At 43.0% G+C, this 71,538-nt stretch overlaps 3 protein-coding genes across 6 annotated transcripts; all 3 read right to left on the reverse strand.

The window, feature by feature from the left end:
- Positions 1 to 3,374: 3,374 nt before the first annotated feature.
- LOC104376545 (SERTA domain-containing protein 2-like) lies at positions 3,375 to 18,223 on the reverse strand. 3 transcript variants are annotated; one of them, XM_086613358.1, is made up of 3 exons: positions 18,142 to 18,223; positions 15,004 to 15,132; positions 3,375 to 7,021 (listed from the first exon to the last, which is right to left on the reverse strand). In XM_086613358.1, the coding sequence occupies exons 2-3, from the start codon at positions 15,060 to 15,062 to the stop codon at positions 6,166 to 6,168; spliced, it is 915 nt and encodes a 304-aa protein (XP_086469484.1). In that variant the 5' UTR covers positions 15,063 to 15,132; positions 18,142 to 18,223; the 3' UTR covers positions 3,375 to 6,165. The 3 variants fall into 3 exon arrangements, with proteins under 3 accessions (XP_086469484.1, XP_009981440.2, XP_086469485.1); XM_009983138.2 differs by lacking the exon at positions 18,142 to 18,223 and having other exon boundaries at positions 15,014 to 15,051; XM_086613359.1 differs by lacking the exons at positions 15,004 to 15,132; positions 18,142 to 18,223 and adding an exon at positions 7,751 to 7,788.
- A 7,882-nt stretch (positions 18,224 to 26,105) lies between these two features.
- On the reverse strand, positions 26,106 to 34,361 carry CDCA4 (cell division cycle associated 4). 2 transcript variants are annotated; one of them, XM_086613339.1, is made up of 3 exons: positions 34,290 to 34,361; positions 30,337 to 30,417; positions 26,106 to 28,075 (listed from the first exon to the last, which is right to left on the reverse strand). In XM_086613339.1, the coding sequence occupies exons 2-3, from the start codon at positions 30,373 to 30,375 to the stop codon at positions 27,320 to 27,322; spliced, it is 795 nt and encodes a 264-aa protein (XP_086469465.1). In that variant the 5' UTR covers positions 30,376 to 30,417; positions 34,290 to 34,361; the 3' UTR covers positions 26,106 to 27,319. The 2 variants fall into 2 exon arrangements, with proteins under 2 accessions (XP_086469465.1, XP_086469466.1); XM_086613340.1 differs by lacking the exon at positions 34,290 to 34,361 and adding an exon at positions 28,226 to 28,503 and having other exon boundaries at positions 30,337 to 30,364.
- Positions 34,362 to 48,984: 14,623 nt separating this feature from the next.
- Positions 48,985 to 65,320, reverse strand: GPR132 (G protein-coupled receptor 132). The gene is made up of 2 exons (XM_009978968.2): positions 65,289 to 65,320; positions 48,985 to 50,587 (listed from the first exon to the last, which is right to left on the reverse strand). Exon 2 carries the CDS (start codon positions 50,561 to 50,563, stop codon positions 49,457 to 49,459), a length of 1,107 nt encoding a protein of 368 aa, XP_009977270.1. The 5' UTR covers positions 50,564 to 50,587; positions 65,289 to 65,320; the 3' UTR covers positions 48,985 to 49,456.
- Positions 65,321 to 71,538: the final 6,218 nt, after the last annotated feature.

Below are 71,538 nucleotides of genomic sequence, written 5' to 3' on the forward strand. Positions count from 1 at the left end.
TTTAAAGAGTTGCTAAGCACTGCAACTGACATTTTATGTGTTAAAAGCAGGGAACAGACTTGGATACTCCAAAAGTAAATCAGTTAATTATTTAATGATGTGCCTATCCTGTTCTTAGAATTAAGAATACTATAAAGCACTGGCAGACTCCAACCCTTAATCTAGTAAACTGCTCAACAGTGAAATTACAATTGCTGTAATAACTTGTAACTTTAGTAATGTTTATGATACCTCACTACTATTAGCATAGGATGACCTGTGTTTTGGTTACTCAGTAAATGGTAACAGGCATTTGGAAAAGTGCTGTTTGAAAGCGGCTCAGCAGCTTCCCTGGCTCTAGAGAGAGATGAAATATGCAGCGCCAGACTGAAAACTCCATGTGGATACAAGAGCAGGGTTAACTTCTTCACTTAACACTGGATTTGAATTAATTTTCAATTTCCCTTTTAAGTCTTTCAGAGCACTTAAACATGTATTAAATAGGTTATAGTCATAAACTCACAAAATAGTAAATTGCCAAGAAAAGATGAATGGATCATTGAGGTTGGTAATAAACATTATTGAAATCAGTTGCAGGGCCCTGCAGAGGGGCTTGAGGGGGCAATCTGTAGCATGTATAGCACCAGCTCATGCACCAGACCCCAGAAGCCCTCTTCTGGACTTTGAAGTTTGCCTTTGCTTTCACTAACATCAGATGAGTGTTTTGCACTGTTACCCAAGAGAAGGATGAATACATCATCTTTCTCTCATAGCAGCAGGTTTTACAGCCCTGTCCAAGGTACAGCCTGGGAGAAAAAAGGGTTTCAGCTCCTTGTGGTTCAGTAGGAAAAAAGACTACTGGTGTTCTGAAGGTGATGGTCTCCATGTTTTAGGTTTTTCTTTCTTAGACAGATGCTTTGGGCCACCTGAGCCCTTACTGCCTGTAAACACAGGCTGCACAGGACAACTGCGAGACCTTCTGACTCCTGTTCTCAATCTGAAATGAACGTTCATCTCTTCAAAGAAAAAGACCAACAGATTTGAAATTACAGAGCAATCTTCAAGGTTGTGGAGCCCTGGCAGCCCTCCAGCCCTGATCACAATCTGCATATTTGGGGGTATTCACAAAGAGAAAATTGCACTCCGTTTCTCTTAACTGACAAGAGAGCATGCTTGGGGAGACAAAATTTTAGCGGACCATTTTCAGGCATATTGCGTAGTATAAAGTAGCCCTGCCTCCTGTTGTTATCTTGGGAAACGAGGGGTGCCGGAAACCCCTCTGGTGTGGTTTGCACAAATACCAGCTATTCATTTCCTTTAGTCATTTCCCTGTTCCTGCCTTTCCCGGCACCCGGCCAAGCTGCAAGCAACCGCTGCCCACCCGCTCCCCCAACGCACGGCTGTGCTGAGAAGCAGGTGTTTATTCTGTGAAAACAGTGCGCGTAGGAAATAAAACTTTGTGCCTTAGTACGTTTTTAAGCTGTGATTTTCATCATTTCTAATCTGTGTTGTGAGCTCTTAGCTGGAAAATACTGCGTTTTGATGAACTAGACATGTTACTGTACTCTCTGTTTGCAGAAAGCAAATACCACAGACTTTTGACATTTGCTCAGGATTTCGAAAAGGTGAAAACTAAAGCAAGGTAAGCGTTACAGACAGCAGAGTTAGGGAGGAACACCTTTTTCTTTCACTGAGGTTAGAGGGAAAATACACCCATAGAACAAAGTTTTTAAAAGTTCAAATCAGAAATGTAATTACTGAAATGCTTTCTTTGTAGACGGAGCACTGTAAATAGCTTTGCAAAAAAAAAGAACAACTACATTGTGGAAGACTGAAAACATTTCAATGCGTGTTCTGTTCAAAGCTACAACACAAGTAAAATTTTAGGCAACTTACTTCAACAAACAATCCTTAAAATTGAGCAGAATAGGAAGGCAAATTTTTGAGAAGTTTTGTCTTGGAAACAGCATATTGCTAGTATTTGTAGACTTATTTTTAGAAGTCCAAATAACATGTAGAATTTGGTTAACACAAAAACCCCCAAACATTCCAGACGCTAGGATGATTTCTAAGTATACCATAAGCCCACCATTGGCTAGACATCTGCAGAAAACTTACAGTAAAAACAAAGAAACAAACAAAAAATCTTGTAAAAGCTTAAAGAGTTCTTTTCAAAGTGCCAGGGTCATTACAGGATTTAAAAGGACTCTGATCTTTTTAATAGCGAAGCTCAGTTTTATTAGTCCGCCTGGTTTTTAACAGGACTTCCCGAAGTACTCATACTCCAGTTAAAATGGCAGAGGGGATTAGGCTAAAACCGAGCTGCATTCAAATTAATCGTTATGCCTCAAACTTCTCCGTGGATCTGAGTTTAACTTGCCAGATCCACTCTGGATGATTCAAAGAAAACAAAAACAAACAGCCCAACCAGCAGATGCAACAGGCTTGCTCCAGTCACACCTAACTTCTCCCGTTCTCCATGTGTTCCATTGAAACACAGGTGCCAACCTCATACATTGTCATCCCACAGCACAGCCTAGGTACCAAAGCACAGCCAGTCTAGCTTAGTGCTCTGCTGGAATAAACGGGTCCTAATAAGGCAAAAATGTATGGAATGAAGTTGCAACTTTTTTTTTTTTCCCCTTTTTCAATCAAGGCAAGATACCTGTGAATGCTGGGCAAATACGTAAATGCCAAAAATCTTCCAGCTTCTGTGAATGTCTGCTTCAATAACACATCTTATAGACACACCTTTGCGTCTTAACTCTTCACTTCTAACATTGGGTTTTAATAGCTCAAAATTAGCTTTACAACTAATTATAACTCGCCATCCTCACAGGACTAACGGATAGATTATTTTCTTTCATGTATTTGACTCTTGCTTGAGTGGGAAAGTCAGCCTTTTTACGTCTCACTTCCAGCAGTCCCTGCACCTTTCAGCTAGCCCAGTTTTACACTGGCATTACAGCGAGCTGTGCTGCTCAGCACACTTTCAAGTTCAGATCTTTCAGTGTGGCTAAAATGGATGAACGTATGAAAACCCGACACTCCCTTTACGGAGTCTCCACATGACTTGAAAGCAGTAAGTGCTAACAAACATGCCACCTGTTCACAACAGGAATCTCCCCACCCCAACAGCTAGAATAAAACACTCCATGGGCCAGCCCTTGTTCTGTGGGGACGGGACATGCAAAAGGGGATGCGAAGCTGTGTAAGGTATTTAGTATTTCTGTGGAGAAAGGAAGGGGGTGGAAAAAACCCAAATATATAAAAGCTTTCACCTTGGGAAAATGTTACATGTTCATGAGTAAAAGACCAAATGAAGGGTGGCAAGGTACCACGTTTTGTTTTGTTTTTATAACAGTCAAATGCCAAAAGCTTCAAAAAACAAACGGTTAAACTGCAAAACTGTGGCTTTTATTTCCAAACATACAATAAATAGGTCCACCACAACTAGCCTCTAACTTCATTTTACATGGAAGGATTTTAAAATTAGTTTGTGCATATTTAAAAATTAAGCTTCCCTTTGCACATAATTCCGTACATAACCAAACTGCATTACATACCAGCTTATGGTCTTGGCACTGTGATGCAAGCAACCCATCAGAGATTCATAGCAAGCACCTGAACAAAAAATGCATCTTGATTTGTTGATAATTTAATCTATTTCTGAAGCACACAGAAAACTTTAGCATGTAAATGCTGAAAAGCAAGTTTGCTCTTATGTTTCTGCAGGGGCTGCAAGGTGAGTGAGTGGATTTATTAAGTGTTCACTATTTGCTGCATGATAGGATTTTCATAGCAAAATATCTTTACTGCATAGTAACATTCCATATTTTCAAATGCAAAAAGAAATTAGATGCAGGTTTTTTTTATTCCGTATCACTGAATTTAAAGACATTTTTAACCACAACTCTGCTTCATCACAGTGCAGAAGGCCCTTAATATTCCAAGGATTTATTCAGTCATATCTTTAATACAAAAGTAGAGGCTGAGGAAAAGCCAGAGTAGTCTATACACAATGCACAATCTGTGTACATTCTGAAGCTGTACCTCTTCAAGAACTATTTATACACTCTTCAAACAAATCCCTTTATCCAGCAATTCAAAATACTTTAGATCAGAAGTTTTATATTAGAATCAATACATTATATGCATATAAATACATTTATACCCTTCGGTTGCTAAACAACCGAGATGGCTGCGAGGACATGACCTGAACTGGTTCTCCACTGGTTTCGGATACCAAATTGCATCGGCAGCTAACTGTTAACCGCAACAGTCACCGTAAAAAAATGGAGATCTTTGCACAAGGTAGGTGTGCCACAGCATCAGTTAAGACTAGAAACAGTAGGTGACACCCTGGTCCCTTTAACAGGACCAGGATTTCAACTTCTGTGAGATGCAACACACAGGCAACATTTTTTTCCTTTGCTGATGCCCCATTCATTAAAAGTCTCAGCAGAACAAAAAAAAAACAACCCAAAAAACAACAAACCAAAGCAAAGCTTTTACAACTGCAAATTTTCTTACAGACAGGTGCTGCAGCTTTCAAGAACAAATAGAAATTTTATAATTAAAAAATAAAATAAACTCCCCCCCCCCCAAAACCCTAATGTGCAAGTGTGTAGCTCAGAAGACCATAGCAAGGATCAACATAGACCTCAGTTCAAGCTGAAACACAAGTCTCCAAACTGTCTTATGGAAAAATAGTTCTCACTTCAACTCATCTTCAGTTCACGAGTGCACTTATATATACTTATGTACACACCTGCCATGCACACACGCACCCCTCCTTCGTCAGCACAATCTGCAGCATCAGCAGCAGCTGCCACCATGATGCTTCCAAAGCCCACGCAGGCCCCACCCAGCCCGGGCGCTGCATCCAAGCGGTCAGACCCCTGAGCTCTCAGGGACGCAGCTGCGGGATGGCTCTTAGTCATCAGCACTGACTCACCACACATCAATGAGTTATTTCAGGAGGATTCAAAGCAGTAAGGACTGTGTGGTAAGAAGTGTTCTCGACTTTGTTTCTTAAAGGATACAGAAACGTTGACTCTCTTGAGTATCCTCCCAAGGTGCTAGAAGTTTTAAGTTTGAAGCGTTTCTTTCTACAATGCCAGGAATACAAACGTGTATCTCTTTTAAATAATATTGCACATAAAAATCATCTTAAACTTTGTAGTGAAAGCAGGGTTGAAGGACAGTGTTTTCCAAAACAGATTAAAAAGCTACCTGTACATAGTAAGTTTTAATTTAAAGAACGCCAAGATTATTCAAATCTAAGCACGTAATACTGACAGAAAAATGTTAAATTGCACAATCTACGTATAAATTACATTTGTAAATACTTAAAAGTTTTTAAACATTGAATACCCTTGATTTCACAAATCAGCTAGGTCACTGTCAAAGGATCAGCTTAATGAGTTAGAAGTACTTTCCCCCAGAAAAAAAAAAAATAGAAACCAAAAGATCTGCAGTCTTAGACGAAGCACTGGAAAGAGTTAAAGCATTTCAGCTCAGAGGTAGTGCTAAACACATCCCACTAGAAGTCCATTATATCTGAACTATGATGAAATAACGTAGTAAAATGTAGAAAGACTATAAAATTTACAAAAATAAATAGTTCTGAATGCTTTAGAAAATGCAAGAGACTTTGTTGAGAAGTGTCTTGATCTGCTTTTCCGACCCAAAGAAAGCATGTCTCATTTTTAAAATATACCCATCTCTAGTAATGCGTCTGCAATCCATGCAATCCAACTATGCAACTTGACGTATGCCAACTTGGCATAGACTCTGATATTAAAAATAAAGTGGAGGCTTTGTAAAAGATCATCTCATATGAAATTTGTTTTGCATGTAAATTCTTCTGACAAATTAAAAATTGCACATAAAAAAGTTTATTGAAAGAGGCATGAGGGGTGATAAGGGTATGTGCCTAGTGTTCCACATACACCCTGGAAGGAAAAAGATGATTGCACAGTTCTGATAAATAAATATTTCTTTTAAAAAAGAAAATCTGCCACTTTCTTGGTTTGTAAGTTTTGAAATTACTTAGCAAATCCCACTACAGGCAAATTATTTTTCGTTTGTCTTTTAAAGAATTCTTTACAACTTTTCCAGTGGCTTTTATCCTGAAACCAAATGAAAGTGGCAGTTAAAAAGTATCTTTGGGTAAAACAAGTATCAGGATCCAACCAGAATTTCCATGATGTGGTCCAACTCACTCAGATCTGTTCTACATATCTGAATGTTGCTTGCCGAGGAAGAATTACAAGATGGAAAGGTTTTCAACGGTTCTTCTGTAGCAAGAGATGGTGGTCTGGGCGGCATTACTGGAGGGCAACAGAAGTCTGAATCATACATTGAAGTGTCGATATCTTCAAAAATGTCATCTATTGCCAGATCCTTCAAGTAGCTAGTTGAATTTGAAATCTCAAAGGAACCAAACACACATTCAGCTCCCTTCAAATCCTGTCTATCATCTTCTAGCTTTAGACCAGTATTTTCTGGAAACTTTGGCTGGTCATCTCCAGTAGGAATCAGACAAGTAGGTGGGCTTATATCTTCAACAAAGTCTAAATCCTTCAGAATAGATGAAATAGCAGATGACATATCATCATCTGAAACTATCAGCAGGCTATTTTCTATTGGGTCTTCTACAGACCGCAAGTCGCAACAGTTAGGCTCTTGCTGGCTAATACCTGAAGGCAACTGAAGAGAAATCCCACATGATTCCATCCCTGCATAGCTGTGAGAACCAAGAGTAATGCCAGGGCAGACACTAACTGGCTGCTGATTACTCTCTTGTCTCATCTCCTCTTGAATTTGCCGCACTGTGTTGGCTATGAGGACAGAGCGGTGCAAGTTCGGTTCCACCAGCATTTTGTACGTCTGTAACTTGGTGAGGCACATATTGAGCACCAACTGCCTCCTAAGCGGATACGGCAGACTTCGACTGGAATCAAAGGCACTCGAGAGACCAGCCATGTTCTCCTCATAGTCACTCAGCTTGCGTTTTAGACCTCTCCCCAACATGAACCTGAAAGAGAGAAATCATGAGTTAACCTTGGGCAAGACCATCGCTGCTTCTCTGAGATCTCAACAGACACTTTTGAAAAGTTTGCGGTGTACTATGTACTGGTTAACTTAGACTCTAATGCCACAGAGCGTTGAAAGATAGAAAAAAAAATCTTACACAAGATACTACTTTCACCGAGAAGATGAACTTTCCAGCTTTATTTCACATAATTTTTATTTTTTTTTTAAAGCAGAAAACATGAAAGAAATTTAGTAACTCTTCTTAAAAAAGCCATATACTTCCAAGTTTTGGTTTTAAAGTTTACTTTTAACTCTACTATGAGAAGATGAATTAAATTGTTTAAAAACTTTAGTAAGTGAGCTTTTTAGCCTCTTATCCATTAAAACTATATAGCATACAAAAATTAATGAGAAATATCTGAATGGCCACATGAAATAAAATAGATGCTTATACTAAGGATTATAACAACTATACAGAATATTTCAACATTTTCATTTTAAAATTCATTGCTAGGGACAGTATGTAATATTTCAAAGCTAGTTTCAACACCCATTTTTGTTTCATTAAGGTATTCTTAATGTCTTGTTCAGTGACTCTGTGAACTCTCTATAGAACTCCTTTCTCTCCCTCCTCTTTGGAGTCTTAAAGTTGTTTTACTACAGTTGAACCACCCAGCAAGACCAACAGCAGCACCTCCCATGGGATCCCTATATCCATTCCACAGCTTACTAGTTTTGCTAAATGATGGTAGGAAATTTGGTTGGGCCACAATGCTCACGGAATGATGATCGGTGCCCATGGCTGCTGGTTCACAACCTGCTACTGACTTAACACTAATGACATCCAGCAGGAGGAGGAGGCTATCAAGTGGCATTTTAAAAGTGACCAGTTTTGGTAAATAGCTAGAAGAAAAGAAAGGGAATTTAGTTGCTTTCAATCTGCTTTGTGTGCTTTTGCTTTGAAATACAGTAGGCCTAGAACACTGTGGTACAAAAAAACCCTGTATGCACACACACATAAAAAACCACGTGATCCAGACAAATATATGCTTGGATACTTTGCAATTACTATTTATGATACAAAGTGTTTTATTAGGGACAACAAGCACTATGCGATCACTTGTATGAACACAGAGAATGAGTATACCATGCACAGGAAGCACTGGTAAAGTCTTGACCACGCACATCTTAATGCGTCCGTCGAATATATGGAATACAGGCACTTCGCTCCCAATCAATTAAAAAAAATTAAGCGATCATAAATTAGGCACCCAGTGGCAGATTAAGGGCAGATCCTTCATACACAATGATCCAGATCCTGCACGCTGCAGAGGGCCTCCCAACTTCCTTTTCATGTGAGCACTGGACACTGCCAGCAATAGCTCAGCTGATTGTCACAGCTGCCAGCTGCTAGCCTGTTGCTAGACTTTTGGGGACAAGGAGACGGCAGCAGGATAAAGCTTCTTTTACTTTTGGGATTTCTCCAGATTTGCAGGAAGCACTGCAGGGCTCCATGGCTACATCCATCTGCCTAGACAAGGCTTGGAGAACTCAGCTCCTCTGGAGGAACAGAAAGTAAGCAAGCAGTGCACACTTCTCAGTTAAGACACACAGGAAAAAACACACAGTTGGTAAAGGAGTTCAAGACTTCTCGATCACACCCACTTTTTCTTTTAAGGACATACCTGGATGATATTAAATTTGTAATAAGAATGCACTTTTACACAACAGGTAGTAGTCTGGCCTATAGTTCAGTTTAACACGTTCACTATTAAAAAAAACAATGAAAAAATTACCTGTAATTTTATCAGTGCTGCAATTTAACTTTGGGAGTCTGTTTTACTCCAAAGTTTTCTGCTAAACTGCCACAGCACCAGCCAAATCTCTTTAAAAAAACATAAGGTGCCTGGATGTGGTGATCACCAAGGTGATCTTCCCACACTTAGCACAAATCACTTCCTCATCCCAGCACCCCATTTAGAGCAAAGAGAACCAGACAGTACTGAGCACTCAATTACCAACAGAGTCAGCAGAAACCAGGATACAAACTTCAGGTGCCAAATATAATTAGAAGTATTTGGGGGGGCAGAGTGTGTGTGTGGGGGGCATCCTCAGTCAAACTATCGACAACACTGTCAGTAACCAATAATTTTAGACACAATCTACAGCAAATCATGATTATGCAGGACTTACAGTAAAACTGTAGCTAAATATAACAACTCGTAACATATCATGAAGACAATTAGTGTCTGCAAACCACAGAAAACTCAACAAAATTATTAACGCTCCATTTTAGGTGACATTTAAAAGTTGCGTACTACCTAAGACATTATCTCATACTATTACTATAAAGGATACAAATATACACTGAAATGGCTATTTGTTTCACTAAACACCATCCTTGCCATACAGTGCACATCAGGTTTTGTTCTTCCTCTTTTTTTTTTTTTTTCTTCTCTCCACTAACTAATTAAAGCAGACCAAAATTCACACTCACAAAGGAATGAAATTAAGACCATACAGGGAACAGTAATTCTGACATTTTATACATTCAGAATGCTTGGTTTTGACAATTTACTGCTTTTAATATACTTTAAAATATATATTTACACTTTGTTAGACATGCAGAAAATACTAGACTTAGAAATTAACATTATGTAATTCAGATAACATTTCAAAAATGTGCTAGTATTTAAATTCTGTAAGCAAGTGTAAAAGGCAAGTAAACTATTATATGTGAGGACATACAATTTCACAAAAATAACTTAAAATGGAATGCTTAACTTTTAAATTCATACAGTAGTCTAATTAGACTAAATATTTCATGCTTACATACAGATACCCTCCTTTTAATTCCTAAAATTTGCTTCATAAAATTTGCCCCAGAGCATTCTAGAAATATGAAACAAAGCTTCAGCATGACAGCACTCTGAACTATAAAAAAAAAAGAGTGCAAGAAACATTATTTGATTCAACTTTAAATATTTCTACTTAATAAGACTCCCCACTCCCTAGAGGTCAGATTTTATTTTTTTTTTTAATATACAGACATACTCCTATCTTATGTTACAGAAATTCTGTTTAGTATGATTGCTGCCTAATTGCAAGGATTTGCAAGCCTCTCCCCAGACACTAGATGACTTCAGAGGTTACATAAAAATTTGGAAAAGGCTAATGAAAACCAGAGTACCACTGGTACAGTGGATTTAAAAAATGACTAGTATCATGGTTGCTACAGGAGACATTAAATTTCAGTTCCTGTCAAACACACTCAGTTGCTGACCTACAAAAGATACAAAGCCCCTTTGTTACTAGCTAATCTACATTTTATCAGGCCTTTTGCTTTACTTTCTAGCGTAAGAATTTCTGACAGGGTCCTATCCTTAACCAACTACTCCATATTTTCTAAGCAACTTGTCTTTTTGTAGCATTGCATATTAACACACACATCCCAAACCCAAAATTCATAAAACCAGCCAAGTGCTCTCTTCTGATAGAATTACTTTGCCATGTAAGATGTTGATCACGTTATTTAGTTATGCAATGCTCCCCCCACTTCAATTTTTGGTATGAAGGAAAGCAAACAGAAGACCACACAAAAATCCACGCTACCGTGCCCGGACAATCCTGCATTGCTGAGCAACTGCCGCACAGTCATCAGCCCTCTCAATCGGCCGACAGAAATGCACAGTCAGTTCAAAGAAGCACAAATTGGGCATACTAAAACACAAAGTGTCTAGAAGCTGCACTCTCTTTACTCCAGTCTAATTCCAGGTCCTACTCAGATCTCAAAGAGCTGGATCAAGTAAGAGGATTTTGGAACACACCAATCTGATAACTCTGTAATCGGTAAGTAAACAAACTAAACAAAAATTAAAGTTTATGCCAACTTCAAAGGTGAGGTCTATACATAGCTGTTCAACAATAAAAGAGGCAAGCTGTAAGTCACTCTCCTCTTGAACTTTTTCATAAAGTTCAACAACTGATTCTTGTTGAGTTCAGATGCTCTATTTTAGAATCTTTCGTCACAAAAAAAACGAAGAACAATGAGGAACACCACATCTCAATAACTTTTTTTTGACGTTTTCTTATCTTCTCTCATTATAGTAATGAAAACTGAGCTACGGGCCATTTATGGCAGAATGCTTTCTTAATTAAAATTATTTTGCAGATACAGAAAAAAGGAAGCAAAGCGAACTCAGTGCCAAACTCTCCATCCATATCACTGAACTAGAAAGGAGACTATATAGAAATTCTGCCCATGACAGTATGTTCCTCAGTTCCTCCAGTTCCATGGAGGACATTTCATAGAAACTACTCCCTGCTAAGACGGGAAGAACCATCCATGTACTGTAACCCTACACTCTACCAGAGTTTGAAAAAACTTGGAGGGAAGTGACACGTCCCTGGCTGGCAAACCCACACAGAATACCAAACAAACAGGCCCGGTCAGAGCGCACAGCTACTCAAAAGAAACATTCCAGGCTACCAAGAAAATTTCACATTGCGATGTGTTGTGAACAATACAGGACTCATGCCACCATTTCAGAGGAAAAACACAGCTCCATCTGTCACAGGGTCTGATAGTGCAGTGCAGCTGCCACTGACACATGGTTAGGAGGTACAGCTGGAAACAGTCACAGCAAAGAATGCAGCGTGTGAAAAAACTCAATTACTTTTATCTGGGCAAACTACTACTTAATTTCCTCATCCTCACCTTCCAAAAAAGGTTTTGAGTTAAAACAATGTTTAGAACTCAGAACCACCCAGAGCTGTAATTTTCAGTAGAGAAAAGCTTAAAGAAACATGAGTATATAAAATCCGAGTGCCACAGTTCATATTTTCTGAACACAAACTTTTTATGCACAAAACAAGCGCTATAGTCAACTATGCAAGAGTTATTCGTATACCATTAAAGAACACGTTTAAATAGCAAGATCATCAATAAAGTACTGGGCCTGCACTAAGCAGGTCAAAATCATTCCATTGATAGTGGTCCCTTCTGGCTTTTCTTTAGGGTATTACTAAATTCAGACTGGCCTGATCCTTCTCATATAGCCACAGTGTTGCATTTTTCAGCCTAAGACTGTCTCAGAGTGATAAATTACTTTATCTCCTAGGACGGAAATACTGGATTTGAATAGGCGTAAGCACCTCATGAGTGAAAGCTGCCTGTCTAGTTTTCAGTAATGCAACTTAAGTACTAAAATGAAAATTAGAGACTCCTTGCTATTGTAATTAGCTCCCTTTCAAAGTCTCCTTTGGCTCGTAACTGTAGAAAGCATGTAACAGTAAAAACAGACAGAAGTCTCTCTGGATTGTAAACTTGTGCTAGTGACTGATCCAAGCTGACAACCTGATTTTCTGCTCTCCCCTCTCTTCCATGGACACACATTTCATAAGCACACATCTATCTGCAGGAAGTGCAAAGGAAGACAAACATCCCTACAGTTATGGTTATTTCCCAGAATTATCTGATGCATGCTGCGTACTATTTTTAATTATAATCTTTCCCCTAACCGACATACATTGTAGCTTAGGCAACACGGCTTCATTAATAGTTTTAATTAAGTGGTGGACTGACTCTTGAGTAGTATTCCATGTATAAGAATCTGCACAAGAAAAAGGTAGGGCTAAAGCTACAGTTAACAGATACAGTATAAATCCTTTCCTCCCATCTAGACTTAACACTGATCACTTAAACATGACTTACGTAACACAGTAAGCTGTCAGACTACACAGAACAGTGTATCTCATCTGGTACCCTCAGCAAGTGTTGGAGATGCCAGTAAAATGACATCTTGGTTGTTAGCAAAAATTAAGAGGAAGTGAGGGAAGGAGGATTAAACACCTTAGAAAACAAAGTAAAAAGTAATTTGGACCTGAAGACACTTTAAAACACACAAAAAAGTATTTAAGTCCACTGCCTCCACACCCCTGCCAGCCCTGCCCCAGTTTAACCAAGATGAGTAACTGCTGGAGAAGGCACAAGTAGCTAAAAGTGTGCATATAGGGAGGAGTGCAGTCCTACCAGCTCACTCCCATACCTAAACTCCTATGTAACAACTTCTGTAGAGGAGTCAGAAATGATAGAAAATAGCTGCTCAAAGAAGGCAGAATTAATGTCAACTTTTTTGTCACCAAATTCTGACCTATAATTCCCCAAGTCTGCTGCTACTAAAGCAACTGGAACACAGAACCAAGACATGCCTCTGTGCAGACTTTTTTTTTTTTAAAAAAAAAGGAAATCAAACATCCCCCACTCCCTCCCACCAAAAAAAAAACAAATCCCAAAACCACATACAAAAAAAAACCCCACACCTGGTACATGGATGTACCTAACATCCTTTCCCACATTTTGAAAATAAAAGTAGGCTGAATAGCATTCATTAAGTAGAGGAAAGGAATGAGAGGAAGACTGAGTCTAGCTCAGAACTAGTCTGGAATTCTCAGCCTTCCCACTGTCACTTCATTACTTGTGGAATTAAGAGAACAAACACGTATCATACACTAGTATTTTAGGAGCTGAAATGTTGTTTACAAAGCACTGGAGAGTGAGTTTTACCTTGATTTAAAAGTTAGTCTGAACTCCCCCAGGCAACCTGTTTATGTTATGTCTAATGGGATATCGACAATTCCTGCGCTTAAAGGACATCTTCCTAAATTCCTTACTCCCATTTAATGGCATAAAACACTGGTAAAAGCTTTGCTTTACAAACTACCACGGCTAGGTTTCAAAGCACAACATTTCACTCCAGAGAAGAAACTCTGTTCGGATGGGTACCTTCCGCAAGCTGGAACAAGTGGATGTGGACTGTTTACGACAGTAAAAGAACCATATTCTCAGCAGCTGGTATCTATCACTAGAGGGTACTGCAGAGAGCTGCTGAGGCAGTACCAACGTTAAGTAGAGAAAAACTTTCAACAAACGAAACCACCATCACTCTTCTTCCTTTCTCCCTCTGTACTTGTGTATTTAGTTCCACATTTACAAACAAAGCTCACAGGTGTATATTTTTAATGAGAGTGTGTTTAGCAGATTTTTTGCCAAGAATTTTGGGTGGATTTTTTTTTTTTTAGAGGAAGAAGGGCCTGGAATCATTTAAACTAAGCATCAATAGTAGTTAGCAAAAGCTAACACATGATCAAGAGTTACTAAGTCCAGAAATTCCCATAGTAAAAATAAACTGTAATTAAATGAGAACATGAAGCAATCCAAACAACAAGAATCAAACCACCACAGGTCCACTAAAGTATCTCACTGGAGAGATAAATGATTATTAGAACTGCAAGTGTGACGACATATCTCTTCACAGTCTGTTCTACTCAACTGAACCGTTCTCAATCTGTTTTCTTTACAGTATTTATTTACTTTCAATACAGAGATGCTTGATATATTCACCTACATAACACTGACATGTATTTTAGGGTGACAGTGATCTACGTAAAGATACATTAATAACAAAAATTATAGCTTACTAACTATATAAAATTGGCATGCCCATACTGCTCTCTCTATGGGATACTTAGATAAGTAATTTTCAATAACCAAATCAGAAATCACTTTAAGCTTCCTCTGATAGAGTAGCACACAACAACTTTTCTTCAGTATCCAAAGAACCTTCTCCTCACAAGACAAGACTGTAACACTCCCATTTCAGCAGCTGAACAGTGGACATCACTGTAAGACTGAGGCCTTACTTCACAAATTTCCAAGAAATGTGATCATATGGCAATATTAAATTCTTTGTTACATTATAGTACTTCCTCATTAAAAAGAAAAAAAAAAGTTATGCAAATTCAAAATATTCAAGCCAAAGAGCTTATGCTATTCCCTAAGCCTAAAGCACTGCACTTTATATTATACGCTCAGTTTTTAAAAATTATTTTCCAGATTACCACTCTAACCCACAAAAATAACATCCAGGGCTGATTATCAGAACATGCGCTATGCATGTAAGATATGATTTCGTAAAAACATACGAGTAGTTACCCTTAGAAAACAGAAAGGAGTCCAGGCAGGAAGATTCCAGATTTTGCATAAAGTATGGTCATCCAAGAGTCTTGAACTATTCAAGAGGCCAAGCCATCCACCGAGGTAGGATGATGTGACTTAAAGGGAAAAACAAAACAAAAACAAACAACAGTATTTCATTACTATGTGAATTTTTTTTTAAAATGAGAAGTATTAAGCACACGATTCAATACAACTTTTTAAACGATTTGTGCTAAAATCTATTAAAACATTTAAACTGAATAAGAAAAACTGAAGTTCATGAATACAATGAAATAAGAGGACCTAATAGTTTCACCTATAAACACATAGAACACAGAAATTATCTTTCATAAATGAACATTACAGAATAGAACGCAGATCCTCTGTTAGGCTTTAGGATAAGAACTTGCATTGACACTTCAGGTTACTGAACACCAATTTATAGTTTATAGAATCATCTCAGAAATCACGTATCAATAATATGATGAAACATACAGAAGTACTTTTCAGAATGACCCCCTAACATTTACAGGCTGCAAAAGGATTTAGATTTTTCACTAAATTCCCTAACTTCCCTAATTTTCATCATAGACAAAATGAATACAAGGAGATAGCTGGCAGGATGTCCTATGACTGCATATAATATTCAGTGTGGCATCATTTTCATCAAAACCATGATAAAGCTACACCTGCAGTTTGGCTAGAGACCATATGGATTAGATCAAGGCACTGGAAACGTGAAATGGCTGAAGCAACAGTAAACTATGGACTAGGCTAGGAGACAGGGAGGGAAATGCACGATCCATGCTCTTGAGGTCTCAGCTCCACCTGAAGAATCAAAGTTTTTTAATTCCAAGCATTAAAACCCTTATACAGGCTAACAGCCTACCTTCTGGATTGTATTTAATACACTTGTGTGTATACAATATCCACACGTACACAAGACACCTGCCCCCCAACTACAGCAAACCCATTACTTCACAAATTTACCACAAGAGCAAGGATCAGTACCTATCCAGACACACTCCTTCATGATCGAGGATCAAGAGTTCATACATTATTTTACAAATCTTAACATTAAATACACAGTGAAAGGCAGTCTTACATTTAGAGAGATGGACAAGTAAACGAATACAGATCATCTTACATAGCAACTCATAGCCTGATGCTAGCAAAGGGCTCCTCCGTTTACAGAATCTTGGAACTGTAAAGATGCAGTAAAACAGCAGTAAAATGCTTGTCAAATCTAACCCACAGCAATAAACAGATTAGTATCTCCATCCTTCTAGAAGCGGACTTCATTTCCATCATAAGGAGATCCACATTATTTGTAAATAAAAAAATAAAACCACATAGACAAATGAAGATTCATAACCTATTTCTTTGAAACAGCAGGCCTTCAGAAGGTCACTGTTGAGGTTTATTAGAACGTACTTGTTAGGTCACGGGGGGACGTGTACATTCATTGCGTTTTCTACAGAATGAATATAAAAGAATAAGTGTTTTAGAACGTGCAGCCTTTTTAGCATTAAAGAATCCCACAAAAAGCTAACAGGCATACTAAAACGTTGAAAAGTCTTAGACTTCAGCACCTTAGTTAAAAAAAAAAAGCTAAAAGTGTTTGGTGAGAAATTAATACAGTTAATTGTGTTTTAGAAGTCCAATCTTTTGCTAGAAGGAGCTGAGTCCAAGATTCTATGAAATTTTATTCCATTATTATATATTTTAAAGGACTCCTGCAAAATTAACTGTTGAGGTTATCATTTTTCCCCTATATGATTTCACACTGGAACGAGTGTCAGGAAGAAGCAGAAAGGTAAGGTTACTGGGTTTACTTTTGACAATCTGTGAAAAAAAAAAACTACAGAAGACAGACAGTAGCTGTAAATCACTATGAACTGTATGTGAAGTAGATTATTTTTTCTTTATTTTTCTTTCACTATCTTCCCTCACAGTTTCCTAATACCTGTTTATGGGTCGCTTTAGAAAATTAAGATTATAACATTAATTTCAATGTTCATTGTATTTTCCATATTGCAGTTAACCACCTGAACTAAAGGCTGAATCAAAAACAAAGTCGAAAACTACTGCACAGGGCTCCTATCTACGTTTCTGGAAATGAACTGAAAAATTCCAGGTCTATCTAGGGACAGAAATTACTAACTGCAGTTATTAGTGAGATGAATTTAAGACATACATAGCAAAGACCACGCTTCTGCTCCTCCAGCCTTACCCACCTACTTGTAGCTCAGCCTAACATACGCGTTTATCGAGACAAACAAAACCTGCTGTTAAAAATGTAACTGCAGCAAATACAGAAGTCGTAACTCTCAAGAGGCAGCGATCACGAGTGCCAGAATTAAAAAGCTGCGATTCAGGGAAAGCCTCTTTCCTGCCACCCTCCCTGCAGCCACTCCTGCGAGTGCACAAGTACTAATAAACCCCAAGGGAGCCTGCCACCATTTGGCCTTTGTGGAAGGAGACTAGTTGGTACTTCCTGCAGGCGGCCGCCCGCGCCTCCCCCCGCAGCAGCGGGCAGCAGTAACCAGAGACAACCTTGGGCTTCCCGAGCTGCGAAAAGTTACACTCCTCCCCCTTCCTCCTCCCCAGCTTACCAGAGACCCTGGCCAAGCTAATTATAACTGCGTTAGCAACTTCCACCGCAGTCCCCGCTCCGGGCGCCCTGGCCGCCGGCCTCCCCAGCCCCAGCCTCGCTCCCCGCCCCCCTCCCCGCACCTCCGGACCCAGCCGTAACTCCTCAGGGCCCGCCATACCCCAACTCCTCCCTCCCGCCATCCCTCCCCACCTGTCTCCGCCATCCCGTCCCCGCGCTCCGCCGGGCTCCCACCCTCCCCTCGTCCAGCCTCCGTGGCCTGCCCCCCCCCCGCCAGGGCCCCCTGCCCCCTCAGGGGGGTTCCGACTGCCCCCGCCTCAGCCGCCCACCGTGCCCAACCGTCCCTCCGCGGCCGTTACTGCCCTCCCCCGCATCGTGTCATCTCCCTGCCCCCAGGCTCGTCAGCCCCACGCCCGCGAAGAGCGGGGGCTGCCCTCTCGCCCCCTGCCCCCTCACGGCGCCTCCCTCAGAGCCGCCGCCCGGCCCGACCCGACCCTGCCCGGCGCCTCACCTGAGAGCGGAGGAACCCCCTCGTTCCTTCACAGCCTGCCGTCCCCTCCCTCGCCAGCCGGCCGGGCTCCCTTCGGCGGGGCTGGGACTCCGACCGGGAGGAGGCGGAGGCGAGCGCCACCCCCGCCGGGCCCCGGCAGCCTCCGCTCCGCCCTTCCCTCCGCCCGCGGCACCCACAGCAGCGGCGGGGGGAGGGGGGTGCTGCGTGCACCGCGCCCGCCAGCTGGCCGCCTTCCCATTGGCCAGCAGCCCTTTCAACCTGCCCAGCAACCATTTTCTCACTGGACGGCGGGCCGGAGAGTTGAACTCCGACTGGCCCCGCGGAACCGCCCAATGAGAAAGCTGAGTCAGCGAACGTGGGCGGGGCCGCGCGCCGGCTTCGCCCAATGGTAAGACGGGCGCCGCCGAGTCCCTCGTTCCCCGGCGCGGCGCGCCGGGAGGCGGCCCCGCCTCCGCGGCGCGGCCGCCGCTGACGAGGGCGAGGGCGGGGGCGGAGCGCACGGGCAGGCACGGGGCGGCACACGGGGTGGCACACGGGGCGGCACGCGGCGCGGCGGCCCGCGGGCAGGGCCGGGCTCGGCTCGGCGAGGCGCGGCCCCGCCCCGCCCGCCGGGGGCCGCGGTGGCGGCAGGCGGCGTCCGCCGGCCGGGAAGGCGCTGCTGCCGCACGTCGGGGCTTGAAAGCATCCGCGGCGGCACCGGTCAGCCCTAACGCCAGCCCTGCACCCCTCACCGCCCCCCATCCCCCCGTTTTTTTTTTTCTGTCTCTGACCGAATTTGGCAAATTTAAATAAGAGGAATCGTCAGGGCCTCCGTACGGCAGCATTCCTACAACTCCCGTTTCCGGGGCAGTTGGGAAACAAGGCGCACACGTCTCAACCAGCGATAAAGCTACATCAAACATTGCACAATCCTTCCATAAATACTCACTTGATTTTTTTGTTTCTTCAAAGACGAGGTGGTTTTAGCCGCGCTCAAACCTCCTCTGTTTGCTTTCCATGGGTGTTTGCGCAATCAAGTGTATTGGCACAAGCGTCTGTGCAAACCAGATTGCAAAATCTGACGAATATTCAAGTATTTGTAAGGACTGATTTGTCAAACCCTAGCCATGGGTTACCTGGGGAATCCTGAAAAAGCTGCTCAGCTCTCTCAGAGATGGGTTTCGATTAATTCCTAGGACAGTAAGAAGCAAAAGTCAAGCACGTTTGCAGAGACAAGGTTCTTCCTGAGCTGAACGTGCGTGCAGAGCGAATTCACGCACGGACGTGTTGGTCTAGTAAACACTACAGAAACACTAGCAGTTGTCTGGTGGAGGTAAACTACAACTTTGATGAAATATAAGTTGCTTTTCGCGATTATTTAGCTAAAGAAAACTGATGATTTTATGGAACTCCTCAGGTCAAGCCGATTTTAACCCTTGCATCTCCTGATGGGTACCTGGGAAGGGGTAGGAGCATGCAGGCCCCGTGACCCAAAGGATGGGACGAAGGCCAGAGAGGCACAGAAAGCTGTAGCTGACCCCAGCAGGATCCATTGCTGGAGGCGCGGGGCCGTCTCCCAAAGGCCACCTATCTCCTGCAGGCTGCCGCCAGCAATCCCTGGGCCACAGCTGTGCTCTGACCTCGCTGCTGGGGGTCATGGAGCACAGAAGGGGAGCGAGTGCTGCTGCAAGAAGCATTAATAAATCCTTTTTGACACGCTGCTGGGGCTGTGTTGGAGAGGAGGGTGCCTCCCTGGATGGCTGAGGAGTGACAACCCTACCCCCACAGACCATCTGCTGCACCACATATAAGCGGGGGACCAGTGGCAGCCTTAAGGGGGACGAGTGGACCCACTATCCCCCTCCTGCCCCACACCCCTTCCCATCACGCACGGTGGCTTAAGTGGAAGAGTAACTCTGAAGATGTTCAGGATTCTTCTGTCTGCTCAAGTCAACCAGGGACAACCAGGAGTATCACACCAGGACAGACTCCTGCCATATGGTAGCGATTATCTCCGAGGAATAGCTACAGGATAGGCCTATGAAGGTAGCTGGTGTCGAAGGGACGTATCTGGAAGGATTGTTTAACACAGCATATAAAGGCATAATTTAACCAGCACCACCACCAAAATGTTTTAATAACTTAAGCAAATAATAGGTTTTTTGGACTTGACTCCAGTTGGCCAAAACTACATGTTCTCCAAGCAACTCCATAGCACTGGTAGAGGTGACAATTCATCCCTCTCTAGAGCTACAGCAAGTTAATTCAATACCTGATCCATCCTGCCATTCTCGCAGCCCCTCTGCCTTCGTGTCCTCCCTCTTTCCAGCTGCTGCTGCTGCGAGGAGCCTATAGGTAAAGCACATCTGTCCTCATTCAGCAGACCTCTGGCAGACACCAACACCAGTCACTCTGCTTTCCACTCTTAAGTTATTAAACTAATGCAGTCAGCTGTTTTGTAACCAATTTTTGTTTTGTTTAAAAGGGTGCACATGCCTTCCACATCACGAGTTTTTAAAAAAGTCAGTTGTTTCATACATGCTCTGACAAGATCTATAACAAAAATTAACATGGAGTTCTTTAAATACACACACCAGAACTCTGGATTTATGGCCTAACATTTAGAAAATAGAAATTATGCAAAGTACACTGATTGTTTGCAAAGGTTTTTGTCACTTTTTCGCTTGTGTCAAGTGTCAGCAGTGGGATTCATATAAGACAACCAGAACTCAGTTCAGTTTAGTGGTGTTTATGTGCCGTACAACTCATACCTTAAGCTAGAGGAGCTGTTTGTCTCACAGGTTTTGTTAACAATTCAGAGGTCTGAGCTCGCACGTAAGCTCTTCCTTGACAAAAACTTTCTTTAAAAGGCCTTTACTTTCTCAAATGAGGTCATGTTCTAAGAGTCTTTAATGCTGTCCCATTTTGCCTTAAATCAACCTCGAGGCAAACAGAACAATATGATTTTTTTTTTTTTGTGATTAAAACATGGTTTTCAGTATGACTACCCTCACCTGCAGCAGGCCAGGATAGCATTCTCACGAGCAGCATTTTGCTTTTGCAGCAAATTTCACATGAACCAGAAAAAAACCCAACTCCAAAACCAATCAGGGTCTCTATATAACTCATCTGAAAGGATTACTGGAGGTCTGCTACTTCTACTTACCTTCGTACTAGGCATCTATTCAAGAACACAGTTCCAGGAACACAGGAACCAATGAAGACTGCTTTCCTATGGATTTATGTCCATGATTAATTGCCTCTGTGTCTAAGGTACAAGCTCTAATTGAAGCTGGTCTCATGCCTGGAAACTTATAAATGTCTCTCCCTTATCTGGATTACTGGATATCAGTGTAGAACGCACTTTTCTTCTTTCTGCATTCTTCTCTTTCACCTGCACACTTAAAAAAAAAAAAATCTAAAAATGTAGTGACTGTGAGGTCTGCCAGATGTGGTTGAAATTAATTAGCTGTTCTGAAGCTGAATGACAGAACTATTGTGTATGCCATACTTCCAAAGGAAAGGGAGAAAGGATAGTGCCTACTGCATCAAGCCTTGGTTTAGTTTTACCACCTCTTTTTGGTGGTAAAGCCTCTGAACTACTGACTAATACTCAAGTTAAAAAAAAAAAAAAGAGCCACAACTGAAGACAGTATTTTTTAAAAAAAACCCCACACATTATTGAACATTTTTTAATATATATATAAAAATTAAGCTATTATTCTATTTTGTCAAAAGAATCACTATTTACAAGAAAAAGCACTTTCTCCCTATACCTTTCAAGCAAAGCAGGGACACAAAAGCAAACCATGCTGCTGAGCTTCAATTAAAACAAATAACCATTCAACTATTTTATCTTAAACTTCAGCCCGCTCACTGGACAAAAAAAAAGAAATCCCAACACCCAGTACTTCCCATATCTGGCATTTCTGTCAGTAATGATCTCAAACACAGAAAAGTGAATTTGTTATAACTACTGTTTTTCTCCTCTGAGTATTAAACTCTTCTGGTGGGTTTTTATTTTTAAGCAATATAACCTGCTTTTAAGAAGTCTTGTTTTGGAAGCTGGCACAACCTGACGTTGAAGTTACATTATATTTTTCTGATCTACAAAACTTGTCTGTAACTGGCACATGAAAAATAGTATATGATGTTCCTTTGTTGTAACATTTTACTTATTGCAGTACTTACTTGCCACTTCCTGCATGCTCCTAGGGGACTTTCGAATACAGAAGATGTGGATACAATTTCTTTTTCATTCTGTTTTTGCAAGAAGTCATGTAATCACCTGTACCTTCAATTATTCTTCCCTAAAAAGATGACAGTTGAAATTACTGAATGTTTTCCCTGCAATGGAAAGTTGCCTCTAGCTTTTTATTTTCCTGTTGACGTGTTGGTCATGCATCAACATTTGCCACAATAATTCTTCAGGTCATAAACCACTCATTTTGGGAGAATCTTTGTTAAGCAAAGGAGTTATAGTTTCTTTAAAAAAAAGCTACCATACAAACTTAGAAAAATCTTGTCAGAATTTTAGTATTTTTCACTGGCTTTATAAAAAAAAGTCAAGTCACTACAGACATCTGAAGTAAATCTCTTTCCTGATAACTTGAATTATTCAGCAGGATTTCATCTCTTTGTGGAACTTCCTTGAAAAAAAAAGATCATTTATCTTAGCTGTCAAATTTGCAAGAGACACCAAAAGGAGTTTAGACAATCCTTGTGAAAGCTTATTGTTGAACAAGCCAAATTGACAAAAATACATATTTTCCTAAGATGTATATTTCATTTCTTTTGAACTTGGTGGTTTTGTACTTTTAGTATTAGTCATATAGTGTGAAATCACACTCATTTAATAGTTGATGAGCAACCAAAATTTGTCACGATCAGATCATAGTTTCTTTGCATAAGGGACTATACATCGTAGGCCTGAGACATAAACATACTTTCACTTTGAACAGAAGTCACTTTTGAAAGCATTTTTGTCTTATCCTAGGTGTCAGCAAATAAATGGATATTTTTTTCATCCTGGCTTTTGAGTTTGTTCAGTTATATGGGAATATGGAATAAGTTACAGAACTGTAAAGCAGTCATACACTTAAATCAATATTCTGAGGCACAGGACATCCATAATGGTTTGATAATTACAACATAAAACTATACTATCAGTCAATTTACAGTAATTTTTTTTAAAACGCCTACTAAAGCAGTCCAGACATACCCGAGACTTCAAAAACAGTCTAAGGACAGCTTGAAAACAGGTAATTCCTGGTGAGTGAGTGTGAAGACTCACATGTGAATCCCTAACCTGCTCAAGGCTGAAACCCCTCACTGCTGTGCCTCTGAGGCAGTCCAGGAAAATGCTTTTCATCCAAAGAAAGGATTCCCTCTTTGTTTAACAGGTTTGTCCTTTAGGCAAATATGGCTACATTCGGAGACAGGCAACATCTTTTGCTAGAAAGCACAGAGCTGCGGAAGAGAGAGGGGATTAGAAGAACCCACAACAACCATCAACCAAAAAGAGAAGGGATAAACAGACAAGCTTTCATGCACAGAAGCCATTGTCAACTCAGCCTGGATCCTCACACTTCTGCCTTTGCTGACTGCCCGAGCTTCCGAAGCTTCATGTGTTCAGGATGTTGTCAAGAGGGAGAAATAAAACCATAGGACAGAGGCAGAAAGGGACAGATATTCAAGGTTACCTGAGAAGGAAACAGAGTTGATGTTAGCTATTTGCTTCAAAGTACCTCTTTTTATGCAAGTCTAAAGCTGGGTTGTGTCGTTCAGACAGAGCGTTGACTGCTGTGCAAGTTCCATGACTCTCTTCTCTTCAAGCACATAAAAAAGGCTGCTAGAAGTGGTAGCAAAATCTTACAGAAGCCTTTCCTGATTTAACAGAGGTTAAATTATTTCCCATTTACATGTAGGAATTAAGAAAATCACCATCAGCGAGTATCATCTCTTGCCATTTGTAGTAACAGTTCACAAAATCAGTATGTTAAAATTCACTGTCTTACAGGCACCCTATCATTTCTGATGTCTCAGTATCTTAGAGGAATGCATAGAGGGGAAATATACTCTATTAACCATTAAGTGATGCATATTTAACTTTGATCCAAAGATCTCTTTGGACTAGCAAAGAAATGACCATGCGAGTTAGAAAATAAAGTTATTTTGTGTGTGGGTTGTTTTTGTTTTGTTTTTTTTTTTTAAACAGGAGAAGTGAAGCTGCCCAGAACAAGCAGCTGAATTAGTCTGAGACACACCAACAAAACAGTAGAGAGACAAGCTGATTTCACACTGACTGGTCCTTGCAAAGCCAGGCCAGCTCTAGCCACACATCAGTTCTGCACAGTGACTGTGCAAGTTTCAGCAATACAAATTCTTATACCTGCTGAAGACTTGAGCTAAGGTATCAGGCATGTAAAAACACATAAAATTTGGCCTATGTTTTAAGAATGTAATAAAACAGGATATGTATTTCTGCTTAAATGCTTAACTACATAAATGCATACTTACCTAATACCTTCCCTGTTAAGGCAAAGAGTATCTACAAGTTGCTCTAACCAGGCACAGCTTCCTCAGCCACGGAACGCACCCAGCTCATGTCTGCTACAGTGAGATACAGCTACCTATGTACATGCACATGCGTTTGACATACGCAGTTTCAGAGTTACGAACACATGACGCTAATTCCTACCTGTAACACGGAGACTGATGCACATCAAGGAGGCGGGGGAGAACATCTTTTTAAATATCTTAACATGACATTTAGTGACAATGGAGGGTGAGAGGGGGCTGAGGGGAACACCCAGAGTTGTTCAGACCTGTGGGTTTTGAACTGCAGTTCACGGCAGTTTTGAGGAACTTTCCCAGAGAGACAGAAGATGTTTGGTTATTCGACTCAATGCTAATGTTCCCTTTACAAAACTTTGAAACTGCCTGGCTTTCTGCTTTACCCTACGGCATCTGCTGTCCAGTTCGGTGGATCTATTCACACACAGAAATGCACCAGGAAAAATTTCCTGCGGATTTACAATTTTGAAGGAAGACATCTCTGATACTGCAACAAACGCTGCAAAATAAAACAGACCATCACATCACTGTGAGATATGACAGTTCACACCTATATTTGTATCCTCCCGAAGCAGGATATACTACTGCAACACCCTTCAGTTATGAGGGATATCTCTATTGATTAAGTCATGCAGCATTGGCTTGTGTCTCTGGTCCAGCTGTATTATATAGACTGAACTTGCAAGTATCTATATGTTACTTCATAATTTAATACAAAGTTATGAATCAAGCTTTAATTGAGGAAGCAATGTTTAACTACTACGGTAACTATGGATTATCTCATGTCCACTTTTAATACAAAAACCATTTTCAAAATCACGGAAGACTCACACCAACTGCACGGTTTCATGTGACTGTGACTGACGCATTCACCTATGAAGTCTGAAAAATTTAGCAAAGCAATGTCATTTTTCCCCAAACCAGATGCTTCTAAAGCACTTGTTGAAATCATAAGCTCAGTGGTCTCCTTTTGTGGAGGTGATACCGGAATGTCCTTAACACCACCCTCCTCTTTTTAGGGGTCTGAGAATTTGAAAAGGATAGTTAAGGTCAGTTGTGGGAAGGAAGAATCTGTCAGACACAGAAACGTGCTCTCCATGTTCAGTGACTTGCTTGGTTCAAGTCTACAGAAAACGACTTCCTGACAGATGTCCTCCACTGACACAACCAAGGCCAACACATTCCAGAAATCAATCAATTTTTTCTCCTCTCTACCTCCCTGCTAGTTCCAGTCTCTTCTTCAGTATTGACTTGTGAAAATAATCACTTGTCATTTTATAACAAAATCATACGCTATACATGATCTATCCCTGTCCCCCCCCAAAAAGATCTCATAGGAATAAGTTTAATTATATACACTCTAAAATGAATGTGAGCATTTGAAGAAAAGAACACCATCCCTTGTTGTATTATCTTTTGTTATTTAAAAAAGCCAAGAGGAAACCCTTGGTAAGAGTGGAGCATATTGATTATGACAAGACATCATGACATACCAGTTGAGATTTAAAGGCTGCTAATAACACTTTTTGTAGTAATTAGTGCAAGATAGTTACCCCATATAAACAAATATTTGATGGCAGACTTCAGTGATAAACAATTCACTTGATGACATTTACATATAAATACACATAAATAAAAACCTACGTAATTTAGGTTTGTAGTTAACAAAAAATATGGTCTGAAATGAATTAAATGTAATTGTATCTAGCTGGATCAAAGCTCTTCCTCTAATGATACTCAAGTATACGGGGTACAAAAAGCATAACTGTACAATTCTCAATTTAGTAAAGTACTACTCTATAAAACAGAATCATGAAAACAGCTCTTACATTTTAATGTAAAGTATAAAATTGTATATTTACATTTACATACACTTTACTGAACTACATTGGGTAGCTCACGGTAAAAAACATCCCTTTTTGAAAATCTTTCAAAAAATACATCAACTGCACATATGATCAAAAGTTACTAAGTTAGCAGCTGACACAACATCTGTAGTAAAAATATATTTTAGGAAAATACCTGGAAAAATCTAAACACCAATAAACACTTTAAAACTATTTTTGAAGTAAAAATTGTAGCAAAAACCAGAATAAGCTAGCTAGGATAACAAGAACTATTGCATACTGCTCTTTAAGAGCGACATAGCAACTTGGAACAGGAGCAGCAGAAGTGGTAGGACTTATGTGGTGTAACAAAGTGGAAATTGGAGGAAAATAGGGAACCAGTTATCCAACTTCTCTCTGTTTATTACCATTTTTACCAGGAGAAGTATAAGGAAAAGATGAAAGAATCTCTCTCACTGAGCATATCCTCCATCAAAGGCTAAAACAAATTGGTAAAAGGAACCCAATTTTAAGAGCCTTGGACCCCAAACTTAAAAACATTTACCATATGCACTTACAGTTCAATGGACAATAAATTGGATTATTACACTACAAGTTGCAGGTTAACTTTAAGAGTTAACACTATTTTGCAATATGAAGTGCTTTTTTAATATATATATCTATATAATATATAGATATTTGTAAAATACACGTGCAGATTTGACAGAATAAACTGTGGGAATAGCTTTCTCGAGTCTTTTTTCCCCTACAGATCTTTATCTCCTACACAAGGAGTTTCAGGATTCAACAAGGATTTCCACAATATGATCAAGCTCATTAAGATCAGATTTGCAATTAGAGTTAGAAGTTGTAGTTGTTGGAGAAGAAAACGTTTCAAGCCCATCACAGTGTCCCATTTTTGTGTTGCTCATCATGCCTGTTAACATAGTATCAAGATCATAGTAAGAATTGTCAACTTCTGAAAACAGATCTTCAACAGAATTAGGACTTTTATTCTCCAGTGTCTCAAATATTTGATCTAATGATTTTTGAAAGTTTCCTTTATTTTCTTGCGGATTCTCCATTTCCCACACATTGCTCTGCAAGTTTCTTGGAGCTTGCGCCGATGAGGCTGTTGACATAGCTTCTGAACTATCTTGTGCCTGGTCACCCTCAAAGTCTTTACTGAAAGTACTATAGCCTGGAACATGCTTTCCCTCAGCTTGTTCCCTAGATGAACGACAGAGGATATCTGTTGAAACAAGACGATCCAGGGATGCCTGCCCTGTACTCTGTGTATTTATCATCTGCCAAGTCCCATCTTGAGTCATTTCCTCTTGAATCTGCCGTACCGTGTTGGCTATAAGTACCGAACGACAAAGGTTAGGTTCAACCAGCATGTGACACAGCTGAAGTTTAACCAAAGACATATCTAAAAGTGACTGTCGCTGAAGATTATATGAAGGAATAGCCTTAATACCAGCCAGAGTTCCTTCAATATCTTCTTCACCATCAAAACATTTTCTCTTTAATCCTCGCACAAACATTGTGTCCTATTAAAAAAAAAATTAAAAAAAATATTATTGTACAATGTAAACAGCTCAAAAGGAAGGCGAAAAAAAGACTAAAAAACAGAACAAGAACTTTATTCTTAAATTTAAATAGCAAATTCTTTTAAGATAGAAACATCAGAATTGTCATACCAGGTTATAGAATGGCCAGTGTGGTACAACAGGGGTCAGGAACACATGGACTGGGTCCCAAAGGCGGCACTCGGGAACCAAGGGTGAGCAGATCCACAAGTCATGGCATCGGAGAGAGGCAGGAGCTCCCAGCTCCTGGCTCCCATTAAGTTCCACACTTGATGGAAGTCAGGAGCCGCTGCTTCGCACAGAAGCAAACATCTCCACGGCTGTATTTCACCTACTGGAGAGGCAGTTTCTCCTCGCTCCTCCCGAGTTTCTACTGGCATGCTTAACTTCTAATTTTGGAAATAAAAATACAACCTGGCACACCATCTTTAAAAGATTTGACCCCTCCAGAACATCGACATGCCTAACAGAATAACATGAAAAAAATACCATGGGCAATACCATACTTGAAAAAGTTCGCTTATTTTGGCTACAGGGAGAGTAAGATCTAAATTTGTTCCACAGAACTTGAGACGTCCAACTGAGGTACACAAAGCAGTCCTTCCGGTTCCCTTACTCATGTGAGTAACTGAACTGTGTAATTCCAGTATGAATTGTGCAAGTCCAATAAGGATAGGCACAGTCATCTTCTGTATGGGCTTCTGTACTTCTTTCCCAGTTGACTATGAGAAAGCAAAAGTCTTGTATTCCTAGTTTAGGTTCACTAGCTAAAAATAAGTGGCTAGTGATTTTAGGCTAGGCTTCTCATTATTTACATCTAAAAATCACTTGCTGAATTTTCTAAGGTATGACTTTCAAGCCCTAGCTTCCAGATCTTCTGAATTGCACTAACTTTGACAACAGTGCCCCATGCCAACATTGCAGCTGATCTCTTGAAATACAAAGTAACTTTCTTTTAAATGCAGTAGATGTCACTTCTTCAGTCTCATAAAAATTACGCTGCAAATGAAAACTAGTACCTGATCATTGCATCTATACAGCTTTGTTATGTCACTTCTAAGTCTTCTGTCCTTAGAACTCCTGTTTGCCCAATATTTGGTCATTTTTTTTAATGTAGTGACCCAAAAACTCAAAGTTTTTCAACTGAAAGTTGATAAAACCAAAACACTATTGCAGTGCCTTTCTATATCATTTTCCCTTGGTAAGCCCTAACCTCTGCCTTGCTCTTCTGGTTGCTATGATATGTTCCACATATTTTCAGAGAGCGCTCTCTCAGCTTTTTCAGTCAGTAAAAATCCACCAAAGTGCAACAACATTGTTCCTTTCAAATACATTACATACTCATCTACTTCGAAAACCTGGGGAGAGCACAGTTGCTAGATGAACATTTGGTCTGACTGTACAACACTTCCTACATTGCTGTATTCACCTATGACTTAACTGGGTTTTTTTGGATTTGCCAACTGTTCAAAGACTTCTTTCCATTGAAGGTATGAAACTCTTTAAAAATCATAAAACAGAGACTACAATATAGAATACGTGAACTTGGTCTTATGGTCATTTTTCATGAAATTCTTAAAAGCTATCCATGGACTACCAATATAATAAAAGCTTTGGAAGTTTCTTTTAATATTTTCTCCTGTAAGGTGACATATTTGCATTATTTCCACCAAAAACAACCCAAGTTTTTGCTTGATAGTGCCTTTTCCAGGTTTGTTGATATTCCTGCAAACTTCCTTTCGTAGGATATCCCATTTAATTTTCCCATAAAGTTATATGTATAGTAATTTCTAAACATACACACCCCATGTTAAACCTGACCTCTAGAAACATCTTTTGGGACTACTAATCAACCATGTGTGATTATGTAATCAAACACTCTGTGTTCTTCTATTTCAACTTATATTCTTGTGAAGACTAATTAAAACTTCAATTGAACGTTAATCTGGTCTTCATACTTCTATTATTTGGCATTTCAATGCCTTCTGAGGTACAGCAACAGAAGAACTGAACGCAGCGGCAAACTTGAAAACCTCAGTACATCACACATACTTGGTTGTGTAGAAGCATCTTAAAGGTAAGCCTTCCGCAGCATTCACTGGAACTTTTGCCTTAACACTTACTTCCAATTAGTATCTTACATCAGTTCTTTGTTACTCTGTTCCTGAGACTGCACAAAATACTAGATTATGCTATCATTTAAGAAGCAAAAAATTACATACCAGTAATTGTGCTTGATGTAGTCCTTCCTCTTCTCCCATGCTACTGAGCAAGAGTCCATACAGTAAAAGTTAGAGCACCACCTAGCAAGTACCGGGAAGCAAGATGTCAGCCAAGTACAGGAGATGCAGAAGAAAATACTTTCCCATTTCAGAAACTTACACACCTCTGTTTTCTTCAATTGCTTCAGTATCTCTATCCTCACAATGCTGCTACAAACTTGAATAGTATTATTAAACCAAATCTACAGCTAGAGCACAAAGGTGGTTTGCCCAACAATACATGCAAAATCTCTGGCAGGAGAAGGAAACTGCCAGTTTAAGTCCAAGTCCTGGGCTATTACCCTGACCTTTGGACCAGCCTCTCCCTTATCCCTAAGCCTTTGCCATTTAAAGAGCAAACAAAATCTTTAGTGATCATCTGAAAAAAATTAAACACGCACGAAAGCACACTGAAAGCAAGTCTTCACTACTTTAATCACAAAACTACAGTTTTCACCTTTGCTGTACAAAACCATGTATCTCTGTAGCATCTAAAGAAAAAGAGCAAGCATGCACAAATACAAAACTGAAACACAGCAAAACCAGGGAGAATTTTCTTTTACCAGCACAGAAACTTTATGACTAAGATTTACTTTGCGAGATGACAATAACGAAAGTAATGACAGTAATTAAATCACTTTAACTATAAAAGCTGAGTTTTAAAAACACAATTAAGACAAAATAAGATTTGATATACCGAATACAACTACCAAACACATGCGACAATTCCTTTAATTACTGAAATGGAAAAGAATGCTCTGTTTCAACAGGTTACAAAAACTTATATGATAAAATATGAAAACAATTCAGATAACTCTTCTAGACATGTCTGTACAGTACAAGACAGTATCTGCAACTGAAGTACATACCTAGAAAAGAAACAAGTAAAGAGGATGCCTATGGACACCTATTTTGTTTTTTACTGTTTTTTGAAGACTGCTTGCTCTCAAAATTGGGGGGGAAGGAAACAGATGACAATGGACTTGGGAGGGGGCAGAAAACATGTTTTTCTGAAGAAGCTGCACACTTGTTAAAATGCCACAACAACAACAACAACAAAAACACCCCACCTTAAACACTCTCAAGAAAAAATCTTTTGCCTTGATCCCAAAATATTCAGACTAAAATGCTGTTATGTCATGGAAACTCTATTTCAACCAACTCATAGTCTCATTCTCTTTTATAGACAGCTCAGAGCAACGTTCAAGACAGGGTCATGAGGCATCTGAACTACAACTCCACTGAGACACCATGGTATCAAGTCAATAAAGTATTTCTTATTTCTGTCAAACACCTTATGATGCTACAAAAGTTCAGAATTTTTTGCTCCCCAGGTATACTTTCAAAACACTCTACAAATGAAGAGCAGTCTCTTTGGGAGCCTGCATACAGTAACTATTTGAATCCCCAAATTCCTACTAGATACGCTTTTAGTTTATGGCAGGTGACATGGGCATAAACTTTGTTTACAAAAAAACCCAACCAAACAAAACCCCACAAAAAAACCATAACAACTACAGGTGAAGATGATGCAGCCAGTAGAACGATAAATGAAAATATTTTCTGGTGCTATTTTGGATATCTGACAATTTTAGAGAAAGAGGCTTTGGCCGTTTGCCTCCCAAAATAGCAGACTGATACAGGAGGGGACCGTTGACAGGAATGCAGGAGTTCTCAGTAGAAGAGCCATTATCACATCCACAAACCAAAAGCCATAGAGGATGTTGGCAGACCAGTCTCGTCTGTAATCTACTAACATACTAAAGGAGACAGTTTTCCCATACAATATAATAAAGTGTAAGACCTGCTGCATATGATTCCTGGTTCTTCCCTTAGAGCACTAAACAAACCATGTGGACCTCTGTTAGCACAAACTTAAAGAATATGCCCATCACAGCAATTATTTCTTCAGATGCTATTAACTGGCACGAGCGTGCCTCAGAACCTAAGTTCTCAGTAGAAAAAAAAATTAACTTCATGGCCATTATCAAATGCAATTAAAACCTTGCAAATAACCTCCTCCAGACTTCTCTGCACCATCTCCAACAAGCACACATCTCAAGAGAATGCTAAATTTTAAAACATAATTAATTAAAATGTAAGTATGTTTCTCTATTGATTTACATATTAACGTACTCAAAAAGGCATTAGCCATTGTGTAAAACCTCTTGGTTACATGAAAGCTAGACTGCTGCTGCTTTAGAGTCAAGGTGTTCAAAATCCCCTGATAATTTCAAGCAGCATCTGTCTCTGTCCAAGAGGCATTATCTAGACTAATTATATCATCTCCCTTCTTCCACTACTGAGTGTCAAGAGCCCAAACTTAGTGTGTTAAACTTAACTGCTGTTCGAGACAGTTGTACAAAAAAAAAAAGCTGTTAAGGAGACAAAAGCAATCTATAGCATAATACAATATGAAAAAAGGAGGTTTTGTGGGGTTTGTTTGGGGGTTTGTTTGGGTTTTTCCGCTTGTTTTTTAATAGTAGCACAGGGAGTACAGTATTATGTAATTCATTAGAAGTTTTGCTTTTGGGATTGACAAATTCCTAGTCTGCTTTACAAATAAGGTGCTTGAAATTTGATCCAATTCTTACCAGAGCATCAATTTACACATTCCAGATTCACACTCAATTCAGATTCATGTAGTAATGGTGTCAAAGATATACTTAAGTACTTAGGGAAAAAAGTTGCTTCCTAAGAGTTGGGGTAACAGAGAAGACAGGAGATTTTAGCACTGTTCATCTTCAGGCAAAAGCAGGTAAGAACTAGCTAGGCCAGTACTGGAGGTTCACTTCAGCAGGGTGCTTTTTCTTTTTGTACAGCTATAAGCATAGTGATGATAGTTGGAATGGGAAGGTAAGAAAGCATTGTATCTCCCCTCCACCACTGTAATCCTCCCCGCTCCCAAACTGCCTTTTACAACAGCTGTAAGAAGAAATCAAAGCTATGCGTTAATGGTGAAAAGAGGACGGAAAGCCAGATACTCCTCTTTAGGCATGTACACGTGCGTACGGTGATGTTGAGATATAAAGTGGGCTGCAGACACAGCAAAGGGATGGTACGGCCAGAAACATCCCTATTCGGACTGGGACAAAGGCACCTAAAAAGCGCTGGGGTTTGGTCCACCCCCCGGGCGTGGAGGACTGGCAGGCACTTCTCCAGGACACGAGGGCTCCGGTAAGGGCCAGTAGCTCCCAAGGAAGGGCAGGCTGGGAAGCGGGGCAGCCGCACGCCCAGGATAGGGGCGGCAGCAGGCAGTGCCAGCAGCAGAAAGCTCGCAGAAACGCAGACGGCAGAGGCCTGGGCGGCGGAGCGCGGGGGGGCGGACCGCCAGCGCCGGCGGGGCGAGGCGTGACCGGCGGGCGCGGCCGGGGCGGGCAGCGAGCGCCGCCGCACGCAGGCCGGGGAGGGAGGAAGGGAGAGAGGAAGGGAGGGCGGCGGGGGCCGAGGCGGGGCCGAGCCGCGATGCGTGCGCTCGGGCAGCCGGGGGACGTCCCCAGCCACGGCACGCCGGCGGTGCGAGGGCAGCGGCTCCGCGGCGTGCGGCGACGCCGGATGAGTGCCCGGGGGCGGAGGAGCGGGCGATGAGGGTCCGCGGCTGGGGAAGGGACCGAGTAGAGCAGCGGGGCGCCCAGCGCCGACGGGGAAACGGGTTTCCTTGGCCCCCCGCCCCGCCTCAACGCTCCAGGGGCGCGCGTGTGGCCGCGAACGGCCCCAGGCGGCGGCTACTCGTCATCCCGCGCTCCCGGCAAACGGCCCGCCGCCATTTTGAATCGGCTCCCTCCCCCGCGGGCTCCGCCGGCACCGGCTCCCCGCCCGCGCCGTCCCCGCGCGGAGCTCCCGGAGGAAGCGAGCAAGGAGCAAGGCCGAGGGCCCCGCGCTGCGCCTGACCCAGCCTGCCCTGGCCCACTCACCGCCTCGCCGCTGCTGTCGCCGCCGCCTCCCAGCACAGGAGTCCCCACTCCCGCCTCACCGACCGCTCCGCGCTTGAGGGAGGGGGCGGCGCTAACCGTAGAGACCAGCCCCGCCTCCCCCCGCCCGCCATCTTATTGTCAAGGCCCACAAAGGAACTCGCTCCTTCCCCCCCCGCCCCTATTTTCCTGCTGGGGGGCGGGCCCTCCCCGCCCAGCCACGCCTACAACGGAGCGGCGGCTGCCATTGGCTGTCGCCAAACTATGTCGACGCCGCTCACCGCTGCGATTGGCGGCGCGGTTGCCATGGCGCCCGGCCTCTCCCGCCCCCAGGCACCGCCCCCGGGAGGCTGTGGGGTTGCCATAGTGCCCGGGCCCTTCCCCTCGGCCGTGAGAGGCCGGCGGGAGGCGGAGGCGGGGGGTGAGGCGGAGCCTCGATTTCAAACGGCAGCCAAGGCCCCGCGGCGCGTCTGGGCTCTCGGCCACGGGCTCCGGCGGGAACAGGTTCAGACCTGGCCCCGCTGCAGCCCGCGGGGCGCCTAGGGAACCGCAAGGAAGGGGGGGCAGCCACCCCGGGGCCGCGGCGCGCCGCCTCCCCCGCTGGGCCTGGCCGCTCGCTGCCGTCAGGCGCCGCTTCCCTCAGGGCCGGGGAGCCCCCGGCGCCAACCGCTGCCGGCCCGCCCCCGCAGCCGCTCCCCACCCCCGGAGCTGCCGCCCCGCGGGGGGTGCCAAGCCTCATGACTCCATTAGCAAGGCTTCTGGCATTTCCTGTTTGGGCCTGGCCTCCCAGCCCCCGGTCTCGGCAGTCGGAGGACGGGGAAGCCGCTTACTCGGGGCGGGGGGAGAGGGAGGGAAGGGGTGAAGCTTCGCACCCCTCAGGAAGCCGCTGTCCCAAGAGCTCCAGGCGCCCTGCTGAGAAAAAAAAAAAACAAAAAAAAACAAAAAACAACACAACCAAGCAAAACCCGAAAGCTTTGAACGCTGCTATGCCTTCCAGCTCGATGCTACTGCACATCTGCAAGTACTTAGGCCGACCGAGCGTTTCTCGGTCGCTTTCCCGGTCTTGCAGCTACGTGCCGGGTGTCTCCAAAGCAGCCAGAAGGAGAGGGCGGGGGCGGGGGGAGCCGGGCTTGTCCTGGCTGCGGCTGCCGGGAGCGAGCCGCAGAAGCGCGGCAGCTGCTGCCTCCAGCCTGCGGCTGGGGCAGAGGGAGAATCTGGTGCCCGCGGTGGGGCGGGAGCGAGGAGAGAAAGAAAATGGAGAAAGGGTGAGCTAGGGAGCGGCAGGAGAGGGGGGGAGTCAAGAGGGCTTGGGGCTGAGGTTCCGTAGTAAAGGCTGTAAAACAACAGGGAGCTGTAGCTTGATACGAGAAAGCGGGAGGAAATAACATTTCCACAGTAAAGAAAGATGTGCTTTTGGGACAAGGCAAGTTGCAAAGCGCAGTATTTCCCCTTTTCTTTTTTGACAGTTTCTTGCACTGCGCTTGTGACATCATGGTGCAAAAATACGAGTCAAAACATTGAAAGAACAATACCACAAAGAGAGATGTTCTCATGCTTTATTCAGCTTGACGTTGGCTGCTTCTGGTTTTGCTGCAAAGAATTCAAATAGTAAATCCCACAATAAATCCTGCAAGAACCTTTGAACCTCTCTGGACTTCCCTTTCGAGTCAATGTGGGTGCTATTCTCTGCAAGATCACTGCTAGAAGAGTTTGTTGGTATTGCTCTTCTTGGTGATAACATCATCTATATAGTAAGGCACATAAGTCCCCTCTATCAGATAGTTTTTTTTCCTTTTAGATACAATGAGAGGGTCGTGATGGTTTTGCTTGTGTTTTTTTTTTTTCCCCAATAAATTCTCCAGTGAAACAAGGGGATGTCCAATAGCTTAAAAACTACATCATCTATGTTTCTGATTAAGCCACTGAAAGAAAAAGTGTGAAAGGTTCTCAGCACTCGGTCGTCTTTGAAAAGCTGAGAAACTATGTCTCCTTGAGGTATTACAAGATTTGATTATTCTCAGAAGAAAACAACTCTCACATTCACATATGTGTGAAACAAAACTTGAAAAGTCAAAATGGAAAAATCTGGACAGACCAATGCAAAATGATACAGCCCAAAGAATTTACTAGAAAGCAAACAATCTCTGATAGGACTAAAATAACATTATGAAGAATTTAATTGAATTGTAACCACAATGTGATAAAAAGAATGATCAAATTTTAACTGCGTGCTATTTTTTTGTACTCCTACTGGTTTCAGTAAACGAAATTCTAACACCAGAGTTAAAAATAACAGATAAAAACCTGGTAATTTCCTAAACAGATATTTATGTATTGAGAAGGCTATCTCAGCTTTTGCAGATAAGGTAATTTGCAAGCAAAAGCAGAACTGATGCCTAAGTTAAAGCTGAAGTTCTAGAGACAAAGCATGGAGCAGAACTGGAAAATGTAAAACAACCTGACAGGAGAAACTGAAATGAAGACAATAACTGCATTCAAAAAAAAAAAAAAGGGAAAATTTCAGGTCAGAAATGGCAGGAGACTTTTAAATCGAAAGATGATTCAGGATATGTACTCAAAGCTTCTAGACAGCTGAGAGGCATTGTACATAGTGGGACATTGCAGAGCAACCTGCTTGCTGCTGAAATGACTAACATGGGTGACAGGGAAGAAAATGATGCAAACCAGGTCAGCAGATCTCTCCTGGGAAGATGGGTCACCACTGGCACCCAGCAAAATCTTCAGAACAAGTGGCAGTGCTGATGGGATTTAAAAGCACCGACAGCCTTTATAAAAGTACGATCGCCAAAGAGGGGTGGATGGGATGCCCTTTTTGTCTGAAAACAGGAGGCACAGGGCTGTTTTAACAGGAGCAGGCATCACCTTGACCTCTCTGAGCAGGTCCAAGGTGCAGATCCATCCTTCATACACACACGTTGGGGCTTATTTGAGCTGGAGCCCCTGGCCTGGAGCAGAAGGGCTGAGCCAAGCGGAGCTGCCACCCTGAGCCCCTTCCCTCGGCCGGGCAGTGGTTAGTTTGTGCTCGGTGTAGGTGAAGGATGGGCCTGGCTTCAGTCTGTGAGAGCTCCATGTGCGCTCCGGCTCTGGCCGTGCCGCCTCCCTCATGGCCAAGCGGCAGCAGCTGCGGGAGCAGTGCTGGCAGCCAGCTCCGGCTCTCCCCATCCCGCAGCCTGCCTGCTCCAGCAGAGAGCCTGTTCTCCGGGGAGCCCTGGTCTGCCTCTTCCTCCGGCGGTGGCTGGTACCGGGTGGTGTGACCTGCGTGCCATGCTCGTTGGAGATCAGCCACTATTCCCTCTTTGCCAGCCCCTTCCTTCCTCTCTGGAGCAAGCCTGTGCTGGGCTGTGCTTGATGCCGCAGGAGCTTTGCTGCTCCTTTCTCAGAGCTGCTCAGCCCCTGCTGAGCTGGCCAGACTTTCACACATCAGCGGTGATGGGAAGGCTGCTTTAAAGTTGGACAGTGTTTATAAAACCGCAGAAATTAATAGGAACTCAGCGGCTGAGAGCAGGGCTGTAACTGTGCTTTTAAAAGACAAAAAAAAAAAAAAAAAAGATGGAATTTGCAGTTTAATGTTTAGTTTCAAGCTGCACAAAGGATCTTGGTCCATGACATTTCCAGATTACAAATGATTATAATAATAGTAGATTTTAGTAATTTTAAAGGGCTAATGCAGATAATCTTTATGTGAATGAATACGAAACAAAAGTACATGCAGAGTGAAGCTCCTCGCTTTCTGCTGGATCCCTGCACTGATGTTATTTCTAGCCCGTGGAAAGGTCTCTCGGAGGGAGTGTTTCCTGGGCTCTAACAGGCGCTGTCTCCTACTTGGTGTTTGTACGAGGCTCAGCACAGTGTTTCACAACCGGTGGATCGCAAGCCCTGAGATAAAGAGGTTAGGAAAATGAGTTGAGAGGTTGCTCAAGCTTTGAAACTAATCGTTTGAGTGAGATAGGATGGAGTCCCATCTCAATACCAACACCGAGCTGACAATGAAACGTTTTCCACTCTGTACTCCTGGGTGGCTGCAGTGTTTTCTGCCTCTCTTCCGAGGGCCCTGAGGTTTTGTGTAGCTGGGCCAATAGTTCGGAGTATGGCTGTGCAGTTGGAGGCAGGAAAATGTGTGCCGGTGCTTGGAGCCAGCCAGACGTGACTCAGCCCTGAACTGGGAGCTGTGAGCTGTCGTCAGTGCGGTGCTGTGCTCTGGCCAGCGAGTCTTATTGAGAAACTAGGTGGGTGAGCTCCAGCTCTGTGCTGCACCGGCACGACTGCGGGAGGTTTGGGAGAGTTCTGGCTGTGATCCCGCCGGTTCAGAACGGGGACAGAGCTTGCTTGCCTCTGCCTGCTAAAGACACTGTGGGCTTGCTCTGAGTCTGTATTGTTTCTCTCATAATTACTGTTTGATTAAAGTGTTTAAGATATGTTTGTCTTTTTAATTTGGCTCCAGAGCAGGGCAGGAAGCCCACTTGTAACATACATGTTTCCTTTAAGCCCAGCCTGGCAAATTCTGATTACCTCTGAGATAGGCAGCATTATGAAACAGTGCTGAGTGTTTCTGCAGACGAGCACATTCCTGCAGCAGTGCTAGCCTAAAAAATCCAGGAGCAGATGGAAGAAAGGCTAAGGAGGGTAATTAAATGTGGCGGTTCCCTAAGAAGTAAGCCTGTTGTAGCAGCTCAGCTGGGCCCCATAAGCCAGGTACAGGATACAACTTCATTGCGTGCGGTCTGCAGTCACAGCACACTGAATTTAAGAGAAAGTGCTTTCATATCATTGCAATGTGTTAAAGTATGCACCACCAAAGGGGGCTGATAGTTCTGCTCAGCCTTCAGTGAGAGTAAGCTTCTCCTTTGCTGCCCTGAGCCTGGAAAGGCTGTGGCTCTACCTGTAGGAGTGGCTTGGACAACAAACAGCAGGCATCTGGTGCCTGTAGAGCAAAGTAAAGTGTTCATAGTGAGTGAGTGAGCATTTGTGGACTAACTGTAGCTTGATGTTGGAAGGTAGTGATGCTGGCATCAAATATTAGTGGCTTACGGAATGAGAATAGCATAGTCAGAGCACTCATCTCACCGCCTAATCCATGCACCAGCTAATACATGTCTGAGTATGGCAACAGCTGGCTGGCTGTATTGGCTCAGCTGGGTGTTTGTGCTGGTGAAAAACTGAAGAGCAGTAGAAGACAGATGATGGGAGGGCATGTAGCTGTCAGTACAACAGTGGCAAAACAAATCTGTTCCTAGGCAGAAATCTGCCTCAGGCCACCAGCCTCAGGCTGTAGGTTTTATGGCTGTGGATATCTGATCTATCTACTTGGAGGCCGGTGGGATTAGGGATGACATGAGCTAAGAAACAAGCAAAGAATGAGCTAAAAAGAACTTGTTCAGACTAAGAATCCCTGTGTGCTCAAACCAGCAGTACTATGTTTATCCAGGTCAGCTAGTAACTTTATGGAACTGATAATAAATTGATAAGAAGAGGTATGAATATGTTTTGACTGCAGGAAATACAGTGGAAACAGGACACAGGAAAGCTGCTAGGCTTGTACTAGTCTGCAAACTCTTTCAACCTGCCTGGTTAAAGTAGTTGTGTTGGAATTAAGGACCCTTCCCAGACAGCTGTAGAAGTTACTGACCGTCAGTTTCCTCTTATGGTGGAAAGGACCTGAAAGAGAGAGTGCCCTCATCTTGCAATTTTTGTTTATGCTTTGCAGCCACCAGGATGTGACGAAATAAAAATAAAAGAAGTATTTTTTGCCAGATTTACAGTTGCCAGCCAATTCAGAGAAATTATTCTCCGTGGTGGGTGATATGCAGAACTACAAAAGCCAAACAGGCTACAAAGCACGCTTGAGAAATTCCAACCGTGAAACCACAAATAATGCGTATGCACACTGACAGGCAGGGGCCGACAGCCAGTACGTGGCTTTGTGTCGGTAGCAGGCATCTGTGGTAGGAACAAAGCCCAGATGACACAAAGTTAAGACTTTCAAAAGAATACCTAGCGAGATACTAAAACTGCAATAGAAACCTGTAGTTGCAAACCACCTTTCACTGTTCCAAACAGCAGAAGTCTCCAGATTATGGAGTAGCAGTCAGCAAAGATGGATTTTAAAGTGCTGAATATTGTTTGGGGTTTTATTTTAAGACTTCTCAGCCCTCTTCTGGATCATCATGGTAGTTCTGTTTAATGTTTTTAAGGGACAAGATTGTTTTGTTGTTGCGTTATAAAGATTTTCTAATAACTAGAGGAACACACCTGCTTCCTTCATAACAGGGATTTTCTTTTAAACATACATTTTGGGCACTTGAGTGCCACGTTGTCTGATGCTGCTTAAAATATGTGTTCCATATCTAAGCATAAATACCTTAGGGTATGACAGTTGCTATAGCAACTAAGCATCTACTATAAAATAGGACCCACAAGCTCAAAAAGCATGTGCAGCTTGTCACTACACAAGGTATTCCTTTCTTTGCAGCAAGCTAAGTACTATATTTTCATCTTGGGAGTTAGTCTGTTTCTGATGAATGTGTGTGTGCTGTGCATGTGAAGATCTTTTCTCCTCCACCAGCTCTACCTTCCTTTGAAAACTGCAGATACTGTAAGAACAAAACAGCCTGAAGCAGTTGCAAGCTGGAGAAGTTAATGAATAATTCCTTTTTCATATATCCTTGAACATACATTAGAGTGTGGCTTTCAGATCTTCGAGGCCCAATTTGAGGCTCACACCTTTGCTGTTGTGCATCTTTTGATATTATAGTGTTTTGCTCTTGAAACCAGCCTTTTGGAAGGCACTGTGCTATTTCTAGAAGTCGTGTCCCTGAAAATTGCAATACTGGTGGGAAACTAATTTCTGCAGTAGTGGCAAACTCGAGAGTTACAATTCAAAAGCACAGTTAAAGCTGATAAAACTTTTAAGCACATGTAGGTCAGTTGTTTATTTTTACATTTGCCTTAAAATTGTTAAGCATTTGGACCATGAAAACCAGGGGAAGAAAAGTAGGAAAATAAGGACACTGAGTTTCTTATGCAGTTGAGACTTTAGTAACAAGCTGTTGACAGTATTAATAAAATATGATTTTCTTTACACCCATCATTAATGACAAGGAGAACAAAATTAAGCATCTGTAAGAGAAATATGCTGGTATAGAAGTTAAAACTTTATCTGCAAGTTAAATTGACCCTCTGTGCTCCTTGGAAGAGTAAAGAAAGGCTGTGATGTCTTGTTGGAGTGTTTTGATTGTCTCCAAATTTTGTTTTAGAGTCCGGTGAATTAATAAGTTAAACTGGAATATATACTGCATCCACAAATTATTGCTGATGTCGTTTTGATGGTGACTTGTCTGAGTTACACAGTCTATAAGAAAAAAAATATATCATAAACTATAGTAGGAACATAGCAATTATAGTTTAATAAGGGTATCAAAAAATGAGTGTAAGAGATAGGTAAACTGAGGCATGAAGAGGCATATTAAAAATGTGGGTTTTAACCTATTTTTTTTCTAAGAGAATGATTGCTAATGCCTGTCTTGCCTTATCTGGCTAAAGGGTTAATCCAATTAGAAGCATGAGCCTGAACACAGATAACAGACTGTGAGCTGGTCTTGTTCTCTGCTCTGGTCCTGTGCCTTGATGGGACTGACAGCTTTGACTTTTATAGCAATAAAGGAATCTTAACTCATGCCTCCTGGTGCTCTCTTGGTAGCCAGTGGTTTCCCAGCAATCATTTCAACATGTCTAATGTTAACAGAATAATAAATCTTTAATTGGCCTTACTTAATCTGACTAACAAACAGCGCCAATTGCCAATAGACCTGGAATAAAGTCACTGGAGCTGCAGTGAGCAGTGGTGCAGGATGATGTGGAGAGTGGTTTGCCGAAGCAGGGAGGCAAAGTGGGGCTGCTGAAAGAGTTGTTTAGAATTTGCTGGGTGTTAGATACAGCAGGGGCTGGCTCCGCTGAATGCCTTAGATGGTCTGTTTGCCTCCTGCCACTTACGTCTTCTCCAGGGAATTATGGACAGACCCTGGCAAGTTCCATCATCCTCCATTTTTTATTGTGTGATACAAAAGAATTGGCTCTCTTTTTCTCCCCATGATTTTTTTGCTTGTTTTCAGTTCCGGTTTTTCGCTTCTTGTTTTTCTGCTTGTTCGTGGCCACCTTTTGAAACAGGTTGCGTGTTTCTGCCATCGCTGGATAAAGTTTATAACCCAGTCTTGTGTCTGCCTCAGCAGCCATCTGTATGGTAAGCGTGAGCACACCTACACACACACTCACTTGTACGGACTGTTTTACCTAGCCACCGAAGTCTTACAAATTCATAATTCCAGGCTGCGAACTTAAGAGATGTAAGAAGTAATAATCCTTTTCCCTCCACTGTGAAGTCCACCATGGCCAGCAAGAGAAATAGGCTAGAGTCTGGTGCCCTCTTGTGACTACATTACACTCCTGGAAAAACGTCGTCCCTTGACTTAAAAGCCATCAGGGCTGGAATTACACTAGGAAACACAAATTTATCCAGAACAAAAGCTGGAAGTATAGGAAAGGGGAATTAGCCTCTCAGTGTCATTTCTGAAATGAAACTTCTGCTGCGTGGTTCAGAACAGAGGCAGGAGACTCACAACCCGTAGCTGATTGATGTGTTGAATATTTGCATGATATGTTGCTTTCAAAAAAGCTTTTCTTCTTGTTAGTCAATTAAACACAGATGCTGAACCACTGACAAGTCAGTATTATACATTAATATTATTTTATATCATGGAAGGATATGTCCAAGCTACATTTTTACATAATAAAAATAATAAAAAAAAATTCTCCAAATTCTGGAGGTTTGAAGTCATTATTATCTGAAACTCTAGGCTAGCAAAAAAAAAGTTCAGATTCACATTCAGTTTTCCACAGCCTTCAGAGGAGGAGGGCTGCTTTTACCACTTTGGTTTAACTTTGATTTATTTTTGGTTTAATGTTGATTTATTTTTAATGGTTTTCAGTATCTCCAGAGGAAAAAAATATTTTCTGGGATTTTATCTTGTACAGTGTTGTTTCTCATCTTGAAATTTGACTAACAAATGGTTCTAGAATCTGAAACTGCATGCTAAGAAAGCAGAAAGACAAGTATTTAATGTAATTTCCAGCTTTTTCCCTCTCAGGAGAGGGGAATGTTTCTGGTCAGAAGAGTGAGTGACTCATCCTTGAATAAAGCAAGCAGGGTCCACTCAGACTCTCATTAGGGAAAGCCCCTTGCTGAGTTATAAAATCACACAGGCTTTTGAATTCTGCTTTTGTGGAGTACTGAAGTTACCTGCTGACCTTTCGCTTCCCATCAAATCTTTTCTGTTATTACGTTATGGTCTGTCTGTATCTGCTTCACACCCCTGTGTACAAAGGAAGTTCCTCATTCGCCCCCTTTTTCTTGTTTCTGATAGAAACTTCGGATTTGTACTTGGCCTGCCTAGAATCTCCTGCCTTTTGTTGATGGGCCATTCCCACAGCAACAGTCAAGAAAGCAAGAAGTCAGTCATACTCCTGAGTTCCCTTGTTGTTTAATGGACATTTTTCTTCCTTTTTGCATATTGCTACATCCAGTCCTGAGCTTAGTTTGAGCCCTTTGCGTTTGTTATCTTTGGGACACAGCTATTACTGCAAGCGATGCAGTTAAGTGCACCATTTCATCAAGAGCTATGGACGATCCATTTTCGTAAGCCTTATTTTAGGAAAGATTTGACCAAAAGAATTAGAGGTAGACAGGAACCATATGTGCAGCTAAATCAAAAATGACATTATTTTTTTAATACCTTATCAAATGTCCTTTTCCAACATATTGTCAAGTCACCTATACATGTTAAATATACAATAATAAAAACTACCTGTAGTGGGTAGTGTGAGCCCAGTTTTCTCAACTATATTCAAGAAAGGCAAAAGCCAACCCCAAATTAATCAAATAGGTAAGTAATAGTGCTGTTGCCTCAAGCGTATCAGGCTCACACTGTCAGAGACCCGTTCCAGAAGTCTGGTGCTAAGAAAGTGCTTCCCAACCCACAAACATTGTGCTAGGAAGGGAAGGATTTTAAAGACTGTTACTGGTGGCCTACTGTGCATAGAATTTGCAACAGCAAGTGCTGTTAGTGTTACTGATTGTTTTCAGTTCTGTACCTGGAGAGGTGTGATGAGCCTTGTGAGGGCTTGGTCCTCAGTGTTTCCAATCTGGAAGTCAGCTGTGGATCAGTATTATTCTTATCTTTTGGAAGCAACAAAACACCTCCAAACATCAAAATATCCCAGTGAGGAAAAATCCCAGTGAAGTCCCCAAGGGTCTAGTGCCCATGTTACCGTTAGGAGATCCGTGGTTAAATGAAAGTCTGCGTATTTTTTTTCCTGATGCCCCAGCATGAATAGAAGCAAATAAAGTGCCTTGAATCTGACCCTGAAAGCTCTGACTCGTTAGAATTTGTGCTTTAGTACCATAAATTCATCTCCACTCAGTTCAGTGCCCTGTTGCAGTGAGCTCTGAATATGTATACGACACACCTGCTCACTCTTTCTACTATCTCCTGCAAGGGCTTGTATTTTAAACTGAGAAGACAGATGATGCTCAAGGGAAGAAGTGTCCTGTTTTACAAATGGGGAACTGTGATACAGACCAATGCATTTTTAAGCTTTCTGAACATGCAGGTATTTGCATACTTGTTCAGAACATCTGTGACTTTAGGTTTACAAGGCTTTTCAGGACTTTGTATATCGTACAACAGCCTTTTCCCACAGCATCTCTCTTCTCTTTGATTCTTCACCCCCCTCAAGAAAATATTTCAAGACAGACCTTGGAACATACAGGGGATGCTCTGTGCTCGTGGGCTGAAATGCACAGACCCTGTCACAGGCTGAGGCTGCCGAACAGGAAGGATCATTTCACGGCTGTGCTGAGATGGCTTATTTTGAGGTCGCTTGTGTACATGATATTCGTGCGATGTTTTGTGAAACTCTTACCACATAGCTTATCATCTCTCCTCAGCAGACTTTTCATCTGTCTACAAGGCTGATCTTTGCTTCATTATCTCTGAGCATTTCTTACAGGATGGAGTAAGAGGGTAAAACCCTAGAAGTTACCAGTGATCTGAATTACAGCGATGAGACATAGTGAGTTCAGGGTCCTACTCTTTCTTACCAACTGTTCTTGATGGCAGCAACTGATATCTATTACCAGGATATTAGTATTAGTCTAACTTGGGATAACAGATTTCTCTCTCTATGGTTCACATTGGTCTTACTTGAGGATTTCATCATCAGGCCATGCTGCATCTCTGGTGCAAATAGGGTGTGAGGAGCACCCTCTCCTATGCAAAGGTTAATTGTGCAGGGGAAAAAGGGAGTGCAGTGGGATGCAAACCACCCCAGGAGGGACTAGAAGGGATGGAGAGGATTGTTAGGTATCACATCCTCGTCTCTGGAGACTAGTTGCAGAAGACATGCTGGGAGGTCCAGCTTTGGGGATGCTGCCACCTGCATGCCTCCCTGCACACCAAAGAGGTTAAGAAAATGACTGCATCTCTTTGATGCAATCCACCCCTCTTATTTGCTACCTTTAGTTCGTGCTGGTTTGAAAATAGGACAGGTATTCCAACCTGTGAGGAGGCAACTTTGGTGTCATTTCATTATATAGAGGATGCTTCCTAAAAGACCTATCCCACAGCGAGACCTATAGGATGACAATATGCTCATGAAAAAAAGCTGTTAGATTGTGGATGTTTTTGAAAGCCTGGTTCTGAGGTAGATTTCATCACTCACTACCCAACAGAAATTCTACATTGGGTTGTACATGACAGCTGGGACTAAATAAACCAGCCGCAGGGTCACCAACTGCAGATGAAACTTCGTCTCGCATAGAGCCTGAGTTTATTTGTAAATGGTTTTGCCTTTTTTGTATGACTATCCTCTTAAAGTAAAACTTAATACTGCGCATGAGAGCGTTTCTGAGACAGGAATATGGTATAAGTGAGTTACCCCCAACAATTACTTAAAAAATGCAGTCTTTAGAAATAACTTAAAATTGATGAATAAAAAACCAAATCAGATATATTGTCTGCAAAAACTAGTTTGGCCAGTTCTAGTTCATAACCAGAAATTAGTCACTTCACGCTTCACAGTCATACTTAAAATAATCAGTAATCCACCTATTTCCTAGGTACATTATGAATGTCTGAGACACATGTAAAAATAAAATAATGTTTTATTTATTCAGTAGCCCACTGTTCTTTAGATAAAATTACGGGGGTTGTACCTGAGTAAATGCTGAATACAAAAGAAAGTGAAATCTTTGAGTCTCACCCCCAATACACTGGTGAGCGACTTACCCGTTCCCAGCCATACGCGTGAAGACTTGGTTGTCCAACGATCAAATTGCGAAGCACAGCCTGGGCTTGGTTCTGTGCTCTCTCCAAGTCATCTTACACCTTAAGCTGAGTTGAGGAAGTCGGGAGACAGATCCAAATAGCTGGGCTGAGAACTGCAGATCTGATGACTAGACGAACCTTTCTTGACAGCACGAAGCAGTCCCTACGGGCTCACTGGTACTGTCCCTGCAGGAGGAATGGATGGAAGGATCCACCCAATCGATCCATCCTTCAGATCTGCTCTGACCTAAGTAGTGTCCTTTGCTGTGTCTCTAGCAAGTGTCCCAGTGTTGAGACCATTCCTTTGCCTGTATGGCACAGTCAGGTGCTGCATTACAAAACAGATGACATGCTTCAATTTATCACATGAGAAACAATCAGCTTATCTGATGAGATAGTTTAATAACCTGGAAATAAAACTTCTTGATTTCCTCACTGAGACATAGAGCAGCTTTTCCATTTATCTAAAGAAGTCAGGATTTGCAGTTTTCCCATGAGGATACGTTGCTTGGTACCTGGCCCCTAATCCCTGTCACGGAATATTTTAGATTGGAAAGCACCTCTGGAGATCATCTAGGTCATCTTCAAAGTTGGATCTGGATGTACAGGGCCTTTTCACCCCTAAGGCTTCTATTTCAGAGTGCATCTGAACAAAGAAGCTCCAAGGATTTTCATTAAAAGAGGATGCATAATGATGTAGCAATTTAGAACAGCACGTAAATTAGGCAAGGCAAAAGAATTACAGATGTTGCATCAGACCCTGCAAATCTCTACGCCCTGTACCTGTGGCACTGGGCTCCAATATTCATCGCTTTAAAGACACTCACGTTTTATCAGAGGGAAAACATCAGAAAGATTTCAAAATTCATCAAGGTGAGTATCTAATTTGCATCCATTTCAATCAGTTCAGAAGTCTGTATCTTTAGTTTCTTCTAAATTCACCACTCTTTTTCATTTGAGTTTTACATTTAGACTACGAAAATCCTGAGGTTGGGGCAGTTTGCATATGCGTCTTCAGAGATTAACCACCGATGCCCTGGCTGACTGGGCCGTTACGAGCAATGCCTGCCGCTGACATTTTTAGTAATGGAAAGTTTGATTTTCAGCAAAGTGACAGATATTCAGAGCTTTGCAGAGTTTGATCTCTGGGATGCATATGAAAATATAAACCCTCAGTTTGTTAATTAGCATCACAACAGAATTTCACATTTTTCCAAGAAACAATCTCCTATTCAATTCAATATTATGTGAACTACTTTTGAGGACACAAGCCTTTCATAGGTAGATGCCAGAGGAGTCATTAAATAATACAAAAATAAAATATGTCATAAATACAATAACTTGAGGAAATGCCATTTTGGCACAATGTTTCTTTGCAAAAGTGTGTAAGAATAAAGCATAATATACAGCAATACTTTTGACAATTTTAAAACATTAACAAGTATTGTATTTACATTAATATTGGCAACTGTTAGTTCAATTCAGAAATGTCAACATTAATGACAATGTTAAAATATTACAGAAATAGAACATCACAGATGAAGTAGAATGACGCTGTGAAATACTTTACAAACTCCTACTCAAATAAACATCCGACTGATTCATCATCTTTGTCTGTTTTACTTTGGTCACATAAAAATATGGAGAAGCTGTTTATATAAATCTTGACAGATTTGTATCGTTCTTATTTTTAGATTTCTTGTTCGAAGGCACAGGAAACTACCATCAATAATTTATTCATAGCGAAAGTGGCAGCAACAACAATGAAATCTGCCCCAGCATAGTCTCATGTGTGCACCGAGTGTGTCCGAGGCAGTTCCCATCTATGGGGAGAAGGGACTATGGTCTCCTTGCTGCCAGCCCTTCCTTGCCAGTGGCACTTCACACTTGTATAGTCTCCTACACGCTTAAAGTTGGATCAATATCAAAAGGCAAGTGTTAACTTAGTTAGAAATGAAACACGAGTTCAACAAATGTTCAGAGACGGCATGAAAACAGTGCCTGACACCACTCAGAAATGTATAAATTTTCTTGATACCTCAGTGCATTCCAGATTTAGCTGAAAAAAAAAGTAAAATCTACTAATTGTAAAATATCAAGCATTATAATTGTACATTTTAAGAATTTCAGGACAGTGCAGGATCCTAACTGTGACTGTTGGTCTGCGTTATCAGGCCACTGTTTTGCCCTTTAGTTCTCCCTAGAATGTGCAAGGTAGATAAAGCTGCATACTGAAGTATTAGGAATATTTTCAAGGCTCTTGTTGAAAGACTTCCTCATATTTAATATTTTCCACTGGTTAACCACAAACGTTAACAACAGAATATGTGTATGAGAATCTGAACAGGCACCTCCTCAAGAACTAAAAATTTCAACCGTAAGAATGGGCACTACATTATTCTCCTCAGCAGGGAATTTTTTTTTTTTCTGTACAGCTCAGAAGATAAAACTGATTCTGAATTCATATGAGGAAAACAGCTCGTCCAAAAATAAAAGCTTTTATGTTCTCAGTTTGGGTCAAAGTAAATTACTTGGTTTATTCCACATGTCCTTAGCAAAGCAGTAATTTCACCAATAATACTGGTGGACAAACTTTATCATAGGAAACAAACAGAAATAAGAAGTATTGCTTCTATAGTGTCCTCAAGGCACTGCTGGCCCATGCATTGTGGCAAAAATTCCTATGGATGTCAGCATGTAAAGACTTGTGTGCTGCAGTCCGCAGCCCGCAGCCGGTGTTGGGAACTTCTTGTTTGAGTCGGCGGCTAACTGCTAGCTGCCACCTTCTTGGTCTTTGCCACTATTACAGGTCTTTTGAGTGTCAGATGAATCTGGTATTTCTTTGTTTTCTTCTTTTGGACCTCCTTCCTGTGATTCTTTTGACATTTTCAATTTTATGCTGTCAGTCTTGTGATTAATGGATGAATTCATCCTGGATGAGTTTAATCTCCATCTTCTCAGACTCCTATAAAAATCTTTTCGGACGTTTTCACTAACCAGCACATAGATGATTGGGTCAGCAATGCTGTTTGTGGTGGCTAAACACAGAAACACTGTAAAAATCGAATATATATCTTTTTCAAATGGACACGAACAATTTTGATGAAACATAAAATATATGGATCTTATTAGTAGTACCACATGGTAGGGAGCAAAGCAGATCAGGAAAATGACAATAATGGCGATAGCCAGATGCTTTACTTTGTCTTTTTGGCGACAAGTCAAGCTGCTGCTTGTTTTTGTGCTTTGGAAAATTTTGTAGTTTGTGAAAATGAGAGTTGTGAAAGGTATGGCGAATCCAAATAGAAATCTAGCTAAGCCGAAAGAAGCCAATTTTATGTCAAGGGGCAAAGTCTCAAAGCAGGTCGTCGTCTTATTCGTATTGTCTGTATAATCTTCCATGTAAAATACTGGAGTGTGGATTATGGCGACGACAGCGAAGAGAAGACACACTATTATGATTGCCTTTTTCTGTCCTCTTCTCCCTCTTGATTCCAGAGCATACACCAGTGCCACGTAACGATCCACAGAAATGCAGCACAAGAGCAGAATGCTGATGTATATGTTGCAGAAAAAGATGAATCCTGTTACTCTGCAAGCGTTTACCCCCATAAGCCACCGGTGCCCTTCTTGCACGTAGATAATCCAAAGAGGCAAGGTACTTAGATACATCAGCTCACACAATGATAAACTGAAAATGTAGATGGCAATTACTTTATTCCTTTGGATTTGTACAAACGTAAGCAGGGAAGTTAAGCAATTTGCTGGAAGGCCTATGGCAAAAACGATGCTGTAAACTGCAACCAGAAGTGTCTTGCTGTCTTTGTAGGGAATTCCTGTGCAAGGGGAGCTGTTATTTGTCTCTGTACAAGTTTCCATTATTCTTTTTCCAGCTAGTGTTTCCTGAGAATCAGAAGACAAGGTGGAAAGTTAGCATTTGCACCACTCACTTAAAAACGTGTCAATAGAGGTTATGGTCCCACAGGTGCCAACAGGACGTGTTAGGGGAACAAGTGGGTTGCTCATCTTGGGGAAGCATCTAAGATACACAAATTTTCCAAGACCTCCTGTAGTGTCCTCTGGGAGTCAGGTCTGATTTACTTCCAGGAAAAAGTGCATTTCTTCACAAGGAATTTCTTGACGAAGGCATGCCTATTCACTAAAAGAGGGTATTGGGGACTGTCCCTAAACCAGGCTGCCTCATAAATAAGACAGAGCTGCTAATCAGTTACTGAAGTCACTTCCCAGAGGAAACTGAGGGCATTAATCTTCAATTTGTTTTTTTCAAACTGAGTAACGAAAAAAGCAAACAGTAGAGATTTCAGAGAGGGCCTTCCAAAAGAAGCTACCATTTACAGTCAGTCAGATGGGGGAACTGTCTGAAGCGGGTGGTGGTAGCTGTTCTGTCAGAGACTACCCAGCATACAGGAACAAGAACCTGGCTGCTGGTACGTACACCCACACTGTATTACAACATAGTGGTTTAGGTCTAGCTCATTCGTACTTCTCCCTCCTCTTAATGAATCACTGCAGCTGAACATAAACTTGTAGTGCTATACAACACCCACCAGAGTAAGCCAGTGAAACTGCCTACCACATCTGTTTGATGCCTCTGGGAAACAACAGGAAATAAGGGCAGTTAGAGGAAGTAAACAAGACCAAAGAGAAGGATATAGAAACATTTAAGAAATGAAGGCGAAGAAAATTAATGCTCTTTGAACAGGAGTGGATACAAAACCCTCCACTGTTCCAAGATGACTGTACACAAAAGCAGACCTGGCATTTGGTTAGTGTTAAGCAGTCCTGGGAGAAGCATTTCTTGCAAAGTCACATGATGATTTCCAAGCAAAAATCTTCTCTGAGTGAAAAGAGGAACATGGAGGTGGGTGCGCCATAATGATGTTGGGTGACCTTAAAAATTGTACTTTACTGCTATTTATGAGTTGAAGGTGTCCACTGTATAGCATCCTTGATTAAAAAAGGTCTTATCTGGCCTAATCTTTTGGGGATTCTCTTATGGGGTGGACACCTGCTCCAAGGAACAGTCAGCTAATTCCACAAAGAGGAGATGTGTTGAGTCCCTTCAGACAGAGGAGGGACATGAGCTTTCCTGGTCCACACTGTGCATGAGCAATTTCTTTAACCACTGAGTTCATGCAGGGGAGAAAGTAGTTTTTAGCAGCCTCTGAATGTTTATTTGTTGTTTGTTTGGGTCCATCACAAGCAGACCAAGGGGAAACAGTCTTCTCCCAGCGCAGTGGGATTGTCTCCTGCATCTCTAGGAATGTGGACAAGCTGGTGGGACCATTCCTTTCCCTCCGTGCGATTGGTTGGAGGAGCAGTACCTGGGGTGGCACACGCAGCTCCACCCTGAATGCCTAACAGAGCACCTCGATCTTGAAGGACAATCAGATCCCCTCACTTAGTTTAGTTACCAGATGATGAGAATGGCATGAGAAAATGGACACAGGTTGCGCTAGGCTGCGCGACTCTCACAGCAGCAGAGTACTAGCCACAGCCATAAACATCAAGAGATGATCTCCTGATCCACGCTGAGAGGTGTTGATTTCCATCAAGTACCTTAACACAGTCAGAGTCCACTCAATGGCTACAGCTTCGGAGTGAAGGCGTCCTGGCAAGTGAGCAGACGAGGCAGAGGCAGTGGCACCTGCCATCCCCGTTGGCAGCATAAGCCGTTGCCTGGGGTGAGGACGTTTGGAAAGGGGCCTCCACAGACAGAGGAACTGAGAAGGTGCTGTGTGCATGGAAGACGTACACCGTAGGGTGTGACCGCACTCTGAAACTACCTTCCACTTCCCCCTGTGACAAACCAGCTCGTGTGCTGACACGTTGAGGAGGGTTAGCAGGCAGCAGTCACCACGCTAGTTGGGCCAAAGTGTTTTGCCAGAGGGCCACATCCCTCCGCATCTGAGAATCGGACTGGAGGCTGGTGGGTATGTTGAAGCCCTCTCAAGGGGGTCTGAAGTTTCCTTTAGTTTCAAATCATAGAATCATAGAATCATAGAATCATAGAATCATAGAATGGTGAGGGTTGGAAGAGACCTCAAAGACCATCTAGTTCCAATCCCCCTGCCATGGGCACAGAAATCCTCCACTACATCAGGTTGCCAAAGCCTCATCCAACCTGGCCTTGAACACTTCCAGGGATGGGGCACCCACAACTTCTCTGGGCAACCTGTTCCAGTGCCTCACTACCCTCAATGTAAAAAATGTCTTCCTTATATCTAATCAAAATCTCCCCTCTTTCAGTTTGAATCCATTGCCCCTTGTCCTATCACTACATGCCCTTGTAAAAAGTCCCTCTCCAGCTTTCCTGTAGGCCCCCTTTAGGTACTGGAAAGCTGCTATAAGATCACCCCGGAGCCTTCTCTTCTCCAGGCTGAACAGCTCCAACTCTCTCGGCCTGTCTTCATAGCAGAGGTGCTCCAGCCCTTGGATCATCTTTGTGGCCCTCCTCTGGACCTGCTCCAGTAGCTCCATGTCATTCTTATGTTGGGGACTCCAGAGCTGAACACAGTATTCCAGGTGGGGTCTCACGAGAGCTGAGTAGAGCGGCAGAATCACTAATGTCCCATCTTAAGAGCAACTGGAGAAGAGGATCCTCACTGCTGTATGGGGAAGATGGCACGGTGCTCAGCAGGGCTGTTGCAAGGTTTCTGCATGAGAGGGTGAAACTTCACTTCGCTTCTTTCCTAGCAGTGAAAGTGTACTGATAGCTGGTGTTAACTTAGAAAAATGATGGTTGCAATAAGGGCTGGTGGTGACTCGAGTTTTCTGCTGCCTCGGGCATCTGCCACCCGTGGTGCATGAGGTGGAGCCTTCTCTGGGCCACCTACTGAACCACTGTGTAGAGGGGACGAAAAGGATGCTTGGTTTCAGGGTCAGCAGCAGTTTTCTGCCCAGACCTCACCTGGAGTGGCATACGAGAGGTTGACCTTGGCTCATACGTGTCTGACCGATGTGAGAGCTGCTGTAAACCTGCACACCAGAGTGGTCTTGGAGACCTCTCCTTCTAGAGTAAAGCACTGCAGTTGAATACATCTCGTACGTGGGGGACATGGTGACAGTCAAGGCAGGGACATGGCACAGTCACACGCCGTCTCGGTTACTCAGCGGCTGTCTACCCTGTGCGCCTTAACAGAAAAACCTTGAAGAGCCATTGAAGGTGCACTCTCCTCCCCTCCCCCTGGGCGTTGCATACTTCTTTTGGTCCTGTGTTTGAATATTCTCCTTTCTGCACTGCCTGCGCCTGCTGTTCACTGCTCATTGAGCGAAGGGATGCTTCTCCTGGAGGTACCTGTCTCGCCAGCGAGCAGCCAGTGATGGGGCAGGAAGGAAGCGGTAGAAGAGTTATTCCATAGACACATGGTTCCCAATATTTCTTTCTCTTGCCTCCTTCCTTTGCCTCCCCCCTTCTCGCTCTCCTCCAAGTCTCTTTCCTGTGCTTAGGACCCATGAGTGAGCCTCAGGAAGGAGATGCCTGTGGCTTTTCAAGCTGCTTACACGGGGCATGCTTTTTTCCCTTGGATTTTGGCATATGGCCTAAACCATGGGGCTGAGACTGAGCTGAAGAGACCTTCACCCTTAAATGACTGTCAGCTGCCAAGTGCAAAGCATCAACTGACAAAGTGCAGCCATAGGCGTGAAATTACACTTGTAGAGAAAGAAATGTGTGCTAAAGTCCTCTCCTGAAGGTCTGATGTGTCAGCTCAGGAACCGAGATCCTTCTCAGCAGTAGTGCTCTATGTCTCAGCCCCATATCAGGAAGGAGGAGAGGAAGACATCCGTGTGCTCCCCTCCCTCTCCTTCCCTTGGCTCTCTACCCTCTCCAGGGAAGTCTTCTGACCCTGGCCACTGCATCCAGCCCCAGTTCTGATCTTCACTTGTCTCTGCTCAGCTCTCTAGGCCTGCAGAGGGGTTTCTTCCTCAAACTGAAGATCAGAAAGCAGCACTCAGCAGACAATTTTGAAGTTTCTCCCTGTGACGTTGCCCCTCTGCAATTGAATGCACATTTTTATCCTCTTGTCAGGCTTTTAGAGTTTGCTGGTTTGACACTTGGCTCACACTGGAAGATTCCCAGTCCTGTCTTCTTCTGGGCTGTGATGGCTGTATCACCACGTCTCTTGAATGTAGCATTCTTAACTGTTGTCGAGGTTTAGGCTGGCCAGCAACTAAAGGCCATCCCCTCTAATCCTCTTCCCCAGGGGATGGGGAAGAGAATTAAAGGGGAAAAGGGAAAGAGATCCATAGGTTGAGATAAGAACAATTTAATACTACTACTACTAATATATGAATATATACATATGTATAATGATAATAATATACACAAGTGCTGCACAGTGTAATTGCTCATCACCCCTTGACCAAGGCCAGTCCTGTCCCAGACTAACCATTTCAAAACAGATAAGTCCTGATGCCGCAATCCTGGACAAGCGAGAGACCCAAAAAGAAAGTGAGAGAGAGAGAGCATTCCACGATTTCAAGAGTGAGAGCCCTGGAAGAGCAAAAGCCCTTCTTTCCAACTGACCCTCATTATAAAAATGGACATGACTGGGCATGACACTACATCATATGGAATACCTCATTGGCCAATTTGGCCCTCAATCCTAAGTTTAAGTTAAAATCACAAGGGGAGTTTTGAACCTTCTGTCCTGGCCATGCTTCCCCCTATCCTGTTGTGCTCCTGCACACTGGCAAGAACATGGCAGCTGAAAAGTCTGTGATGTCTCAGTGCCAACTATGAACATCAGGGCATTATCAACATTCTTCTCACAACGAGTCCCAGACTAAAACCAAAACACAGAGCTCTTCTAGCTGCTAAAAAGAAGAGCCAACTCTGTCTCAGCTGAAACCAGGACAACTGTACTGCTTTATCTAAAGAGGCAGCTGGTTCCCTTCGAGCACTTTGTTGTTGTCCCACCCTGGTGCAGGACTGAAGCAAGCTAATCTGCATCTCAGATATTCATTCAAATAAAAAATATTAATAATTATACAGCTGAAAATAACATACACCATGTCTGGGTTCATTTTCTGCTAATATTTTTGATGAACAATTTTAGTGATGGAAACATGAGTTGGAACAGGAGAACTTTAGAGATTTATCGCATCCGGCAATTTTCAAGCATTTATACAGTGTCAAACACAGCTGTGATGCCAAGGATGGGCGATATCCAAGAACGTATCTGTGAGGGACAAGCTGTTTCGATGCATTAGCTTTGATTACCTGCTTCAGTGCCCTATAGCTTTCAGTTGAGCAAAGCCTGTCCAAAGTAGCTGTTCTCACCTTCTGTGATCTATCCTCTTCTTCTAGGGTATGCCAGCCATTACTAGGTGCTACAAAAGGTCCTCACTGTGTTTTGCATCAACAGCTAAACGTATATTTAGCAGCACTCTGAGGCTTCTTGCTCCGTGAGACTCACTGCATGCAACAAACCGCAGTCAGCACGTACATGTTTTTCACCTTCGAGACGTGCAAAACACCTCATCTTCCTGGACAGAGACATCACCTCTGGCTCAGAGATTGCCTGAGCACAAATCACTGGAAGATGGGGTAATCCACTAAGGAAGATTTGCTGTGTGCCTGCTCTTCCCTGGACATCTGGTCTTGGTAGGGGTTATAGCCACAATATTGGGGTAGATAGGCCTAGCATTTCTCATGTTGTGTTATGTTCACGCTGTTGGATAAACAGATAATTATATTTCTTACTCCTAAAATAAAGTGTCTATGTGCTCTGATGTATTGAGACCTTATGGAGAGAAAACCCTGGAAAAGGGCAGGGGACCTGAAGATGCCTGTGTAAAAAGGGTTGTGGATGGAAGAAGCATGATGGATGGGAAATCTCTTTTTCTTGGGGTGTGGTGAGAAAGTAGCAGAAGTGTCATGCTGCAGAACCACCAAGCAGGGCTGTGAAACCAGATCAAGATTGACTGCCCTTTCTTCACCTTCTCTTTGATCCAGTGCACCTTGCATTCCTTGTGGCAGGTGGTCCAGATTTACCAGGAGTAATGAAAAGGTGCTCTTTCTCAGGCTTTCCTAGAAAGTGGCAGGTTCCAAATACCAAACTGGTGTCTGGTCTAGAAATCAGATCTTCCATCTTGTGGACATGGCCCAAACCACTGTTTTGTTGTGCAGGAGACCCTGCGTGATGGTCATCTGCCCTCCTCACTACCCAGCATCAGGGAACATTGAACTTTCCTACAGAGATGCCCTACACAGCTCATGGGAGATGAGACCATGAACACAGGATGCTGTGACGATGTGGTTTCACATCACAGCCATGGCAGAAGAACAGCCTGGCTGTTCTCTCTCCGCCTTGTCCCTGACCAGTAGGTCACCTGACCCTGCAGTGAATGTATACGGAGCGGTAAGCTAGCAGAAAACTTGTACCCATTTTTTGCCTGGGTCAGTTGTCCACCAGTTGACTTTTCTGAAGTGGCTCACAGGGTCAAAGCAGCACCAGCACTGGCACAAGGGAATTAGTAGTAAGTAGCACATGGCCAGGAGTGGCGCAGACAGAGGCAGGTGGAGACAGGGGTTGTACTGGGAGCAGCTCACCCATAGTGTCTCTGCTGACTATTTAGGGGTCTTTGCAACCAAGTTACCCAACTGGGCACCTCTGTGAATGCTGCAAGCCCTAAACAGAGCACTTTGGATAAGCAGTGCATCTGGCTGTTTGGGTCATGTGGAGGTGGACAGCAACTCTAACCACATCACTTTCTTCAGTTCTTTTGCCTTCAAAGTGTAACTGCTAAGCCCTGAAAAGCATGTGGACTTTTGTGAGTCTGTCCGTTGGCTTGGAGCTTATTGCTTCAGAGGGAATGTAAAGATCTTCACTGGAGTCTGGCCCCTAAATGGAGCAGAAAAGGGTCCTGGGAAGTGCAGAGACTTGACTTGGGGCTTCTGCTGCTCTTTTGGGCTAGTTGCATTAATATCTGATCTTCCCTCAAGAGACTGAAGTGTTTTTGCTAATACTGAGGTGTAAAGAGGAAGTGAAAATAAGGGGGAAAGCAAAAGGCTTCGTTTTGCCTTTTTTTTTTTTCCTTTATTTGTCTGTGAGCTACTCATGTAAAACCATATCAATTTCCAACAGAGAAGTTGGAGTGATAAAAATAATTCCTATTTGGAAAGGTAAAAAAGAAAATTGCAGATACGGTTACAGGGAAGAGAGGGAGAAGTCAAAAAAGCACAATAGTTGTACAAAGTACTGGTTGAAAGTCTTTGGATTAATTTATCTGAGATGCAGAGGGACAGAGAGAAAAAAGGTGCAGTGAAACCCATAACATGAGTACAATTAGGTCAGCAGAGCATACTATTTCATATATTTTTCATTTTCTAATAATTTTCTGGTCATCCTTCTATGCCAAGGATTATTGTTAGAGTTGAAAATTTTAAGGGGTTTATGTGGATATTATGAATAATTTAAAATAAAATCACCATGCTCATAATGCTTGAGATGAAAACAAACCAACCCTTCACGTCTTCCTTCCTGCCCCCAATATTTGGAAAGGATAACAATGGTTTTAAAGCATAAACCAGCCTTCAGTGAAACAAGATCTGAGTTTCTCCTGAGAGATTCAGCGTGCTTTCCTTAGTAGCATGTGGTACCATAACTATGTGACACAAGATTACTACCATGATGTCAGTCTGACCTCACAAATGTAGTATCGTAAGGCATCATTTCCCAGATATGCCACCTACAATATTCATCATCAGCAATGTCACTCCTCTTCTGAACCTAGCCTTCTCTTTCTCATGCAGAACCTATATTATTTGTCTGTAAACTTTATGAACTGTTAAGCTTTCCAGCCACCAGCTTTTGTGTCTGTTAACTCTAATAGAAAGTAACAAAATGCTGTTGATTATTTGCTCTGCTCTTCTTGAAAGTAAGAAAAAATGCTTGTGGTATCATTGTGGATAAAAATAGATTATGACCCATTAGCCCAGCAAGGCAGTGAACTGTTTTTTTTTTTTTTCCTTTTTTTTTTCCCATTAGTAATAAACAAATTAGTAGATGAAGTCACTCCTATAAGCATATCTCAATATACAAAGGAAAAGCAGCAATGGCTCCACTTAGTCACCCATCAGATCAATCATTTTTACTGACGCACACAAGATAGTGGGATTTGGAACTATATAGTTTCAAATTCAAATTTAATATAATATTATATATAAATATATAATTTTGAAACTATATAGTTTCAAAGGTCTGTAGAGAAAAAAGGGTGTTTTAAAGCTCCAGGACTGTACTGGGAATCTGATCTGAGCACAGCTCCATCTTAAATGGTCTGCTTCCATCCTAGCTTGATCAAAAGGAAACCACTGATGGGATGTGAATGCAAAGACAAAGCAGCTTTAATGCCGAGTTAAAAAATCCAAAAATCTCCATCTGATTTCTGAAAGGTGAAGCTGGCAAGTTTCTTGTATTTGCTAGATTTCTGTTTGAGTTTTAGCCTCTTTTGAACACTCTCCTGGCTGCTGTGGCCATGGAAAAGACTTAAGAAACAAGAAAGACCTCTGAGCAGCCATCTGCTGAACCAAGGCATGGCATGTGCTCTGTTTTGTTTACCAAATGTAGTCATCTGAAGTTCAGGTAGGTTTTTTTGCTAGAAGCAGGCACTTCTGTGTCAGCGGTTGCACTAATTGCCAAGTGCGAGACACCAGACAGAGCGCGCTGTGGTGAAGCAGGCAATCCCTCTGTTGACTACTGCTAGCTAAAACAAGCTATGGAGCATTTGTACGCTGAAAATAGCTGCTGTAAAGAACCAGCAAGACCTCGGAATTAGTTTTACAGCCTTAGTATATGTGCTTATATCTGCAATACTGCACTTATAAGCGGTCTTATTAAAAAAATAAGGTATTTGTTAGAAGAGGTAAGATATTCATCATTTGCCTTTCAGGAGGAGAACTCTGCAATTATTTTTCGTGAGAGAAAGGTGTTTGATTTATCTCATGATACACTGTTCATGGATGTGAACTCTCAGCAACTAGAGATTTTAAATACCTATGTGTGGGTGTTTACGTAGATCCACACATCCACTTCCCCCTTCCCACAATCTACAACCAAATGTACTGTTTTGCTAAAATGAGCAGCTGTGGTGTCAATGAGGTGAACTGTCATAATTCAGGGTTGACAAAGGACCCAGCTTAAAATATTGATCCTTCCATAAACTGAGTGTCCTATTGCCATGTTACACTACCTGGTGAGGGATTGCATAGGAGAGAAGAATGCTGGGTGGGTAAGAGACAAATGCGTAAACAAAAGCTCCTGATACAGGGTTTAAAATCATCTATTCAACACATCTAAAACTAGGTAAAACTACATACGTGCCATATGAAGTAGATGGGGGAAGTTCACAGGTGAAAAACAGGCCCCGAAATCCCCCCTTACCAGTGGACTTTTTTCCCCAGTCTCATGATGTGGAGGCCATGACTCATGATTTTGGGACTTTTGGACCTGGCAAAATTTCTCAGTCCTCCCTGAGAGCATCAGAGAGTGACTGTTGCAGGGCAGATTTACTCTCTGGTACCTAGCACCTTGTCTAGAAAAGGTCCTGCAGCCAGAGGAATGGCTTCATGGCCAGTAGTTATCAGGAACCCCAGAAATGCCATCATAAATTTGAGGCTAAACCATAGAGCCCATCAAGTCGAAAGGCTGAAGAGAGCATAGGTTTTGGAGCAGCGGCAGTGAAAGCAAACAGCTGAGATCAGCCCCAAGACCGATGAGTTTTGTGCTGCTGATTCGTACCCTCTTCTTCACACACGAAATCAGCAGGCACTTGTGCTCCATGCCTCCCTGAAGCTATCCAGGTTAATTGATAGCCTTGGCAGTGGGAGCTATTTAAATAAAGCTTCTGTCACTTGAGTGGCTCATTTGGAAACCTAACTGGCCAGACTTTCTTGCTGGCTCGTGTTGGAACTATGAAGTCTTGGAAGGAGTTGATGAGAGGGGGGATTCCCACGTACAGAGAGCTCCTGGATGTCAAAGCATAGCCAAGTGCTGGCAAGTTTGACACTGAGGGCTTATGTGTGGATGAATATTGTTCTAGACTCTCGAAAGAGCAGGCTGGGGTATGAGGGAGCAGCTGTTTTAAGAAGGCAAGGTCTGGCCATGCCGACACGCTGCTAGAGCTGAGTGTGTCTAGTTGACAGGTTTAAGGAAAATCCGACTTTTGGTAGCTGAACAAAGAAATGTCAAGACCTACGTTCAAACCCCAAGGTGTGTCCCTAAAAAAGAGGTGTTTTGTCACCTTCTAGAATTTAGGGTCTCCCCAGCAGCTACTTAGGGACACCTTCCTCCTTCTTCTGGGCTTCAGTCGTGCCAGCCTTCAAACAGGATATTCCTGCCAAACCTCTGGCACCTCCACTTAGAAACATACTAGGAGCCACAGAAAGACCTGTACTAGAGCCATTTTCATCTCAAACTATCATGACTCAAAATCACCTCTGAGGCAGCAACTGTTCACCTGGAGATGCTGGAGATTTCTGGACTGAGGCCATACATCACCTCACCCTCCAGTGAATGCTGGCAGGTGGCCACCTGTGACACCTGGACCAACACAAGGCCTAAGTAAAGACCTGTGAGTCTGTGCAGGAACAAACGAAGGACAATCGCAGCCACCCTGTGACCGAGAGAGAGAGACTTGTCCCTGCCAGGAGGAGAATCATGTCCAGGAGTGTGAACGTTCAATCTCATGGCAATCAGTGTGGGAATGGCATAGCTGCACCTACGGCTTGTGGTAGCCCTCAGCTGGCACCCAGCATCTCCGTGCTGCTGAACCCACAGGGGCTGTAGGACCTTGGGCTCTGCTGCTGCCACACGTGAGCAGAGCAATGTCGTTGTAGTAGAGTCAGGTGGAGGGCATGTGTTTTAGTCACCATGCAGCTATGCTACTTCGTGGTGAGCTGCTTTGCTTGTTTGTAAGTTGGCTGTGGATTGTGGCTGGCCAACGTCTCTGTTTGTTTCCCTATATTGCTTTGTTTACACTAATGGTCAAGGGCTGTGTCTGACCGCAGCTTGGTCCTGCGTGCTGCTGGCCTGTCACTGCTAAGCCCTGCCCAGGCTCTGTTCTCCATGGCTGACCTGGTCACATCCTGCCCGCCTGTCATCACCTGGGTCTGTCTTTCCCTATATGTCATCTCTGCATTGCCATGGTTTGTTCCCGCCTTTCACTGTCCCGCTGCTGATTTCCTTGCCTCTCTCCCAGATCAGTCAGTGGTTTTCAAACCACTGCTGTCCCAGGAGATCCACAAATGGTAATGCATACCTCTTTTGTCACTCAAGTTCCCCGTGGAAGCCAGAGGATGCTGGCTCAAGGCACGAGTGTCCAGGCAGGACTGCCATCAGGAGCTGCACTGTGCTGGTAGCATCATCAGTATTAAAGAGGTTGCTGGGGAAAAACAGGGCAAAAAGATGCCCAAAATAGCTTCGTGACCTGCCAGACTTGGGCTCACTGACATAATGCTTGTCACTGAGAAGTCTAGCTAATTTGCCCTCAAAGTTGTACTTTGGTCTAAACCGAATATGTCTCAGCAGGTGGGATCCACAGCCTTGTGAAAACCACAGTGCCTTCTATACTTAAAACAATCCTATTTTTAACAGAGCAGTTAAAGATGGTATTTACAAGTGCTCTAAACTCAGACGCTAGTATTTCCTCCTTTTCCATTTACTGTGAAACTCAATTTCTTTCTTTCTTCTTGTCCTATGATTCACTCTCAACGAATAGGAGAACTACTGTTCTCTTTTTTTGCCGTGTGGATCACCTCCTATAGCTGGATAGCTCACATACCAGCAGCAGGGTTTTCCCCTTAAGACCTTAGTTATACCAGTGAAAACTGTGACACTTGAAGCTTCCGCTTTGCACCTACATGTGTCTCTGATGCCTCTGTAAGCTGACTTACGTCTGCTAAATCTCCTGTAGTGTCTTGACCAAATCCTCAGCTGTGGTCTCTTCTGGCTGTTTGTACATCTACCACAACGAGCATCTCATTCTTGGTTGGAACCCTTAGAGTCTACACTGGAAGATATTGATGTGAAAATCTCAGCTACCAGATATTCCCCAAAGTGTCCTTCTTTAGGGACAGCAAAATCATACGTTGTTTCCAATACACCCTGTGCTGAATTTCCCACTTCTCTCAGACATTTCCATGCCGGTCAGGCCCTGCTTGCCTGTGCACTGGTACAACCCACTTCCAGGTCCCAGACTCAATGCTGAACCCTTTGTTTACAGACTTAAGTGGGTTATTTCGTCCTTGGAGAATGTTTTTGTCACATGCTGTGCTCCACCAACAGCAGCAGCCGGGTCTGAACCTTAGACATGTTTGATAGCATGTATCTGCACTAAATACCCTGCTTTAAAAATAGCTTTGATTTATGAAAGCAGATAAGATTAAAGTAGCAGTAGTCAAAGAGACAGATTCTGTCAAGCCTGATGTTATCTACAGAAAGCAGCTGTAAAGATGATGAGAATTCTGCCAGTATGGTGGGATCCTTGACTACTTTTTCCTCCACTGCTGTTATAGCCCCAGCATAAGAGGCAGGTCTAAGCAAAAACAGCATTTCCTCCTTATACACTGGCCCCAAAAGGGTTCAGTTTAAAGCAGTGATTTTCACATAGTTAGGCACACTGCACTCAGGTGGCAATAGTATGTGGCAGTGGGATGTGAGGTGTCTATCTGTTGAACCCTGCCAGACCTGTCCTGGTTCCATGCGTGAGACACACACAGCAACCCTGGAGCCAGGAGCAGCATGGAGATATCCAGATGTTTTTGCACAGGGAGCTGAGTCTGTGCAGGGAGGGAAAAGGGGTAAACAGTGAAAAAACAACCTCAGGTGGAAATGGGACAACACTAGATTTGGCACTGAACTCCTCGTTGCTAATTACACCCCATGGCACACTGAGAACACAATAGGTGTGAACTAAGTATCAAGAAAAGTCAAGCAAAACCTGAGCTTGTGCTGAGCTCAGGCCAGATGTACAGGCAGAGTCACAGCCAGCAGCCACAGAAACCTGTCCTCATGTTGTCTGGCGCAGCAGTTACTGCAGCCGCCACTCCAGCCACGTTCCTGTTGCATTGGGACCACAACTGCTAATGTGAGCAGTGGCATGACCCTCTTTGTAACTGCAGCAAGACTGCTCTCTGCTTCCTCTCTCCCAGCTCTTTCTGTTTTTGGAAACACTGACTTATGTGCACTTTTGCAGCTTATTGTATACAAAAAAAAAAGGAACCTGGCTGGGAGGGCAAAATCATTCTGCACAAAGCTGTGAAATTTCCATTTCAGCTCTGAACCAGGACTGAGCTTTGTCAGGGCAGCCTGAGATAGTTGAAACGCTGCCTTCAGGCACTTCTACTTTGACAGCAATGCTATTTGTGTGATCATGATGAGACTATAAGATCAATGTCTCCCCAAGAGGCATGGAAAATGCTGAACCTGAAAGAGCTGTCTGCAGTTTCAGGCAGAAATCTGTACAGAGGGGGTGCTCATTTCAAACTGTAGGTATTTGTTTAAATGCAGTGTCCTGTGTACAGAACTGTGGAATAGTCCTCAGAAGAAAATCGACTTTGCCCACTGAGTGCTAAAAAGCAGAATAGATGGGGGCTTTTTCTTCTTCTCCCCTCTGCCTCCTCAAATGAGGTTGCTGGAAGTTAAGGAACTGCTGGTTTAGAGGCAGCAGCTGATCTAAATGGGATTATGGGAAGGGCAGGTTAAAACTCCAGCCCTTGGATGATCTTCATGGCCCTCCTCTGGATCCACTCCAGCAGCTCCATGTCCTTCCTGTGTTGGGGGCCCCAGAGCTCAATGCGGTACTGCAGGTGGGGTCTCACGAGAGCTGAGTAGAGGGGCAGAATCACCTCCCTTGACCTGCTGGCCACGCTCCTTTTGATGCAGCCCAGGATACGATTGGCTTTCTGGGCTGCCAGCGCATATTGCCGACTCATGTTGAGCTTCTCATCAACCAACACCCCCAAATCCTTCTTCTCAGGGCAACTCCCAAAATATTTGGCAAAAAAAAAGATCTAAACTCAGTCTCCACATTTCTGAGTGCCAGAGATCAACTGTACTGTTTGAATAAAATCTGGAGAAAAAGAAGAAATGTACTGTATACAATTGATGAGAGAAAAGGCTGGATGTGAATTCTCCTTATGGTCTACCAAAGGAAGCCCAGCATTCGTGTTTTTAATATAATTATGCATTCATGCCTCATGCTCTGCAGTAATAATTAAATCTAACCTCACAGCAACCTGTCTCCTGTCAAAATCCTTCAATCCTAATTATCACCTATCCCTGACTGGAACGAAAATTGTTTTGTACGAGACAAATATGTTTTTTTATAGGAAAGGGAATTCATAAGAAAGACAGGTAACGAAGACTCCATCAGCTGCAGTGAACTCCAATTAACACACACACAACCACACTTTGTGTCTGTTACATCAGTCACAAGGAGATTTAGGCTATGGTGAAACATCAACCGAGTCTGCATTTCTGAAGCACAAACGCACAGCATGGAGAAGCAGTAATCAAAGCAGAACAAAGCTAAATGTTGCTAAGTAAGAGTAATGCCTGACCTCAGGGACAGAAATCACTTCTTTTTTCTTCGGCTTTTGCAGAGGAGACGATGAAGTGCTCCAACTCGCGCCGTGCCGTGCTCACAGACTGCTCTGTAAAACTCCAGGAAGTTGCTAACGATACTGCGTACAGTCATAAGTGGCGTGAGCTAAAAGCAAGTAGAGTGCTGATGACTTCATCAGGCTCCCAAAGTGTGTCACTTGTAGTTAGGTGCACACTTATAGATAAGGAGGTGATTGGAATACCCCAGCCTCGAAGACCTTAGTCCTGTCATCACTTGAGAAAGTCATTGTAAAAAGACATCTATGGCAAGGAATATCCGTGGGGAAGATCTGCTCCTGAAAATATACTGAAAGAGTGAGAAGAGGCAGAAGAAACTATTCAGTAGTTACTGTAAGTAGAGGAAAGGGGAAAAACAATGGTCAGGACAGGAAAATGTGGAATTAGCAGGAAGACAGAGGAATAAAGAACATTGTGTTGGTGGGTCTATGTGTAAGTGCAGCCCAGAGACTGAGGGCTAAAAAGTTTCTACTGAGCGGAGCACACAGGACATCAGAGTTTCTGCCACATTGCTGCAAGTCAAAGGTTTCAAAAAGTCTTCTGAAAGAGCCTGTTCTCATTGCTGTCTCCTGTATTACTTTCAGATACGAAACAGTGCCCACGCTCTTGCACAGCAGACTTGAGATCATCCATGCATCTTTGCTGCCTTTTGCAAGTCAGTGGACAAGCAACCCCGGTGGCGTTTTGGGAGGGAGCCTGTGAGAAAGGCCGTACTTCCCACCCCCTGTGCCAAACCACACAGTACAGCTCAGTTTGGGGGAGTTTAGGCTATTACTCTTTGACTCCAGCCCCCATTTAATCTATCCTTCTTGCTGTGCCAGCAGGGCTGGGAGACATGCCTAGGTATGCTTGGGGTCTCTGCTGGGCACGTGTAGCTGTGGCACGATGAGCTGCCACAGCTGGCTGGTGGAGGAAGCAGAGACTGACCAGGGCAGTCAGAAATGCAGCAAAGAGAAAAGAAAGCCTTAACAAGGGAAGTGGTTACTTACAAATTCTATCACTTCTACAGGGGTGAGATGACGTAGGTTCAGCTCTTGTAACTGCCAGACTCCCATTTGTGACCAGAAGTTGCATTTCTTGGACTCCTGTTCTGGGTGTGCACTTTAATCATTGTGCTAACATGCCCTGGAAGGACAAGAGACCAATAAACTGCCCCAAACCCTACTGGCTTGGGCTGCCAGGCTCTGTCAGGAACTGGGTGCCTGCAGTAGGTGCTTATTCCTTGTTTGTACAGTGGAGGTAACACTCTGGGTGCTACACATACATTCACTTGACTAGGTATGAAATGGTTACGTATTTAAATGGATGAGGGCCAGTATTAGAGCGTGATAGAAGCAGGTGGTGATGTGAGGGAAAGACCGCTCTGGTACCAGTCGCGCTAGAAAAGGCTGAGAATGCTGAAGAAGATGAGATGGTGGTTTGAGCAGCTTCGAGAAGAAGAGTTCATTTGCAGGAGTTCCTTAATGGCAAAGAGTGTTGATGTGAAGGAGCGTATGAGCTTTATTAAGTGTCCTCGCTCGGGCTTTAAGTAAAGGAGAAAGAAGTTCTCATAATATTGTTGCCAGCCTAGACCTTGTTTGTGAGACCTGTTCCATGTGTCGTTGAAGATGCTGTGTGTGACTCGGTGAAAGCGAGTTATGACCAGATTTATTAAGTTTTCAGGCAACTTCCGGATCAACTTCTACCAATTCCACCTGAGGTGAAGTGCTTACAGCACCCCACGAGGGTCTGTCAGTGCTTGCAGACTGCTGAGGGCTTAGGTAGGACAGAGAGGAACTGGGTGGCAACCTAAGGCAAGCAGATAACTGAAATTACTTTTAATAGCTGCATTGAAAAGGTAACATTTTTTTCTGGAAAATTAAAGGAATGCTTGGCATATACTTTCATTCTGGAGTGAAAAAGTTACTTTAGTTCAGTTCTGCTGGATCGAGTTTCTGGGAAAAGGTCTTTCTGTGAAGAGCAATTCATTCTCAGGGTCCAGAAAGAGCTGGGGAAGAAGAGGCTGAAGCCAGCTTGGTAGCCTCCATCTGTGGGAGGACAACAGGTGAAATTTCTGTCTGTACCAGCTCAGCCTGGCTGGACATAGTGCTGGACCCAGTCTGTGCACTGCTCCAAACCCATGATTTCATCTTTGTCTGCATAGATATCAAACCCAAAGGAAACCATGAAGAAGAATAAGAATGTTTCTGAAATGACTAGAACTGATTTCTCTGTGTAGATGACCATTCTGCATTCAGAGATGTGGGACAGAAAACAGGAGAGTGCTCTCCATCCTGAAGAACTGGAGTTTTCATAGAGACTATGGGCTCCTCTGTGGTGTTTTTGATGTACTAGATCACAGTTCCCATTTGGGTGCAGTCAACTGTGCAGTCAAATACCTGACTGATTATGCTCCCTGTGATGCTTACTTGCATGCACTGATACAGGACTTAGGATATTCAGAGTCACAAACACATTTACCAACTAGACTTTATGGAGAAATATTGAAAATTGTGTGGTCCTCCATAGAGGAATGGAAGACAACATGTCTCTGTTCCCTTGATTCTTCCAGACAGACCTGAAAAACATTACTATTTAGAGTCACTACTGCTTCATGTTTCTTTCAGTAATATGGCCCAAATCAACATCACCCACAATCATTGCCCTGGCAATCTGAAGACTCATTCCAAGATTCCACATTGGAAGATGCTTTTAAAAACTTCTGACAAGATATTCTGTGACTGGAGAAGAAAACAGAGCTAGCGCTTCCATGAGTGACAAAACCAAACCAAAAGTTTCAAGTAAGTTTACTCAGCAGAGATAATGCAAGCAGTACAGCAATATAAATTCTGGCCTGAGTTGTATTGTACTGATGTCATACGCAGGCAGAAAAAAGATCAGATAAAGAACCATTTATAGCAGAAGGCATTTATAGCAGAAACCCTCTGGCCTCTGTCTAAATTCAGTTGAAGTAAGTGGAAATGATTCTTTGAGCTGCAGTGAGTTTAGATTGGGCATTTTGAGCATATTTTTTTTTCTACCTTTCAACTGCTGGGTGCTATTTAGATAGTTGCCTTTAAGGTAGCATGTTCAAGCAAGTTAAGCTCCATATGAGATGTCTTCTCAGCACTCTTCGTTATTTTCATATTGGGGTACAGTGACTGTCCAAAGAATAAGGGAGAAAAGAGTCCAGCTTTGTTTAGCTCACTGCTGCATAACGCATCTTTTTGGGGGATTTTCATTGAATCATAGAATCATAGAATGGTTTGGATTTGGAAGGAATCTCAAAGATCATCTAGTTCCAACTCCCCTGCCATGGGCAGGGACACCCTCCACTACACCAGGTTGCTCAAAGCCTCATCCAACCTGGCCTTGAACCCTTCCAGAGATGGGGCATCCACAACTTCTCTGGGCAACCTGTTCCAGTGTTTCACCACATTCAGAGTGAAGGATCTCTTCCTTATATCTAATCTAAATCTGCCCTCTTTCAGTTTAAAACCATTGCCCTTTGTCCTATCACTGCACGCCCTTGCAGGAAGTCTCTCTTCAGCTTTCTTGTAGGCCCCCTTTAGGTACTGGAAGGCTGCAATAAGATCTCCCTGGAGCCTTCTCTTCTGCAGACTGAACAACCCCAACTCAGCCTGTCTTCATAGCAGAGGTGCTTCAGCCCTCGAATCATATTCATGGCCCTCCTCTGGACCTGCTCCAACAGCTCCATGTCCTTCAGAGCTGAATGCAGTACTGCGGGTGGGGTCTCAGGAGAGCAGAGCAGAGGGGCAGAATCACCTCCCTTAACCTGCTGGCCACACTTTGGATGCATCCAGGATACGGTTGGCTTTTTGGGCTGCAAGTGCACTACTGCCATGCTGCTCTACTGGCTCAGCTCTGCTGCTTCTGCTGCACTTGCAGCCCAGGTTGTAGCCTTTTGACAGATACGTCTGGCTCTCTTTTTATAAAAACCTCCCTTCATACTCAGAAACTATAACACCCACAAGGGTAAAAAGGCTGCAGTTGCTAGTGCATGAGGGAGGAAAAGGGTGGGGTTCAAAGAACACACATTTCTGATTTTACTTTTACAAACTCAAAGCAACAGCAGTGTTGGGCCAGCACCTGAAGTTGGTTTAACCTTAGCAAACTCAGATGGAAGAAACAGTTGCGCATCTCTAGCATGGTCTACACTCCTGAGCAACCACACCTATCCTGTGGTGCAAACATACAGAAATTCAAGCTGATTTTGCACCTTCTCCGCACAGCGCTGTAATTTCAAGCCTCACTTTGTTTTTAACTTGGAAGGCTTCTACGAAAGAATGAAAAGCTGATGAAATTGCAGTATTTCAGTATGTTTTAAGGGGATGATTTACTGAGAAGTTATGACTCTCTAATGTGGCTACCCAGAAGTCCGTGCTACTGCATGGCACTTTTGGTTTTGGTTATTATATCTCAAGTTAATACAAAAACTGTGTCAACCATGCAGATACAGTAATGAAATTTGTCCTCTTGTTTGAAATCCCCAGTGAGGTGAACAGCTGAACGACAGGGAATTGGCATACACGGAGTTAAGTGCCTTGGACAAACCTGTGTTTTCAATCAACCGAATCCCACTCAAACACCTCTGCCATATATCCAGCAGGTTTTTTTTTTCGCTCCTGTTGTTTTCCCCTTAGCCTCCAACGGGTTGCTCTGCAGCTACGCTTCACCAAGCTGATACGGCAGAGATTCAAAGGGCTCTGGTGTTTACATTGCATCAGCCCCTAGGACGGTCAGGGAGCCTTGCTGCCAGCTTTCCATGGCAAAGACCCCAGCAGTCCGCCTTGGAGACCAGCACCAAGCCCTTGGAGGGTGAGTAGCTTTAGGAAGCTTGTGCCCTGCTAAGGGAAACTGCCTCTGAACTGGCAGGTGCCTGTGGGTTGCCTGTGACACGTCTGCCCTGGGACTTCGTTGCTGAGGGCACCTTAGAGAAATGCCACAGACAGGAAAGCAGGAAACGTTTTGTAGAGCAGAGATAACATTGAAAATAATAGTCTGTAAATGGTTTGATTTACTGATTTACATGTACAGGAGCTGCCATGTAAGCATCACAGGAAAAGGAAACGAGACGGAGGAGGAGTGGGAGGAAAAACGCAATAGGACAACAAAACAGGTTGGCAGATTTCATTGGGGACAGGACTTCATGTCCTGGATTTTCTCCTGAGCAGTGTGTTGTGGAGGTCTGTGATCACACATGAACACGGAGGATGTGAGTCTTTTAATTCAAAAGGAAATGTCTGTATTTATTTAACAAGATGGGCAACTTGCATCATCTTGGGATTCTCCTGCAGCAGGAATTACGTCTTGTATACAACTGGAATCACCCTAGACATGCTGGCCCTTATCTAGAGCAAAACAGTACCTGTGCCACAGATCTGAACTTCAACACCTCTGTGTGATGGAGAAGTGGTTGCAGAGCAGGCATATGATGGTAGAGTTGTCCCTCTGTGCTCCATTTCTCAGACTTTGTCAAAAGCCCGTTTTGCAAGAAGACCTCAGGGGTCTATGTGACTTCCTCGTGAGGTGAACCCCCCCCATGATGTGAGCCTTAGCAAGCCGTGGGAGACACATCTCCTGCCAGCAGCATCTATCTCTGTAAAAGCATCAGGGAGAACCTCTCTGCACAACTGTTTTTTTTGAGCCTTTGCCAGACATTTTGTGATCTACCTGACTGACTCAATGGAGGAGCTCACAAAGTTGCTCAGGCTCTACTTTACAATTACTTGTTTCTTTATTTTGCACCGCTTTATTTGTGTCACTGACTCCAGTGGGGAAACTGAGGCTCGTATGTGGGTGAGAACCTGGGTGATGATACCACTCTGCAGGGGCCAGGGCATGAAGCCATGAAACCTCCTTCAAAGTTAAATGGTTACCTCTGATGCCTGTCTTGAGACATCTTCTCTGAGTCTCGAGGGATGCTGGTGTATGTGAATGGCCCTTCCAGTCTCTGCTGCTGTATTGCCATGAGCAACTTAATGCTTTGGAGAAAGGAAAGGGCCTGATGAAGATATATGACTTTCAGACTTCAACTGAAGTGAGAGATTTAGTGGGGCATGTATCTTGAGATATTTGCTTCACTTTTTCTCAAATAAATTCCCCGATACAGTCTGAAAAAAAAAAAAAAGTATGGTCTTCCTCGAGATTTCTAGCTATGCATACACACTGAGGGGAAAAAACCCAAACTTTTTCCCCTCCTGTCCC

Source organism: Tauraco erythrolophus, chromosome 6 (genome assembly GCF_009769465.1).
Source record: "Tauraco erythrolophus isolate bTauEry1 chromosome 6, bTauEry1.pri, whole genome shotgun sequence".
NCBI lineage: Eukaryota > Metazoa > Chordata > Aves > Musophagiformes > Musophagidae > Tauraco > Tauraco erythrolophus.

Bases quoted from the DNA above. Each gene is read 5' to 3' on its own strand.
- CDCA4 (XM_086613339.1), bottom strand. From the start codon at position 30,375: ATGGGAGAAGAGGAAGGACTACATCAAGCACAATTACTG. The intron at 28,076-30,336 runs GTATGTAATTTT...TTTTTTTAATAG, and splicing joins TACATCAAGCACAATTACTG to GACACAATGTTTGTGCGAGG.
- LOC104376545 (XM_086613358.1), bottom strand. From the start codon at position 15,062: ATGCAAAATCTGGAATCTTCCTGCCTGGACTCCTTTCTGTTTTCTAAG. The intron at 7,022-15,003 runs GTATGTTTTTAC...TCTCTCTTTCAG, and splicing joins TTTTCTAAGGGTAACTACTC to GTTCATGTTGGGGAGAGGTC.
- GPR132 (XM_009978968.2), bottom strand. From the start codon at position 50,563: ATGGAAACTTGTACAGAGACAAATAACAGCTCCCCTTGCACAGGAATT.